Source organism: Mustela putorius, unplaced genomic scaffold, assembly GCF_011764305.1.
Source record: "Mustela putorius furo isolate JIRA1106 unplaced genomic scaffold, ASM1176430v1.1 tig00000083_pilon_pilon_pilon, whole genome shotgun sequence".
Classification (NCBI taxonomy): domain Eukaryota; kingdom Metazoa; phylum Chordata; class Mammalia; order Carnivora; family Mustelidae; genus Mustela; species Mustela putorius.
The window spans coordinates 23,711,147-23,782,415 of record NW_025421273.1 but is presented as its reverse complement, the minus strand read 5'-3'; the positions used below and the strand labels follow the sequence as shown (position 1 = coordinate 23,782,415).

The 71,269-nt window shown below is 44.5% G+C and overlaps 2 protein-coding genes across 2 annotated transcripts; one reads left to right on the top strand and one right to left on the bottom strand.

The window, feature by feature from the left end:
• Positions 1–14,036: 14,036 nt before the first annotated feature.
• Positions 14,037–26,347, bottom strand: CLRN2 (clarin 2). Its single transcript, XM_004773406.3, has 3 exons — positions 25,875–26,347; positions 19,895–20,074; positions 14,037–17,175 (listed from the first exon to the last, which is right to left on the bottom strand). Exons 1-3 carry the CDS (start codon positions 26,125–26,127, stop codon positions 16,910–16,912), a joined length of 699 nt encoding a protein of 232 aa, XP_004773463.2. The 5' UTR covers positions 26,128–26,347; the 3' UTR covers positions 14,037–16,909.
• A 3,267-nt stretch (positions 26,348–29,614) lies between these two features.
• QDPR (quinoid dihydropteridine reductase) lies at positions 29,615–48,493 on the top strand. Its single transcript, XM_004773405.3, has 7 exons — positions 29,615–29,790; positions 31,967–32,059; positions 36,960–37,056; positions 39,892–40,032; positions 43,934–44,042; positions 45,460–45,543; positions 47,806–48,493. The coding sequence occupies exons 1-7, from the start codon at positions 29,692–29,694 to the stop codon at positions 47,909–47,911; spliced, it is 729 nt and encodes a 242-aa protein (XP_004773462.2). The 5' UTR covers positions 29,615–29,691; the 3' UTR covers positions 47,912–48,493.
• The last annotated feature ends 22,776 nt before the right edge of the window (positions 48,494–71,269 follow it).

Genomic DNA, 71,269 nt, shown 5'->3' with positions numbered 1-71,269 from the left:
CCACAGTGAGGGATGCCTGGGTGGCTCAGTTGCTTAAGCTGCCTTTGGCTCAGGTAATGATCTCAGGGTCCTGGGATTGAGCCCCACTTCAAACTCATTGGGGAGTCTGCTTCTTCCTCTCCCTCTGTGGCTCCCCTACTTGTCCTTTCTCTCTCTCAAGTAAATAAATTCTTTAAGAAAAAAAAAAAAAGAAAGAAAGAACTTTAATAAGCTTAGTCCAGTTTTGAAATTACCCGTTAGTGAGTGTCCTGGAGAAATTAGATATAATTATAAATTTTTCTTTTAAAAAGTGCTTTTATACCATTCCTAAAGGTTGTATTACTTTTATCTGACCCCTCAGCAACTCAGCAAGAAAGACAAAAAAGTATTATTATTTTTAAAAAATTTTAATTTTTAATTTTTTTCTTACCATAGCACATAACCTCCCCAATATCCCTCACCCAGCCACCCCATCCCTCCCACCCACCACCCCTCCAGCAACCCTCAGTTTGTTTCCCGAGATTAAGAATCTCTTATGGTTTGTCTCAGGGAAGATATTATTATCTTGTCTTTTTTTTTTCTTTTTCTTCTGGTTGAGGGGTGAGCACACAGCAAAAACAGTCCTGGAAATGGGCCAAGAATCACAGTTGTGCCAGCGTTTGTGAAATGCTTGATTCAATATTCAGTTTTTGGTTGTGCATTACATGGATGTCCCACCCATAGGCTCTAAGATATAACTAATCCCAAATTGTTCCTTCTCCGGGATTCCTGTGACAGTTAATGTTATCACCATCTAATAATCCCATCAAATGAGAAATCTGGTTGCCTCCTAGATCCTTCTCATTCCTCTGTCCCCACTTGCAACCAACAAGTCTTGTTGGTTTTCCTGACCCTCCTTCACATGTGTTACTCCCTAGTATTACTCCCCTAAAGCTGCCATAACAATGTATCACAGCCTGGGGGGCTCAAACATCAGAAACTTATTACTCAAGGTTCTAGAGTCTAGAAGTTCTGAGGTCAAGGTGAAGGAGCAGGAGGCTGGCTGAGGACAAAGCAAAGGCTGGCGCCTTGCACCCCCCCCCCCCCGCTTCACCCGCTCCCCTCCATATGTGTAGCATTCCTCAGGCACCCCTGACTGCCATAAAACGATAAATAGTTAACTTGCTGAGATCACAATCCTGCAAGACAGGAGTCTCCCTTGGTTTGCAAATGTCCTTGAGATTACAACAAAGAAGTTACCTTATCGATAGCCCTAATGTCACCCTCCCCTCCATAAAAAACCGAAGGAGGCAGAGGTAGAAGGAAAAGTAAATAAAGTTAAATTTCTTCTAAACCTAATCCTCACTAACAAGGATGCTTGATAGCAGGAATGTAACATTCCACCAGGAGACTCCCAATTGTCTTTACTTGATAAGTAACCAGGCCTTCAATATCCTGATAGTGCTTTTTTTCCCGCATGCGTGGGCTAACCAGCCAGTTCTGCTTCTGTAAGATTGCTTTGTCTGCTTTTGCGTGCGGGTCCCCTGACCCAATCCACTGACGCCAAGTATACCTGTTCAAACTATCAATCAATCAGCTCAGCCCCACCCGAAACTTGTTTGTATCTGTCTATAAAAATCCTGCACCGACCCAGCTCTGGACCTCTCGGTGTTATCGGCAACGAGCACCGCAGAGGTCCAGGTTCAACCTGCAATAAACGACCCTTGCTGATTGGCTTTGACTCATGTCTCTGGTGGTCTTTTAAGGTGGGGGTAATATTCAATTGGCATTTCAAAGGTGTTATAGAGTTGGTTTCCTTCTGAGGCCTCTCCCCTGGGCTTGGTTGTCTTCTCCCTGTATTTTCACAAGATGCTAATGTATGTCCTAATCTCTTCCTATAATGAGGCCTACCCTGGATTAAGGCCTACCCTAATGACCTCATTTTAATGTAATTACTGCTTTAAAGGTCCATCTCCATATACAGTTATATCCTGAGGTCCTGGAGATCAGGACTTCAATATAAGAAATTTGGGGGTGCTGCAATTTAGTTCATAACAATCTTAAATCTTTCTGAACTAGTTGAAGTCTGCCTCCTTCTGCCCTTAACTTTGCAACATGTTTCCTCCTGGATCTTCTGCCTCAATTTACTATCTACAGGGATCTTTCTAATACACAAGTCTGATTGTGTCTGATCATGCCATCTCCCTGCTTCTAATCCTTTGATCAAGCACATGTCCCTTCACAGGCTGAAGGAAGAGCTCTGGGAACCAGCCCACCTTTTGCACCTGCCTCCTTCTTTTCATGCTTCTTGTCCTGCAGTTGACCCTCATTGATGCCTTGTGAAAAGGCTATGCTGTTTCAGGGCTCAATGCCTTTGTTTTTATTTACATCCTCATTCTTCAACCTTTTTCTTCACCTGCCTACCTTTTCTCTATTCTTCAAAACTGATAGTAAACAAATGGGGCCCTTTTCTGGTTCTATGGGCCAATCACAACTCTGGCTCCCAGAACGACCTATGTGTATGAGTGCATCTTGGGGCATTATGAGGGACTGAATGTGGGTAGAACAAGATCACTTACTGTTTGAACAGTTTGTCAAGGAAATAATGATCTGACTCTGACTTTAGAAACTCAGTGCATCAACAAGCTGTCCCCTGCACTTTGGAAGGTATCAGCTGCCCCTGACCAGGCAGCCTGCGTGAGCCCATGGGCAGGAAAGCTTCTTCACAATTGTCCGTAGATAAACCATCTTCTTCCCATTTATGGCTGGCTGTCTAGGTAGTTTTGTGTTATATACATTTTAACTTTGGCTCCGACCTTTGAGGCTGGTGATTTATGGAGATACTCAATTACGTTTCCTTTTACCTACCCTGTTTCTATCCCCATTCCAGGTGACCTTGGGGCCCATGTCTCTTTGCCTTGGGAGCTTTGTGGTGATGGGGAAAAGAAGGGCAATCACACTGACTTTCAGTGCTCCGGGTTTTCTAGGTTGTGAATCGCACCAACACATCTGCTCAAGGGTTCCATCAGAGAAGTGGCCCTGTTTTCACATTTTAGCCAACCCCAAGCTCATCATAAAGGTCAACCATGTCTAGCCTTAAAATAATATGAGATCTTCCATACCAGTAACTATTGGAAAACTTACCCTCATGCCGGCATGTGGTTACTATTAATGATTTTATTTCCAAATCCTACCACTGCCTGTGGGAAGCTGTGTCAGGAACCAACTTTGCCCAGCCCCCAACCTCATGTTATAATCAAATGGGATGTTTGTGTTTTTCCTTCCTGGTCTGTAAACTGCCCAAACAATGTCCTATTCATCCTTGTAGCCTCAGCACCCAGTGCTGGGCACATAGTAATTCTCCCCAAATACCTACTGAACATAAAGTTAAAATAATCATATCTATGGGAGGACAGGGAAGGGGCATTCCAAGTAAATATTGGAAAATATCTTTAGTGAGAAGCTTTTGTCATTGGAGGTGGGAGAGTGGAGGTGAAGGTACAGATGAAACAAGATTAGCCAGGGGTTGATCATTGTTGAAGCTGGGAAAGAGGACTGCATTATAGTAGTGTCTCTGCTTTTAAATAGATTAGAAAATTTCCCTAATAAAAAATTTGAAAAAAGCCAAAGTACATTTGTTTATAAACAGGCATGAGAAAGAAGTGTTAATGTGATAATGAAGATGTTCCGGAAAGCTTCATTTTTTGCATTTTGTCACAATGGCCCTTAGTTGAGGAACAATGGCAATGACTTCCATGTCTCCTGGGGAGAAGCCCAGAAGAGGATGTCACTGTGTGGCTGGTCAGCCCTTGAGATGGTGTCACAGGTTCCCTAGGATAAAACCTTCATTTAGCTGCAGAGGGAACAATTGAGTATTAAAATGATCATTGTTACATGCTATCCTTTGACTCAGTTTTCGTAAACAGATTCATCTTTAATGATGCTATGAGTAAAGGATTATAGGATCTGATGGGATTGTCTGAAATCTCAGACCTGGAAATTTCTACTGCAGGGGAATGTCATGAAATTCAATAGCCATTAAAAGTTATAAAGAACATGGGCGCCTGGGTGGCTCAGTGGGTTAAGCCATTGCCTTCGGCTCAGGTCATGATCTCAGGGTCCTGAGATCGAGTCCTGCATCGGGCTCTCTGCTCAGCAGGGAGCCTGCTTCCCTCTCTCTCTCTCTCTGCCTGCCTTTCCGACTACTTGTGATTTCTCTCTGTCAAATAAATAAATAAATAAATCTTAAAAAAAAAAGTTATAAAGAACAAAATTGTGTGGAGATAAAAAAATAAGCTTGATGTTTTTATGTGAAGAAAAGGGAAGGAAAATAAGTACCTGCTGTATTCTATTTGGGATGAGAGACACAATGATGACATACAAAAGTTAGTGTTGGGACATTATGCTATAATATAGATGAACCAAGAAATCAGAGTGATTGGAAGAGCCCAGTCACAAAAACCCCATATTGTATAAACCCATTTATAGGAAATGTTTCAGAATAAGCAAACCCATAAGACAGAAAGTACATTAGTGGTTGCCTACACTGGGCTTGGAAGAGAGGGAGAGGAATGCTAGGATACATGGTCTCCATTCAGGGCCATGAAAATGTTTTAAAGTTGTGGTGATGTTTGTACAATTCTGTAAACACTCTGAAAACCATTGAATCATAGACTTCATTAATTTTTTGAACTGTAAGTGACTGCAATTCATGGCATATAAATGAATCCTTAATGCAAGTGCTAAAAATGTTGGTGTTTTGGGATAAAAGGCTTCTTTTTTTTTTTTAATGGTCTTTTTACATCATGATATAATTCATTACATTATCTTTTCCACAAACAATGCACAATTTATGGTCACTCATAGTGAAAATCTGGCAAGGATGCATCCCATTCACCAGTGATAATGAATTTTTATTAAAAGAAAATCCCAGAGAAGGTGTTTCCGATAAACTTCATAATCAAAGTTAAGTTCAATAATTTTTTCATTGAGTACTTGACATTTAAGCACTTATGACAATGACGTGGTGTTTGGTTTCCTAATGGATGCCATCTTCTTTCTTTCCTCTGTTGCTTTGTCAAGGATGAGGTGGGCAAGGACAGTTCTCATACTCGTTGGTCCTCCAGAGTGGGTGAGCAGTAGTCCCTAATCCCGAATGGGACTTGCTCTGCCACAGGTAAGTAAGAGCTCAGAGAAGGGTGGACATGTCAAAAGGAGGTACCGGAAGGCACTCTCATGGGTCACATCTGGGACAATTCGAGCATCAAAATAAATAATGAAATAGGAATGGATAATAAGCCATAGAGTAAAATAGGAATCTGTGAGTCCATACTGATAAAAATATATGAATGAATGAATGAATATGTAGATTCTACCTTGCAGTAAAATGCCAACAAATACATGTTATATTTGTAATGAGTACACAATGCAGGTTACATCTTACATCATTTGTAAGAGTAATGGAATTAGGAAAAGAGCCATTTGGTAACCATCAAAATAACAATTGATTTAGGCAGGAAACATCAACAGATGCTAAAATTAGTGGATAAGAATTTGAGGGGAAATGTAAACCTGGTTACATGGTCTCAAAATATCTCTCAAGAGGATACTGACTAATCTGAATGGGGAAGAGAGTAACCACAGTGGAGAAATCTGATAGTACCACTCCCCAAGTAATCAAAGTAAATACCACCAGTAATAGGAAAAAAAGATATCAAATGCTCCTATAGGATATACTGAGATGGTCCCAACATCATGTCAGAGGTGATTCCTGCTGAGAATGCCCAAATAAATCTAATAAAACCCAAATTGAGGGGGCGTCTACAAAGTAAATGTCCTGTGTTCTTCAGCACAGGTCAAGGTTATAAAAGACAAAAAAGACTGAGGGATTGTTCAAGTTTAAAGGAGACTAAGGAGATGTGATACCAAGTACAGCCTGGATTCTGCATCATGTTAAAAAGGAAACAAACTACAGGGGCACCTGAGGGACTTGGTCAGTTAAGCAGCTGAGGTCATGATCTCAGAGTCCTGGGATAAAGCTCCATGTTGGGCTCTGTGCTCAGTGGGGTGTCTGCTTGAGGATTCTCCCTCCCTCTCCCCCTCCCTCTGCTCACTCTCTCTCTCTCAAATATATAAATAAATCTTTTTTAAAAAGCAAAAAATAAACTATAAAGGACATAAAGGGGACTGTTGCAAAATTGGAATAAGATCTGTAGATGCGATAACAGAACTGTGTCAATGTTAATGTCCTGATTTTGATCATTGAACTGTGGTTATCTAAGAGAATGCCTTTAAAAAATATATTTAAAAAATATTTTATTTATTTATTTGACGGAGAGAGATCACAAGTAGGCAGAGAGGCAGGCAGAGAGAGAGAGAGGGAAGCAGGCTCCCTGCTGAGCAGAGAGCCCGATGCGGGACTCGATCCCAGGACCCTGAGATCATGACCCACGCTGAAGGCAGCGGCCCAACCCACTGAGCCACCCAGGTGCCCTAAAAAATATTTTTAAAGGAAATACACACACTAAAATATTTAGAGGTAAGGAGTAAGGTGTCTGCAGCTTACTCTCAAATGCTTCAGTGAAAGTTTTTGCACACATACACTTGCGCACACAAGTGTACATGCACACACAGTGCACGCCCACATGCATGCACCCACACATTTGCACACCTACATGCATGCACACATAGCATGTATACACCTTGAGTACACACATGTGCACACACAGTGTGCACACACCTGCACACACATAGTGCACACACACACATTTGCACATATATGCACATGCACACACAGAATGCACACAAATTGCGCACACCCACATACACACACCTACACACATACATAGGCACACAAGTGTGTACACACAGTACTCACACATATACACACACTAATGTGCACACACCTGCATACATGCACACACTTTCACACACACAGAAGAAGAAAGAGGTGAAGAGAGGAGAGAGAGAGAATATGATAAAGCAAATGCAGTAAAGTGTTCACATCTGGGGGTGCCTGGGTGGCTCAGTTGGTTAAAGCCTCTGCCTTTGGCTCAGGTCATGATCTCAGGGTCCTGGGATTGAGCCCCACATCAGGCTCTCTGCTCAGCAGGGAACCTGCTTCCCCCCGCCCCCGCCACCTGCCTCTCTGCCTACTTGTGATCTCCATCTGTCAAATAAATAAATAAAATCTTTTTTTAAAAAAAGCTAAAAAATTGCCTTGGGGATTAAATGTGATAACACAGGTAAATCTCATCAAGTGCTTAGTGTATGGCCTGGCATGTAGGATATATTTTCTGCAAGATAGTGAATATTAGAAACTTACTTGCTAATATACAGCCTTCTGCTCTGCCCAGCCCATCCACCCACCATCCACAGAACACACCCAGTCCATTTGTCCTGGATGCCCTGCTTGCTTGTGTCTCTCTTGGCCATGCATCCTCTCGGCCAGGGTGAAACACATTTACGTCAGTTCCAGTCACTTTCCCAAGAAACTTTATTAACTACTACTTATATGTGCCTTTCCCTTTCCTGAATTCCTGCAGTCAAAATGATTGACTTAAAAAGCAAGTGACAGGGGTGCCTGGGTGGCTCAGTGGGTTAAGCCTCTACCTTCAGCTCAGGTCATGATCTTAGGGTCCTGGGATTGAGCCCCACATCGGGCTCTCTGCTATGCAGGGAGCCTGCTTCCCCCTCTCTCTGCCTGCCTCTCTGCCTACTTGTGATCTCTGTTCGTCAAATAAATAAATAAAATCTTAAAAAAAAAAAAAGTAAGCGGCAGACTTTTTTGTCACATATGATTTTTCTCTTTATAAAAAGAAGAGTTATGTTGTCTGTTTTTTTTCAGAGGAAAGTGGCTTGATTATGAATATGTGTTCCAAATTACAGAACAATATGTATACAAATAATCCATTGTGTAAGCAAAAAAAGTGGATGTATACTTATGAAAGAATATAAGAAAATGTATAGAGATGTATGAATGGTCACCTTTGGAAGTGGGGTTGAGAGAGGAAAGGGGACACTTTAAAAAATTTTATTTGTGTATTTTAAGGTTTTTTTGTGTATATAAAAAGTTTGTTTTCTGTATAATTTAGGAACAGTTCTGGGTGCTTGAGATACATCAGTAAACGAAAAACTTAGATCTCTATCCTAATGGAGACGACATTCTCAAGGGAGAAGACAGACAATAAACACAAATGTAATGTACATACCAATGATGTGGGATGTTAAAATTAAGTAAAAAGAACACTTAGAGCAGGGTAAGGAAGAGCAGCCACTGGGGAGGTGGAAGACAGCTTCCAGTACTGATCATTTAGGAGGTGGTATTTGAGGCAAGACTAAGGATCATAATGTGACCTCAAGCCTTCTGAGAATTAATTCCTTAAATATGTGGGTAAGCAATTCCTGAAAATTTGAGATATGGTATAATTATTTTCTTGGTGAGTAAGCTTCTTGCCTTAACTAGGCTTCAAAATAAGTGTAAAAATATCTAGAAGACATAAAAATTGAAGTATTGATATTTTCAGTTTAAAATCTGTGCATATTTACTATTTTACATATTGGTGGTGATTAAGAGGAGGTAGACTACATAAAACAATTGCAATTCTAGTTGATACTCCATTTATACACAGCATTAGAACATTTATAAAAATGTAGGTTCACGGTATCTTAAATTTAATTTATTAGAAGGATTATTAAATTTTGTTAGTTAATTGGAGTGCTTAGAAAAGAAATTGAATAAATATATACAGGTTATTTCAAGATGTTTATTTAATTTCATTTGTAACTGGGACCAAGGAATCAAAAAAGCCTTTTGAAAGTGACTATTAAGATGTGCTAGCCTTATAAATAGAATAATGAGATTTGTAAGCTGGGCTTCAACTTAAAGAAGAACTGATTCTCTGAATGTATAACTTTAACAAGTGTAATAATTCCTATTTTACTATGGTATTGTAATTTACATGGACTGATACGAAACTTGATACATAAAGGAAACTTGAAAAAGTAATGCATTCCCACTCTGTTTTCTCAGTTAAAAAATAGTGTTTTTGTCATAATTTTACAAGTTCTAAGTAACTTGTTAATATTTGCTATAGTGATGTCTGACAGAGATGAAGCCTTATAGATGAGAGTCTTTTAAAAAAGGCACCCATGGGGGCCTGGGTGGTTCAGTCAGTTGAGCAATTTGACTCAGGACATGATCCGGGGCTCCTGGGATCAAGCCCCACGTCTGGCTCCCTGCTCAGCAGGGAGTCTGCTTCTCCCTCTCCCTCTGCTGCTCACCCTGCTTGTGGTCTCTCACTTTCTTTTACTCTGTCAAATAGTTAGATAAAATCCTAAATTAAAAAAAAAAAAAAAGAAAAGAAAAAAAGGCACCCTTACAAAACATGAAAAAGTGATCAACTTATGGATTTTCTAGGATTTTTTTTCCAGTGTAAGAATCTACTACAGTAGAATCCATCAAGTTGTGTGTGTGTGTGTGTGTGTGTGTGTGTACTTATTTATATATTTTAGTGATCATTATACCCAATATGAGGCTCAAACTCACAACCAGAGATCAAGAGTCCCACGCTCTAATGACTGAGCTAGCCAGGCACGCCTAAAACTGGGCTTTTAAAATGGCTCTCCTTGGGGTGCCTGGGTGACTCAGTGGTTTAGCCTCTACCGTGGCTCCAGAGTCCTAGGATCAAGCTCCGCATTGGGCTCTCTGCTCAGTGGGGAGCCTGCTTCCCTCTTTCTCTGCCTGCCTCTCTGCCTACTTGTGATCTCTGTCTGTCAAATAAATAAATAAAAGCTTTTTTAAAAAAATGGCTCTCCTCGCTGCTCACCATAAGAAACATTGCTTTTTTTTTTTTTTTTAAGATTTTATTTATTTATTTGATAGAGAGAGATCACAAGTAGGCAGAGAGGCAGGCAGAGAGAGAGAGAGGGAAGCAGGCTCCCTGCTGAGCAGAGAGCCCGATGCGGGACTTAATCTCAGGACCCTGAGATCATGACCTGAGCCGAAGGCAATGGCTTAACCCACTGAGCCACCCAGGCGCCCAAAACATTGCTTTTTAAAACCAAAGTAAAACTTTTAGTAATTTTTGCTGATGACAGAAATCACCCTGGCAATATAATTATTAAATAGTGGGTATATAGTGAGCTGTCTCTCGTGTGGGTGCTCTAGCTGGGGATATCCGGGGTGACTATCAGCAGGACAATAGGATTTCCCTACCAATTGGCTCACTGTTCTCTTGAGCCATACCGAGAGGGTCCACTGGCTTCACATAAGCATCTCCTTCTCCATAGGAGAATGGACACTTTTTGACCTACTTTTCAAATCTTGAGAGAATTGTTAAACAAGGAAAGGAATACATTACATCCAATTGACTCTTCCCCAAATGACAAAAGAAAAATCACTGTGGTTGCAAAGTTGTTTGTCATTGTTGCTTATTATTTTTTCCAAAACAAAAAAACAGTAAAACAAATCGTCACATGCCCTGTATAAATTTGTCTTATTTAACTAAGAATTCAACCTATGAATATAACAGAAATGCATATATATTCAAAATGTAGATGAACTGGAGGTTGGAATTGTCAAAATGTATACGTGTGGCATCTCGTCACCTGTGTCCAATAGTCCAAATGAAAATTCTGAACTTAGGGCCTGGAATGGAATAAGTGCTCCATTTGTGATAAATCTGAACATATTACTTCCCATTAAAAATAACATTTTAGAGTGGGAAGAAACATTGGAGACTATCTTATGCAAGCTGGTTATTTTACAAATGAGAAAACTAGATTTCTGATTTTAAAACCGGTAATTAGAGTAAGTACTTCTCAGGGCTCTGGGGAGGCTAAACTGAGATGAGACGGGTGGTGAGTTCTACACGAAGCCTGGCCTGTGGCATATGCTCAGTAGGGATCAAATGGTATTCCTGACAGGTGGGGACTCTCATTTGTTGACATTGTGGTAGAAGAGAAAATAAAATTATAGGAGCAAAGGAGAGTGTGAAACCTAATTTATTTGCGAAGAATTTTGCATATGTCATAATTACATAGGTTTCTTATGATGCTCCACTTAGTTTAACAACCAAAACTCAAAAGGAGAAAGAGGAGGAGGAAGGGGGCAGAAGGGGGAGGAGCTGCAAGAAGAGGAGGGGAAGGCGGGGAGGGAAAAGAAGAAATCTTTCACATATCGAAATTCATCTCAAATCGGCACAGGTCCTCAGGGTCCTGGGACCGAAATCCCTGCTCAGTGGGGAGTCTGCTTCTCCCTCTCTCTCTGCCACTCCCCCTGCTCATGCTCTCTCGCTCTCTCTCTCTCAAATAAAAAAGGAAAATCTTTTTAAAAAAGTAAAATGGGCTAAGGAACTTCTCTGAGTGGCTGTTTCCAGCATCGTATCTTGAGATCATGGTTTACTTTTGAGATACTCTGTGCCTTATCTAGTCTCCTTCTGTCCCCCCGTGACTTCCAAAGATGTACCCCATGGATTGTATAAGTATCTGAACTCCATGTGGGTGATGGAGGTGAGCACTGCGCTTTCAGCAAGAATTTTCTAAATTATGATGCCAGTCTAGTACTGTTGACTAATAATAACACAATATTTTGCTCATTTTTGAAAAGATTTTATTTATTTGACAGAAAGAGAGATCACAAGTAGCCAGAGAGGCAGGCATGGAGCAGAGAGCCTGATGCGGGGCTTGACCCCAGGACCCTGAGATCATGACCTGAGCAGAAGGCAGAGGCTTAATCCACTGAGCCACACAGAAGACCACTCATTTGTTTTATATCTACACCTCATTTATTTATTTATTTTTTATTTTTTTCAGGAATATTGTGAGATCAAGAAATTCTGGTTTGAGTAACATTGCTCTGGTATGCAGAAAAATGTCCCCCAAAGATGTCCCAGGTTACTGGGTGGACCCAATGGAGTCACAAAGATCCTTATAATAAGAGGGAGGCACGAGGGTCAGAGTCAACAGAATCATCACCTGTGTGATAGAAGCAGAGGTTGGAGGGACATCATTGCTGGAAAGAGCCAGGAGCCAAGGAATGCAGGCAGCCTCTAGAAGATGGAAAAGCAGGAAAACACATTCTCCCCTAGAGCCTCCAGAAGAAAGTCAGCCAATAGCTTTACTTACCCCAGGAAAGCCCACTGAGGATTCATGGCCTCCGAAACTTTTTTTTTTTTTTTTAAGATTTTAAAATTTATTTATGAGAGAGAGAGAGCGAAAGCACACAAGCAGGGGGAGCAACAGACTCCCCACTGAGCAGGGAGCCCAATGCGGGACTCAATCCCAGGACCCCAGGACCATGACCTGAGCCAAAGGCAGATATTTAACCAACTGAGCCACCCAGGTAGCCTGGCCTCCAAAACTCTTCAGATAATAAATGCATGTTGTTATCAACCACCAAGCTCGTGGCAATTTGCTTCAGTAGCAATAGGAGACTAATACAATTGTCATTTTGGATTATGTTAGAAACTTTTGCTACAGCATACATTAGTTCTCACTGATCACCAATTACTGCACAGCAACCTTACGATTTAGAAAATACTTAAATCCCCCCACCCCAGTGGAATTGCAAGCTCATTACATTCTTTGGAAGTGTGAAGAACTGTTTAATTCCCTTTTCACAGGGTATCCTATTTTTCTTGAAAGAGAGAGGGGTATGTTTGTAACATAACCCTGTTCTGATTTGACATGGAAGGGTTCTTGCTATCCAAAAGTCTTTGATTAATTGTATGCTTTATTGGTATGTTTTCATTAATGAAAATCCCGTTTTATGGCCTGAGTGTTTGTGTTCTCCCCAAATCCATATGTTGAAATCCTAACCCCCAATGTGATGTATTTAAGAGTGGGGACTTTGGGTGGTTTGGGCCATGAGCATGGAGCCCTGATGAATGACGTTAGTGTCCTTATACGAAGGAACAGGGGTCTCTGTGTCCCTCTCTCTGCTGGCCCCCTGCAGGCCAGGACACAGGCTTTGCCCCCTGCAGGCCAGGACACAGGCTCTCACCAGCTACCAGATCTGCCAGCACTTTGATTGTCAATTTTAGCCCCAGAACCATGAGAAATCCATTTCTGTCGTGTAAGCCAGTTGATGATAATTTGTTATCGCAGCCCAAATGGTCTGAGACATCACGTATTACCCAAATGTCACAGAGTGAACGTGAAGTAGCGCTTTGTTTTGCTGATAATGAATTATTACTTCTTTGAAATTAGCTCAGTTGCAATGGCTTTGATCTCCCCAGTGATCAGTAATAATATATCAGTGTGTGCATATGTTAGCTACCTTTAAAGGACATATGAGAATTAACCACACTCTAACCCATGTTACAGAATAATGTTATGATTACCAGTTTGACTTCGCCTGGACTGCTAGCCTAGAAGGAGTGGGTCCTGGGAGCCCATCAGATACTTCGGTGAGCATTAGAAGACACCCCCTCTGGGTGGGAACTTTCCTGAAGTTGCAGGCCATTGCAAGCCAGGGGGCCATGGGCTAGATTAGAAGAGCTACCTCTTGGGCAAGGGGTAACCCTCACAGCCACATGCAGAAGCCCTGGGAAGGAGCCTTAGAGGTCTTTCAAGAAAGGTAGTCACGGTGCAGCAGGGAAACCAATGGCCTTGGCATTACGTAGATGGGGGTTGACTCCTTTCTCCATCACTTACTAATAGGGTGGCCTGAGCAAAATACTTCAGTTCTCTTGACCTAAAATTGCTCATCTGTAAAACAAAGACAGAGATGCTTATTTTGAATAATTTTCAGAAGGAGGAAGAAAGTATGGAGGGTGCCTGGCCCACGCTAGATGGTGGTCATTGTCATGTAGTTTGGAATTTCTCATTTTGTACTTGAGGAATGGAGACCTTGAAAGGGCTGGGCCTCACCTAAGGCACATTAACCTCTTTCCCCTGTTTGACCCCCAGCTGCTACCGAGGGTGACTTGAAGCATTAGGCACGAAGTGAGTTTGGTGACTTTCTTCTAGGTGTGGGGAAAACATAACCATTTCGATGGGCTCTGGGCCTGAGATTTTTTCCATTCACACAAGTGAAACACTTACAGCCCATTTTGGTGACTTTGAACATCAGACACTTAATTTTTAAAGTAGGAGTTTATTTCCTATTTAGACTGTCATTAGCAACAGGGAAACACTCAAGTCTGCAATTTGGAGGAGGGGGAATAAGAGCCTATGAATCACCTTACTTACTTCATAAGAGGAGTGGAGGAGGGTCCCTAGGACCTCATGGAACATGATGCTGTGTTTTTACCAGGTTCGGTGTTACCTCGTGGTCACGGTTTAAAACTTTCAAGGTGTTATAGATGCTTCTGAAGCTCTTGAAAGCTCTGGACTCAGTTTCCAGGAAAATTCACAAAAGCCTGCAGTTGGACTCCCTGGAACCCACTATCTTGGTCCAGGTTAGCGTCTTGATGAGGTCATTCCACTGTTAGAGGCAAAAGTGAATTTCCTCTGCCCGTGTGCGGCAGTCTGCACACCCTTGAAGCAGTGATCACGTTGAAGGCTGTGGCTGGACTAATGTTGTTAGTCCAGTGTGAATCACAGGGATTTTTGTCTGTCTGTTCTCTTCTCTACTCCCAGCCCCTAGATCAATTTCAGTACTCACTGAATGAATAAATGTACCAAGACTCAGATGGTTATCTAAATAAACTTGCCAGTCTTCTGTATGATTTATTTTTCAACTGTCAGGAGGACTTTATGGTAAATTTAATAGGACATGGATATTTCTGCTTGTTTTCAACTCAGCACCGCACTCTGGCACTATCTCTTGGATCCATCTCCTATCACGTTAACCACCCCTTCTAGCCCTGTGCCATCTGCATATTTGATGAGTGACATCAGTCTGGTAAACAGTACTGCCTCTGTGTGTGGGATGGGGATAGAAGGCTGGAAGGGACAGATGGGCCAGCAGGGAATCATGAGCAATTAGAACAGAGAGATGCCATGGAAGCCTCCAGAAGCTTAGCATTAAGCAAAGTCGGGTGTCATTTTTGATGGAGCGAATTTAGGGAATGAGATGACTTTTACTTGGCATGAAGCCAGGAGACCTGACAAAGGAGTCACCTCAGCTGGCATTGTAGGAAAGTGAGTTAATGGAGTTTTGTACCTGTATGAGCAAGGATTCTCCAGACAAATAGAATCAACAGGATGTGTGTGTGTGTGTATGTGTATGTGCGCAAATTGAGAGAGACAGACAGGCAGAGGGAAAGAGAAATTTTAAAAAAGATTTTATTTTATCTATGAGAGAGAGAGAGAGAGAGAGCATGAGCAGTTGGAGGAGCAGAGGCCGAGCGAGGAGCCCCATGGCGATCTCGATCCCAGGACCCTGGGGTCATGACCTGAGCCAAAGGCAGATGCTTAACCAAATGAGCCACCCAGGCGCCCCAGAGAATTTTTTGTTTACACTTGATTTAGCCAAAAGGCCGAGAAGCGATGAGATTTTTTTTTTTTTTTTTAATTGGTTCACATGACTGTGGAGACTGGCAAGTCCAGGCTGGGGTGGCAGGCTTGGGATTGGATCTCCAATCCAAGTAGAACTGCAGTTTGAGTCCCCTGGCAGCTTGCTGGCAGAATTCCCAGTCCCTTGAGGGAGGTCAGTCTTTTTCCTAAGGCTTTCAACAGATTGGGTGAGACCCACCCACATCTTGGAGGGCTATCTCTCCTACTCAAAGTCTACTGATTGACACGTTAATCCTGTCCAAAAAATACCTTCACAGAATCGTCTAGAATAGTGTTTGACCAAATATCTGGGTACAGTGGCCTGGCCGAGTTGGCACATATAATTCACCATCATTGTACTGCTGAAGGGAAACCCAACACAAAGCAACTGGGTTTATCTAACTGGTGAATTAGAACAACATTCTAATCAGTCTGGGTGTTCGCATGTCTCTAGGCCCGCTGTGTAATTCCATCGCTTGTCCTCCCCCACCCCCCCCCATTGCTGACTCATCCCGAAATGCCCTTCTCCAAACCTGCTTCCTTCCCCACTGGAAAAACTCTACTCATCTTTCGAAGTTCTGATCAAATGTCAGCTCTGTGATACTTCCTTTAGTACCACATCCCATGCAGGAGAATGAATTCCTTCCCTCAGTCCTTCATGCACCTACTGTCATAACATTTATCACATTGCATTCCACCTGCTTGAACATCCATCCAACAGCCGATTAGCAAAGTGGTTGCAAGTATACAGTTTGGTTTTAGACTTCCTCAACTGAATTCTGGACCTCAGCAAGTTAACTGATCTCTGGATACATTAGTTTCTTATCTATAAGGTGGAAATAAAGTACCAACAATCTGAATTTATAGTGAAGACCCCATATATATAGGACTCTTAGATCAGTGTCCAGTATATAGTAACCACTAAAAAAAAAAAAAGAGAAGAAATTATTTTTCATTCTTAGTGTTATTGTTGCTATCTGATGCCTGTCATGTGGAAGGATTAAATGTTTCTGGAGGGAAGGGGTGTTACCATATGCCTCTTTACTTCCACCCCTCATATTTTGTGGAACAGAACAGGGGTCTATAGACATTTATTGGAGTGTTCATTACCTTATATCTGTAGAAGACTCTAATCCCAGATACATATATTGATTCAAAGGTTGGCAACATATTGCCCATTTAAACCTCATCACAACCTTGCGATGTCTTATTACCTCCATTTTACAGATGAGGAAAGTGAGAAGCAGGAATTAAGTGAATTGTCCAGTGTCCACACAGCTGGCAAATAGCAGAGTCTCTAACTCCAAGGTCAGTGAGAGGGAAGGGCAGAGATGCCGGGAGTATGGGAAAGCTTTCTTTTCTGGTCCAGGCACCGCCCTGCCTCTCTCCACTTTCTCCTTCTTAACTTCCAAAACAGGGGCGCTCTGGACTGCAAAGCCTGCGCGCAAAATGTGGTGCCGGGTCCCACTGCAGAACTGACTCAGGAAAAGGTGTGAGCCGCAGGGGACGATCAATACAGGATATCCTCAGCCGTGACCGTGGCCTCTTCGATTTTGGTCTTAATCTCCGGGAGCGGAATTTGACTGATGGCCACCACTACCAAGTTCGCAGCGTGGGCGGAGGCACTGGCCACACAGATCCAAAAGGACTCTTCGTACCGTTCCTCCACCACCACGAAGCGGAAGAGCCTCTCCTGGAAGTTGGCGATGCGCTCGGTGAGGTCGTGAAACTCGACGGCGGCCATGAAGCTGGTGATGGCCAATGCCACGACTCCACCTGCAACCCAAAACGTCACCCTCATTCAGCGCTCCTTGGTACAGCTGTACTGGCCTTCTGCAAGAAGGCACTTCTGTACCACATGCGACACGTTTGCTTTGGGTTGAAAAATTCTTAGGGTGACACAACAATTTTTTTTTTTTTTTCCTCAAGCAAACTTTACCCCCACCATGGGGATCTACCTCCGGACTCCAAGGTGAGAAGTCTTTAATCATCCTTAACCACCCTTTAATCATTCCCTTATCTTTTTTTTAAAAAAGATTTTATTTATTTATTCGACAGAGAGAGATCACAAGTAGGCAGAGAGGCAGGCAGAGAGAGAGGAGGGAAGCAGGCTCCCTGCTGAGCAGAAAGCCCGATGCGGGGCTTGATTCCAGGACCCTGAGATCATGACCCCAGCCGAAGGCAGCGGCTTAACCCACTGAGCCACCCAGGCGCCCCTAATCATTCCCTTATCTTAAGGATAAGAAGAGGAGGTAAGAGAAAGAGGAGAGGAAGCAGATAGGGGGATCTGGAACGGTTCCAAACTTCACTCACTTTCCTACCTGTTGCTTCCAACCTCCGTGTTCTGGCAGTTCTCTCTCTCTTCCTTTTTGCTTTTCTACTGGTTGGTTTTAATTAATATTTTAAAAACACATTTATCACGCTTTTTGCTTAGATTATTATGTCTTTGTTAAAGGAAATTTGGACACCAGAGAAAGTCACAAAGATGAAAATACAAATTCACTTTTATCCTAAAAGCTGGGTATAAATACTTTGAACATTTTAATGTGTTTCTTTACATTTCTTCCTCTTTAACAAAATTGTATTCTGAAACTTTTACTTTGTAATGCTCTTTTTTTTCCCCTTTACTTGAACATTTTTCTATATTGTTAAGTATTCTGTTATAGCACCACTTTAAACTGGTGCATAATATGTTCTAAAAGGAACACACCTAACCAATTTAATTAAGTTTTTTTTTTTAAAGATTTTATTTATTTATTTGACAGAGAGAAATCACAAGTAGATGGAGAGGCAGGCAGAGAGAGAGAGAGAGGGAAGCAGGCTCCCTGCCGAGCAGAGAACCCGATGCGGGACTCGATCCCAGGACCCTGAGATCATGACCTGAGCCGAAGGCAGCGGCTTAACACACTGAGCCAACCAGGCGCCCCAATTTAATTAAGTTTAATTGAGTATGACTTTATTTCTGGATATCTAGATTGCATCTAAATTTTGTTACTATAAAGTGCTGCAATGAACACCTTTTTATATACATCTCTGTACTCTTTTCCAGTTATTTCCTTAGCATAAATCCCTATTTGGATTAGTTTAATTAAAAAATATTCATATTTTGGGGGTGCATGTGTGGCTCAGTTGGTTGAGCCCCACTCTTGGTTCAGCTGAGGCGGGGATCTCCATCCAGGTCATGGGAAAAAGACCTGCCTCAAGCTTCACGCTCAGGGGGAAGTCTGCTACTCTCCCCACCCCCTCTCTGCCCCTCCTTCTGCAATCTTTAAAAAATATATATTATTTTTATGCCTTTTAACACTTTTAACACTACAGTTTTGTTGAACTGCCTTTTTAAAATATTCTCATCAATAGTGATTGAGAGCGCCATCTCTCTGAAGCAGTAACTTGACAGAAAGGAGCGTTTATTTAATCGTAGGACTAAGCACTTTTTACATGTCAGCCACTAGGAGGGTTCATGTGGGTGGAGCCAAGACACCTGCAGTCTGGAAGGGGCCAGCCATGTATATAAGTAATTCTATAGGATGGTTGTGGTCTGCAAATGCAGGAAAATACACAGTAACTGATCTACTGACATTACATTACTATACCTGGTAAAACAACATGATCTCTTTGTACACTTTTTGGTCACTCTGTATAAGGCAAAGATAGGGATAGGTTATTGCCATCATGATGGTTAACCATTTGACTGAGGTTTTTGGAAACAACTTCATTTCTGGGAATCTTGTTATTTTTTTGCATATGGCTTTTTACGTGCATAACTAAATGCTAAACATGAATTAAATATGCATATTATATAAGATATTATAATATAATATATTATGCATAAATATATAGATATAGATATACATATATCTATATGTATGTAAAGTATAATCCCAAATCAACAGACACTTTTGTTTTTTGTCTTGAAAAATAGGTCATGATGGTTATAATTGATACCACGATTAAAGGAAAGACAAAGGGCTTAGACTTAGTTGTACATTGGTTGGAATCCCACCTCTGCTACCTATTGTTGTGTGGCCTTGGGTAAGGCTTTTAACTTCTCTGAGCTTCAGGATCTTCGATCCTGCCTCATAAGGAGGTTGTGAGCTTCAAATGTAAAGAGGCCAGGTGCCTCATCTTCTGTCATTTGGAAGGCTCCCCCCCACCCTCACAGCTGTGGGCTCACCTCTTCCCCTTCCCACAGTGCCCTCTCTTCCCCCTTCCACCCCCAGCGCTCTTCTCTCCTCTCATCTTACTCCCACCTCTCCTCTTTGCTCCAAGTCCTCAGCCACTCATGCAAGCCACCAATTTGGCTCTTTACTGTGACAGAGATTCTGCAACTTTCAGTAAAGAGGACATTCATGCCCATGAGTAAGGTTATAGAATAGGGAAGTAAAGACTGAGGTGGGCGTTCTAATTCCTGCACACCTTCCACCTACCTACTTGGAACTCATCCTGGTGGTGGCAGTGGACATGAATTTCTCTCCCTCTCCCTTCTCTTCCTTACCTGCAAGGACGTTCCATAGGCAGATGCCCCCAGGGCCATTGACTGCCCTATATGGAACCTGGATCATGTTGAGAATGGCAAAGCCCATGCTGACCAGAGCCAGGGCCAAGGCCAAGAAGAGGAGCAGCAGAATTGTCACATGGAGGCCTGCATTGAGTTCCTTCACCAGGTGTGGGAAGACTGGAAAGAGAAGACACAGCCAATATTTCAGTGGCAGAGCTGGGCTCAAGTGTATACAGTCCAGGCTTGCTTACTCCAAGGCTTTACTAGAGTGGAGAGAGGGCAAGGCAGCAAGGTCTGGGTTTTCAAGAAGCAGGAGACTTCTTCTTCTTCTTCTTTTTTTTTTTTAAAGATTTTATTTATTTATTTGACAGAGAGATCACAAATAGGCAGAGAGGCAGGCAGAGAGAGAGGAAGGGAAGCAGGCAAGCAGGCCCCCTGCTGAGCAGAGAGTCCGATGTGGGACTCGATCCCAGGACCCTGAGATCATGACCTGAGCCGAAGGCAGCGGCTTAACCCACTGAGCCACCCAGGCGCCCAAGCAGGAGACTTCTTGAGATGAACACATGGACACCAGATTTGCCACTTCTCATTTGGCCAATAATCCTCTCTTTCTTGCAGTGGATGCAAAATCTGAATATGCCCTGGCTAGCCCTGGGATCTGGTGTGAGCTAATGCACACAAGCCCTAGCTGGTGGCTCTTTAGCAAAGGAGGTGGGCAAGAGAGTCAGTCAAAGAGGGCCAACTGAAAGGATTTAATCTGGGTCAGAGAGTTGCTTTCATTAAATCAGACAGGTACAAGAGGATTCAGGTACACCTGTGAAGAGTGTAGAAGGGCATAGCAGAGTGAAGCCTAGACCTGGCATCCAAAGATCTGGGTTCAAATCGCAGTTTCGCTCATTTGCCACAAGTATAAAATAGAATCCTCTGAACCCTGCCTCCCTTACCCATCTTACCAGATTGTTGAGTGGATCAAGTGAAACACATGGGAATAATAATAGCACTTAATAAGCATTGATAGGAAGCTAGGAGCATCACCTTGGATCCCTTGGCAAGGTAGTCATTTTTCCCCATGTATGATGGACACTTACTTTTCATGTGCACCATACCCTATTAGAATATTAATTTTCCATATTCATGTGGCAGGATAATTTAGTGAGATCTTAATTTGTACCTGTTTCCTCTGTATTGCTCATGACACAGTAGCCATGAGAAGTGAATGATACGGTATGGCAGATACTGCCTGGGAAAGACTGAGTTCTCAAGATGGCGGCTGGGGCTGTTGCAGTTCTGTTGTTACTCTCTGACTTACGAAAAGTCACAGGACTCCGCAGAGCCTCAGTTTGCTCATCAGTATAATGGGGTAGCAATAACTGCATATGAACTGAGAGTTACCAACTTTTGCTGAGCACAGCCATGTCAAGTGCCAAACCCTTTACATCATTATGTCATTCAATGCTTGTGACAAGGATGTAAGGTAGATTTTATGAAACCAATTTCCACCTAGGTTTGGGCATTAAGTCCCTTATCTTTGGGCAAGGTGACTCTGAATTCTATATGAGATTATAATCCTGGATCCATATGATATATAGAGTTTAGATCGCTGTTTCCAGTAATCACACTGAAGAGTTTAAAATGATGGAAGCTAAAGAAAGCCCGAGCATACCCCTTCTTCTGCAGCTACTTCAGGGTTTCTACTGAGCACCTCCTGGTCAAATCAGGGTCCACTTTGTGAGTTTGAACTCCCGGCTTCATCCTTTGATGTCATGATCAGCCCCTTCTTGTCCCTTCTGGGGAGCCAGGACTCGAAGCTTTCCTGGTTCCACCTCACTCCCCTGAACCCCGTTCCCCTCTGGCTCTTTGCTGGCTCCCCTGCCTCCCTGTAGTCACAGAAGTTTGGTGCCTCCCAAGTTTGAGAACTAAATATTGGTCCTTCTCCCTTCAAAATTCTTTCCACTGAGAAGTTTCCAGACACTCCACATTTACATCCTAGTTCTAATCTATCTTTCTTTCCAGTTCTGTATTTCCATTTGCATTTATCTCCATGTGGTTATCTTGTGGGCATCAGAAACTTTACCCTGAGCGTCTTTCCAAGGAATTTTTCTTGCAAGATTTCTCTTTAACCATGGCTTCTCTCCTTTCTTAATGTCCCTTAGATTTTTTTTTTTTCTTTTCAAATGTTCAGCCCTGCATGAGTGAATGTTGTGATAGACTCAAGTCTGTCCTTGACCTGCAACAGTGCAAAACCAGCCAACACAGCATAGCTCGGCTCCAGAGAACGTTTTCAGAGAGAATCAAACCCAAGGTGCTGTGAATGGAAGTTTATATTCCCTCCTCTGGGACACCCCAGGGCAGCTGGGAAAACTAAACGTTCTTGAACGTTATCCTACTCAGAGCTGGTACTAAAACGTCTTTTATGAGTCTCACACAATTCTGGTGCTGCAGAGAGCAGACCATGTTAGATGAGCCCCCAGGGGGCTGTTTTCCTCTGGGAAAGAGGAGGAGGGAAAGGGACATTTATTGAGTTCCTCCAGTGGACAAACAGAAAGTGCTCCTTTGCTCTGGCTTCTGGCAGAGGGAGTTTACATTCTTGTGAGCTGGGATGGCAGGGGTTTAATCAGCACTGCTGTGGAAGGGTTCAGTCTTTGTCTATCCTCCTCGGGGCTCCTTCTACTGCAAAGCTGGTATCTGCCTCAGCTCCTTCTCCAGAAATGGTATTTGTGCTTGGGGATTCCTAAATTATGCTAGACCTACCAACTGCCGCCTCATATCCTCTATTCTCCATTGAACTGTGCTCTCCCTGTCATCCCCCACAAAAAAGAAAGGTTGAAGTCCTAATCTCCAGCATTTCAGAATCTGACCTTATTTGGAAATAGGGTATTTAAGAGCTAATTAAGATGAAGTTGTTAAGATGGGCCCTAATCCAATGTGATTGGTGTCCTGATAAAAGGGGAAATTTGGACACACAGACACGTGGAGGGAAGACCATGTGAAGAGACACGGGGAGGATGCCATGTGAAGACTGGATGACATGGCCACAAGCCAAGGACCCTCGGGGCTACCAGGAGCTGGAAGAGGCAGGGAAGGCTCCTTCTCCCATAGGTTCCAGAGGGAGCATGGCTCTGTCCACAAGCTGATTTCTGAATTCTAGCCTCCAGAACTATGAGAATACATTTCTACTGTTTAAGTCACCTAGTTTGTCATAGTACTTTGTTACGGAAGCTCCGGGGAACTAATATACCCTATGATTGTTGGGGTAACCACTCAGTCATTTCCAGTGGGATCTGTCCACCCTGGAACCTCACACCCCTAGGAATCCCCATTCACCCACCACTTCCCCACGACCCTTTGCTGGATTCTAGGAGAACAGTAAGGACTACTGGGGAGATGCCTAGCTTTGGGAAAGTCACCGGTCACAAATTCCAGAAGGAGCAACATGGTGGAAATTAAGAAGTCTGGCATCAGACTAACCTGGGTTGGGGTCTGGCTCTAGCACTGAGGGCTCTGTGACCTTCAGCAAGTTGCTTAACCTCTCTGAGCTTGAGTTTTCTCCTGACTGGCAGGGTTGTGGAGGATTAGTGTAGCATGGGTCACAAGTTTGGTGTCTTGCAGGGGAACATTCAGAACAGATGAATTTAAAAGTACTTTATTGTTGGGGTGCCTGGGTGACTCTGTGGGTTAAGCCTCTGCCTTTGGCTCAGGTCATAATCTCAGGGTCCTGGGATCAAGCCCCGAATTGAGCCCTGCATTGAGCCACGCATCAGGTTCTCTCCTCAGTGGGGAGCCTGCTGCCCCCACCCCCCTGCCTGCCTCTCTGCCTACTTGTGATCTCTCTCTCTGTCAAATAAAAAAATAAAACCTTTTTAAAAAAGTACTTATTGTTATTCATTAGACCAATGTTTTTGAGTGCCAGTGTTTTGAAGCATTCTTCTTGGGGCTTGAGATCATCAATGAATAAGACAAGATCCTTGTTCTTATGGCACTATATACTAAAGGGGTGGAGACAGATAATAAATAATAAACATAACACATAAATTATCTAGTATGTAAGAAGGCAGTTATCATGGTTACATGATACATCATGTTATATAATTACCAGGGGCTATTTTTATTATATTCCCTAAGCACTGTCTGACTACAGTCTCTGGAATCATGCTGCTTTTAATTGTCACTCCCTTGTTCAAACTTGAGAACTTCCTTCATGAGGTTCTTTCATTTCCATTAATGATGACTATTTAAAAATTGTGTCTTCTCTCCTTCAGTTTTGTGTGTGAGTGTGTGTGTGTGTGTGTGTGTGTGTGGTTTTGAAAGAATCCCAAGCTTCCCAAAATTGTAAGAATGGTACAAAGGAATTTGGTTTTTTTCTCCTGAACTACTGCAGGTAAATTGTCTCTGCAGCCCTGAGTACGTTAGGGTCTATTTCGTTAAGAAAGAGATTGCCTTACAGAACCATAGTCCCCAAATCACTGAGTTAATGCTAGCACACGACGGCCACTTAATCATGACACTCCATTCAAGTTCCACCAATTTTCTCACCAAGTGATATCTTTTAAAGCAAACAGACCCAATGCAGAATCACCTAGTGTATATCATTGTCATGGTCTCCTTTTGATGACCTTAATTTTTAATTCTTTATGTATATGTGTTTTCCGTGTGTGGGTGTGTGTAATGTTTTTAGTGGAACTATTTTTCCAATACCCTTGGTCCAATTTAATTGCTGGATAAATATAAATATTCCCAGAGATTTTTTTCCTGAATATCCATAACAAATATGAATTTCTTTTATGAATATAAGTGATGCTAGCTCATATTATTATATTTGTTAATGGCTTTAGCTTTCTGTCTTTATGTATTTTTTATAAAATATTTTATTTATTTATTTGACAGAGAGAGAGAGATCACAAGTAGGCAGAGAGCGAGAGAGAGAGGGAAGCAGGCTTCCTGCTGAGCAGAGAGCCCAACACAGGACTGGATACCAGGATCCTGGGATCATGACCTGAGCGGAAGGGAGAGGCTTTAACCCATTGAGCCACTCAGGTGCCCCTATCTTTAAGTATTTAATAAGATACTTAACCCTGGGCAGGATTCTAAAAACTACAATTCTGAAATGTAGAAATCAAATGAGTATAAGTCCTTATCCCCTTGCATTGCATTATGTTGATGGATTATGTTTGTGTAGGACACTGTTCTCTTGAGCGTTCTAGTTGATTCTAAAAACTTGCAGAATATTGACTTTTTTGCTTTGTTTTTTAATTCCCAGAAGACCCTTTGTAAAACTGGGCTTGGATTTCTGCTCTATTTACACCCAGAGCAGCTCTAAGGTCAGCCTGGATGTCAGCAGATGACCCTGACTACTCACAGTCGTGGAGGGCAGTCAGTGTCTTGCCCCAGGGCTCCCCTTCAGGGATCACCCAACTTGGGCTCTCAACCCAAGTAGTGTGATTCCAGAGCCCCGGCACACAGCCTCTTTGCCTGTTCTCAGACTGTGGAGGTTTTATATAAATAGAAGTGGAAGCGTGCTGGGCTGGCTGAGAACATCCCAGTCACGTGGCAAGTGTCCGACGTCTGGCTCTGCTGTTTCCTGGCTGGGGGACCTCAAGCAAGTTATATAACCTCTCCAAGTCTCAGTGTAGTCCTCTACAAAATGGAAACGTTAATAATTCCTTCTTCATAAATTTGTTTTAAGGCTTAAGAGAGAGAAGCCATGTAAAACATTTAGCAGAATGTCTGATACTCGTAAACGTTCAATATTTTAATAGTTATTTCTAATAGAGGTGAACTACAAAAGTATACAAATCCCCATTTTTAATGTTTCTATAAGCTTCTGCAGGAAAGAAAGAAATGTTCTTGGTGCTGAACAGGAATGTCAACGTGCCTTAAGTTGAGGCAGAAGTCAAATTCCACAGCTAGACATAAGCACTCTTACAAATTAAAAAAATAAAGTGTCCTAAAACAGCTTGTGTGCCCCAAATATACTCACTCGTGAATTGGGACTGGCGGCCCCCGAGCCCGCACTGTCGCACTTTACATCCTTGGAAGAGCCCGTAGTAAATATCCCCAATGAACTTGACCAGCTCTGGGTCGGTGGCGTTGACCAGGTCCACTCCAGTCTGACAAAGGATTTTCCCACTCAGCCAGTGGGGCGCGGCCAGGGCAACAACGATCAGGATAAAGGAGGAAAAGCTGAGTAAAGATGCCAGCCCATACCACGCCTTTTTGAACCATCCAGGCATTCTAGTGGGTGCAGGTTATCCTGCAGGTGTCCCACGGGTGGCGAGGGTGGTCGGCATTCTCTGGACACTCTGCGGTCTCCGGCTCCAGGGTCAGCTCTTCCAAACACGGCATTTCAGGATTTCGAGTGCATCTCCCGGTCCTCCCTCACTGCCTGCCTCCACAGCCTATGTTTACTACCAGCACATCCGGAAGTTTCTACAGAGACCGCCTTCACCTGACTCAAGTGTAGAGGCGTGTGTTACTGAGGGAAGTAACCGTATATCTCCCACTAGACTACTATTTCAACAGTGGGTTTAATTGTTCCTTTCAGGTATTTAAATAACCCTGGCGTGGACCTCTTGATGGCCAGGAAGTTATTAGCAGGCAAAAACTAGGTAGATCTGACTATAAAGAAACACTAACTATTCTAAAAAAAATGCATGCAACAGAAGGAAACTGAGCATGTAAGGGTTAGCACTTGAATGCTGCCCACAATGCATGGTGTCAGATGTCGAGCTCGGGGCTGTGTGCCTGGGCATTTCTTTCTGTGAAATGTCACTGCTGTCAGAATCTCCAGAACCGTTATTCATACCTTGGGATGACCTCTGTTCTCAAGGCTCTTAATTGAAATGTGTAGACAGGCTATATGATGCTTGGATTTATCACCGGGTGAATCTGCTGTGGGTAAATTGCAGTAGAAGTCAGCTTGTGGCTGGACTGGGGCAGCCTGGACCCCGACACTCACATTCCTTTCCTCCAACAGCACCGCCCCCACCAAAAACCTTATGTCTTCTGAAGTGGGAAAGAAGAGTCTTTTTCTAATGTGTTAGCAAATGATCGCCTTGTCAGGGGCTTTACTTCTAATACTGAAAATTTGTGTGTGTGTGTGTGTGTGTGTGTGTGTGTGTGTTTTCTTTTAATGTATAGCCATAGGAATGAAATATTTCCTACTTTCTATCTTATACCGTGGCTTTTCAATTTTGATTTTTAGTCTATTACTGTAAGCCAACTGACGTCATGTGAGCCTGATAACAGCAACTCTCAATTGTTTTGGGAAGTCACATTTGGCAGAAGTGGCACAGGACATTGTTTATTTGGTCACCGAGGTCTAGAGGGGGGTTCAGGAGTTTGCATTGTTAATGGATAGGAGTTCCAGAAACCTCACTTGGAATGCAATGAGGGGCCAGAGGGACATGGGAATGGAAACATTAGTTTCCTTCCTTATAGTGGGGTTTACTTCTGTGGTCTCTCCATAATGAAAATAAAACAAGAGTGTCTCTGAAGCTTGTGTAGAACTTTTCCTCATACAGAAGGCTTTTACTAGATGCTTGTTGTCTCCCCCGCCCCGGTCCCCACAATGCTGCAACAAGCCTTCGTGGCAGGCGAGGGACGAGGGATGTTCTATCCTGATGATCCCTCTCATGAGAAAACTGGATGTCAGGGCTGGGGCTGGAGTTCAGGTCTTTGAAATATAGCAGGTCATCTTCATCACAATGACCTTGAAATAGCAAATGTTTTTCTGGTAATAAAGACATACAAAAGGCTGAGAAGAGGAGTTGACATATTAATAAATGACCAATAATGTTTATTATTCTTATAGTAATGTTAAGCATGCTTTGGACCTGTGCAATACCTTGGCATCATATTTCTCCCTCCGATGATGGGCCTATGTCAACTATTGGTGTTTTAGGGATTAAGCAATTATTTTTAGAATGATTATTTTAGAAAAATATGGGAAACAAATGATTCCCAATAAGCCCTTGAGATGCTGAATGGAACTATCGTTACTTATAACTCTACTGAGGACCTGAGTTCAAATTCCTACTCCTCTAGGCAAGTCCTTGAGGCTCTGGTGCCTCAGTTTCCTAATCTGTCATGGGATTGTTGTACAAAGTAAAATGAATAGCACATTCAGATTACGGTATACAGAGGACATCAAAAAAGTGGTGTTAACCTCCTCATCTAGTCTTCTAGTAATTCTGTTCTTGGTAATGACGCTTCTGATAATAAATGGTGTTGCGGTTGGCATCCTGTTCTCAAAGAAGGTATTTTTGCGTGCCTTATCTGGCACAAGGGTACTGAGCAAACATCTGTATGTCTGCTATATGCACGACACACTGCGTACGGGTGGAGGGTGATACAAACTTGTATAATATTGCCAAAACAGTGATACAAAAATTGTAGTATACTATATTTTAAATGTTTAACACTTCACAAATTAATGCTTTTATTTATTTATTTATTTTTCTTAAGACTCTATCTACTTACCCAACAGACAGAGACCAGAAGTAGGCAGAGAGGCAGGCAGAGAGAGAGGAGGAAGCAAGCTCCCTGCTGAGCAGAGAACCCGATGCGGGGATCGATTCCAGGACCCTGGGATCATGACCTGAGCCGAGGCAGAGGCTTAACCCACTGAGCCACCCAGATGCCCCAAATTAATCTTTTAAAACAGAAAAAAAAAAAAAAACCCATGAGAATTATTACAAGAGTTCTAAAAAAATATGATTACTTATGGTACAACAGGCCTTGGTCTGCTAGAGACACAGTTAAAGATGTGAGTCTAATGATGGGTCCTTGGACCTCTGTGACCGTATGTAAGTCCCCATTTGACAGGAATGTTAAAGGTCCACAGTGACGCCCCACCAAATAGTACCAACTGGCCCCACTAACAGAGCCTGGCATTTTCTTTCTTGTAAACTCACAATCTCTAAGATGTGCAGTGATAGTAACAGAAGGAGTGGCAAAAGTAATTATATTAATAATGTCAATGGGCATTTATTGAGCTCCTACTACTGGCCACACACTACTCTAAGTATTCTAGTTTTTTTTTTTTTTTAAGATTTTATTTATTTATTTGATAGACAGAGATCACAAGTAGGCAGAGAGAGGAGGAAGCAGGCTCCCTTCTTGAGCAAAGAGCCCGATGTGGGGCTCAATCCCAGGATCCTGGGATCATGACCTGAGCCGAAGGCAGAGGTTTTAACCCACTGAGCCACCCAGGCGCCCCAGTATTCTAGTATTATTTTAAAAAATCCTTTCCAGAACTCTAGGAGGACAGACCATTAGTATTCTCATTTTACTGAGAGCGGACCGAGGCACAGAGCAGTTAAGCAAGTTGCTTAGGGGCACTCAGCTATTAAACAGGGAAGCCAGGCCGTCGAGCTTCAGAGCCTGCACAATTAATTAATTAATTAATTAAAATTATTATTATTATTGCCTGCACTCTTACTTAAAGGTAAAATATATACGTGGTTTTGTTTGTGTCCCCCGTGGACTCTCAACATCGTGAGCGCACACCTGCTCTCCACCCTCCCCACCCTTAGCCCTGCGCCCTGCACGCCGCTGGTGCCCGGCACCTAGAGGCCGGCGGGCCGCGGGGCTTTGCTGGCGCACCTGCAGGGCGTCGGTACCCGCCCAGCGTGACCACGCGCTAGGCGGCAGCAGCGGGCCCCGCGCGGGGTTGGCGGCCACGCGGTCCCTCTTGGTGGGGTCGGTGGGCGGGCCGGGGCGGGGCTGGGCGATCCCGGGCGCAGCGTTCGGGCTCGGGGCATTCTGAGCTTCGGGAGCCGGGCGGGAGTAGCAGGATGGCGGCGGCAGCGGGCGAGGCGCGCCGGGTGCTGGTGTACGGCGGCAGGGGCGCGCTGGGGTCAAGATGCGTGCAGGCGTTCCGGGCCCGCAACTGGGTAATTCGGCCGGGTCTCCGGCGGCGGTAGCGGGCGGGAATGCGGCTGACTAGGGAGCCGAGGGCCCTGCCCGTGCAGCCCCGAAGCCGGAGCCCCTGCGCGCCCCCAAAACAGGAGCGCTTGCACGTGCTTGCACAGGTCTGCTGTTCCTGACTACGAGTGCGTGCTCACGCCCCGGGTGCCGGCCTTTGCTCTGCAAGGAGGTGGGGGTGGGGCCGCTCGCTCGGTCTCCGCCGGGCCCTGCAAGTCGGGGAGGGCTCCGGAGAGCATTCCAGAGGAGAATGAAGAGGAGCGGGTTTGAGGGTGCAGGGAGAGACGGTGAGAAGGACGCTCTGGAATTTGCCTGGCACGGGTTACTACCTCTAAAATCGTGAACTTACTGCTTAACGCCCTCGAATCTCAATTTCCCCATCTGTAAAATGGGGATGTTGTTAGTAGCTGTCTCTTAGGGGGTTGTGCGGATTGAAGGAGATAATTGGTGTGGTTTTAAAGTACCTGACTCGTGGTAAGAGCTGTTGAAAGGTTAGCTATTAGTATTATTGTAATTAACCCGATCATTTAGCCAGCCTTGGACGCGATATTTTGAAGGCTCGCGCTGCAAATGCTGGTGGCTTCTTCGTTTTGAAAAGATTTCAACTACTTTGCGTAATCGGATAATGCTCCCTGCAGGGGGCAAGTAGGAGTGGAACTGACCTGTGGTCAGAGACCCTGACCCCAGCCGCGAGGCCGGGCTCAGCGCATTCCTGGTGGAGGTCCGCCTTCTGTCTTCTCGCTGCAGCTGTCACTTGCACAAAATGTCCTGGAGCTCTGGGGAGCTTCCTCTGCAGGGTTTAGTTAGTAGCCGCAGGAGCCTGGGTCAGGGTGCGCAGGAGCGAGGGAGAGAGTTTCCTTCTGGTTCAGAACCTCGTATAGGATTTAGAAAGGATTCTAAATGCACCACCGGCTTCTACTCTGATCTTGGGAAGACTGTTGGAGGCGTCTTCCAAGGTCTGCGGAGGTGAGAGTGGGAACAGGTAAGGAGTGCTGGCCGCGGGCGAGGCACTGTGTTCCTACATACTCTTAATTTCATTTACTCTTCCCAGACTTGAATATAGTGGATTCTGTTAGTAACTGTGTATTCAAGAGGGGAGGCTTGTGGGTTCCGCTGGTTGGGGGCACTTGGCACAATCTGGCAAGCTGATTGACCTCTCACTCTGTCTCCCCTACCCTATCTCTTCACTCTTCATTTCTAGGAGCCCTGGGAGGGAGGGGCTGGGATACAACCTTTTCTTTGTGTCTGTATCCCCTGTGGCTGGTGACATAGAAGTAGTGAGTGTTGAATGAATGCTGTGTTCTTCAAAGCTTGTGGTAGAGATACTTATCTGTGGGGCCTGCAAACCTTGGGTCTCTGGAACTTTCTGAGAAGGAACTGGGTGTCACCCATGCCAGGAGCTCTCTCAGTTAATTTTCACACTAACCCTGTTAATTGTTAACGATTAATAGGCAGGAGAAAGGCACTGGTTTGTGGGATGAGGACCCAAAGCCATTCCTCTGTGCTTGAGGACAGGGGTCCGAAAACTCTAGCCCTCCAAGGGCCGGATCTGGCCTGTCATCTGGTTTTGTATACCTCATGATCTAAGATTGTTTTCACATTTTTAAATGGTTGGTGGGGGGAGAAAAATGAAAAGAATACAGTTTTGTCACATGTGAAAATTACATGAAATTCACGTTTCTGGAGTTTCAGAGCCTGAAGTTTTACCGGAACATAGCCACGCTTGTTAGTTTATCTAGATTGTCTGTGGCTGCTCTGGGGTTTAAATAGCAGATCTGAGCCTTTCGACACAGACTGTATGACCAGCAAAATGTTTGGCCCTTTATAGACGAAGATTTATGCAGACCCCTGGTCTAGGGGGTCTCTGGAGGTAGATGGTTTGGCTTCAGAGGTGAGAGGGGAGGAGGAAGGTGAGGTGTTTGGAGGCCGATGGGCTGGGCTGGGCTGGGGCTTGGTAATGGGTAGGCTGACTGAAGCCAGATGTCCCTCTAAGGATGGCGAGAGGTCAGGAGTGAGATCCTTTCTCTAGTGGGTTTTCTTTTTAAGCCTCTTACCTGTCTCCATTGCCCCCATTTCTGGGTGTGGATCTTTAATGGAATTATAGCTTACTGTCTCTTGACCAAAGCTGTTTTCTCTTCTTGCTAGTGGGTTGCCAGCATCGATGTGGTGGAGAATGAAGAAGCCAGTGCCAGTGTTGTGGTTAAAATGACAGACTCGTTTACAGAGCAGGCTGACCAGGTAATTCCAGAAAAGGACCCCCATGTTTGCAAGCACTGTGGTAGGGGGACCATGGAGGGGGAGGGGGGAGTGGTTTCCACCGGTGACATGTTCTTTTTTTTCAACTGGTATCCTCTACTTAAGAAAGCCATTTGAGCTCATTGAGGGAAATTTCGAAAAAGTAAAAATAAAACAAAAAAATGCAAAGAAGATAAATTACTCATAACCCATTTCTGGTTACCTCACTATTCACGTTTTGGCCCATTTTCTTTCTTTCTTTTTTTTTTTTTATTTAAGATTTTATTTATTCATTTGTCAGAGAGAGGGAGTGCACAAGCAGGCAGAGTGGCAGGCAGAGGCAGAGAGAGAAGCAGGCTCCTCACCAAGCAAGGAGCCCGATGCGGAACTGGATCCCAGGACCCTGGAATCATGACCTGAGCTGAAGGCAACGGCTTAACCGACTGAGCCACCCAGGCAGGCGTCACTTGGCCCGTTTTCTTGTCTTTCCTATGCATACTATATGTTTTTAGTTTCCTAAGTTGAGATAATCTTGTATTTTATATTTCATGGTGAGCTTTTTTCTTTTTTTTTGACATAACACCTAATTTAAATACTTCAGATCACTTTTAAAAAACTCTCTGGTGGTGCCTGGCTGGCTCAGTGGATTAAGCCACTGCCTTTGGCTCAGGTGATAATCTCAGGGTCCTGGGATCAAGCCCCACATCTCTGCTCAGCAGGGAGCCTGCTTCTGCCCCCGCCCCGCCCGACTCTCTGCCTACTTGTGATCTCTGTCAAATAAATAAATAAATAATCTTAAAAAAAAAACAACTCTGTTGGCATGTGATTTTTAATTTCCTTAGTTTCCACTTCCTGCACATGTAAGGGTTTTGTAGTTTTTCTTTTCTACATTATCAAGAATCCTGTGGTGAACATCTTTGTCTCCATCTCTGATTACTTAGGATGCATTCTGAAAAGTGGAGCCCCCCAGTTCAAAGCATGAATACTAACAAAAGAGGTTATTTTTAATTATAAACTGATAGCTTATTGAAAACCAGAAGTCAAACAAATATGTGAAATACCCGTTTCTCCCTATGATCCTGCCACTGCCTGGAAGCAACACTATTGACAAGTTGATGGCCATCTTGGTGTAAATATCAGAGAAGCCCCTCAGTGGTCCAGTCTTTCCTGAAGAGCTGTTCCCACAAGCTGTTCGGGGGACTGTGCTGTCTGTGGTTCTCATGCTGGGGCTATAGCCCACATTCCCAAGGAGATCTCCACATCGTTCTTTGTGTGGTGTGCCATACTTTTGTGAGCACTCTGTGAAGCAGGTGGGCAGGTGGGGATAGACCCATTTTGGAGCTTGGGAGACTGAGTTTCAGACACTGAAGTGACATGGCAAACAGGCTGGCTGGTGGTGGATAAGGAGCATGGATTTTCTTTTCTTTGATTTTTTAAAAAGATTTTGTTTGTTTGACAGACAGAGATCACAAGTAGGCAGAGAGGCAGGCAGAGAGAGAGAGGAAGAAGCAGGCTCCCTGCTGCGCAGAGAGCCTGATTCGGTGCTCGATCTCAGGACCCTGAGATCATGACCTGAGCTGAAGGCAGAGGCTTTAACCCACCAAGCCACCCGGGCACCCCAGAGCATGGATTTTCTAATAAGAGACTTATTGGGGCGTGAGGATGGCTTCATTGGTGGAGCATCTGACCCTTGATTTCTATTCATGTCGTGATCTCACGGTCCTGGGATTGAGTCCCACATCAGGGTCTGAACAGGGAGCCTGCTTCTCCCTCTCTCTCTATCTTCCACCCCCTCTGCTTCTGCTCTCTATTCTGTCAAATAAATAAATAAGATCTTAAAAAAATAAGATCTTAAAAAAAAAGTGATTCATGTATGATATAGAAAATTAAGTAAAGCAAAAAGAAGGGGGGGTTTAGCCCCACTATGTAGTTAATGTTTTGTAGTATTTCCTTCCAATCCATTTCTCCAAATGTATGCATGTGTAAGTCTAAAAAAAACAATAATCCAAACTGAGCATACTGTCTTGCTCATTTGCTCTTTCTACAGCATCTGTTTGACAGAGGTTAGGATGCAAAAAGCCAGCTGACTTATTCCAGAATATAGATTTTTGTTGTTCTTACTTTTCTCTTCATGATCCTAATGTTTGCTGAACCCGGTGATTACCCGTTGGCCTTAATGGGCTTAATAATAAAACCCAGCTAGGCAATGTTACATGTCAGGCTCTGGTCTAAGTGCTTGATTCATTTTAACTTGCTTAATTTCTGTTACACTCCCAGAACAAAGTTTCTGATTGATCTCTCTTTTCAAAATGGGGAATTTGAAGCAGAGAATGTCTCTGGCATTTGCTCAAGGTCAAACAGGCAGGAGGTGGCAGAGTTGGGATTTGAACCTACGCAGTGGGGGTTTGATATCTGCACTCTTGACTCCATGCTAAGCCGCCTCTCACAGCAGAGCTCCATGTGAACCAAGTAATGAGAGAGAAAGTAAATACAAGGAAGCACCTGGGCTTGGGTATCAGCAGCTCTTCTGTCTGTGTTCATTGTCTTGTCTCTTCCTGTTAATTACAGGTTTTTGAGGTCATGTGCGTTTTTGAAATTGACCCTATCTGAGACTTGAAAGTGCATTTTATTTTATTTATTTTATTTTTAAAATTTTTTTATTTTTTTAAAAGATTTTATTTATTTATTTGACAGAGATCACAAGTAGGCAGAGAGGCAGCAGAGGGAGAGGGGGAGGCATGCTTCCGCTGAGCAGAGAGCCCAGGAAACTGGAATTATGACCTGAGTCGCTGAAGGAAGAGGCTTTAACCCACTAAGCCACCCAGGCACCCAGTGCATTTTAAAGAGAAAGATGGAGCAATGCCTTAGTTATTACAAGTTAAGACTTTAAAACCTTTAACCCTCCCTAACCCCCACTCACTCACTTAGTTAAGAATTTCTGGAAAAACGACATGACATCCAGTTTTTGTTTTTAAGGCTTCAGAAGAGGAAATTCAATCCTAATATGAGTAAAATTGACCCCCGAGGCAGGAAATTCACTAGAGACAGTGAGGAGATAAGATGTGAGAAAGGCATTAAATCTTTTTTTTCTTTTTCCTTTTTTTTGGTGGGGAGAGAGGACAGAGGGAGAGGGAGAATCTCACATGGGGCTTGATCTCACAACCCTGAGATCATGACTTGAGCGGAAATCAAGAGTCGGAGGCTTAACCGACTGAGCCACCCAGGCACCCTAAAAGGCATTAAGTCTTTGGAAAACTGTTGGGCAGAGAGTAAAATTGAAGGGGGAGGAATTTTAAAATGCACAAATGTAAAAATAAGTCAAACAGGCGCATTGTTTCTGTGGGCTACATACTTCCCTGAAGAGTAGAACATGCACAGGGCTGTGTGTACATATGGATATTGGAAGATATCCAGCGTCTGGCAGCTGGGATCTGGGCTCTTGGTAACAGGACTTGGTTTAAGAATGAGAGGCCGGGGGGCACCTGGGTGCCTCAGTGGGTTAAAGCCTCTGCTTTCAGCTCAGGTCATGATCCCAGGGTCCTGGGATCGAGCCCCACATCGGGCTCTCTGCCTGTCAGGGAGCCTGCTTCCTCCTCTCTCTCTGCCTGCCTCTCTGCCTACTTGTGATCTCTGTCAAATAAATGGATAAAATCTTAAAAAAAAAAAAAAAAGAATGAGAGGCTGGGGCAGCCTGGCAACCAGCATTAACAGGAGGAAGGTCAACAAACGTAAGGCAGGATTAGGTGAGACACTCATGAATAGAGACCAAGGGAAATTCAGGAATTTCTTAAGAGGAAAGATGCAGGTATGGGGTGTAGGGAGAAGAAAGATTGGTTTCCATTGCCCAACCCTTCTCTTGGAGGCAGTGATTGTAGTCCTTAGAAACTGATGGGGAGGGCTGCCTGGGTGGCTCAGTGGGTTAAGCCTCTGCCTTCAGCTCAGGTCATGATCTCAGGGTCCTGGAATCGAGTTCTGCATTGGGCTGTCTGCTAGGCAGGGAGCCTGCTTCCTCCTCCATCTCTCTCTCTCTCTCTCTCTCTCTGCTTAAAAGAGAAAAAAAAAAATTGATGGGGAAAGAAAAAAAAAATTGATGGGAAAAAAAAAATTGATGGGGAAAGAGGTGGGGGACTGAAATGTTGCCACTGGTAACACTTGCCACTTGGGTCAGGTCATCTTAGCCGTTCTAGAAGTGCGAAAGGGCTGTGTGATTGATGGCCAGAATTGCCTGCCTTGTCAGATTTTTGTTCTGATAAATTGTAACAAAAGGACATGTATATATTTTCAACACTTCAAAAATTTCAAACAGAAGTAGAGAGATCAAATGAACACCATGTACCTGGTATTGACCAACATTTTGCGATTGACTTTTTATTTTTTTTAATTGAAGTATAGATATTTTTTATTGCTCTTTTTAAAAAATATAATTTTTCACTGGCGTTTTGATTTGGAGTTGCACTTATGGGGATTTTTGTATGGAGGGGAGAGAAGAATTGATTATCTCAGATAGTGTTTCTGTGATGCGTGAAGAAAGTCTGGAAAGAAATATACCAGAAGGTTAGTTGTGGACAGTGAAGCTCTCGGTGAATTCTTTAAATTTTAAAGCTGTCTCCTAACTTTACTCCCATTGTTTTATTCGAGGCATGCTTAGGTCCCAGCCTTTCAGGATGTTGCAGAGAAGACTCTAGATTGCTTTATAAAAATCACACTGAAGTGTCGTTGGGTTTCCTTATCCAAAATGCTTACTGTAGATTGGTGGTGCATCCAATCTTTCAAAGTGTTCATTGCCAGGTGCTGTTAACTGGCTTTGAAACAAAGTGAAAAATAAACGGAGGTGTCCATGAAGATGTTAGCCTGTTTAGGATTACCTGACAGTTTATGCACTTTTTTGTCCCTTTCATTTAAGGTGACTGCTGAGGTCGGAAAGCTCTTGAGTGAGGAGAAGGTGGACGCGATCCTTTGTGTGGCTGGAGGCTGGGCTGGAGGCAATGCTAAATCCAAGTGTGAGTCCTTTTCTGCATTAATCATTCATTCCACTCTGCTCTTTGTCCAGCTGGCACGGATTGGGTCCATCCCATGTGCCGGGCCAGATGTTTTCTGTATTTCTTCCAGAAGCTTTGCAATAGCTCTGAAAGGTAGGGATTAACCTCCCATGTGACAGATAAAGGAAAAACTTCCCATAAAAGGGGGTTAGGGAAAAGGGACGTTGAGTTTGAAGTTTAGAATAGAAGCAGAAAGAAATCAGCATTGTGTCCACCCTAATCTTTCAGGACCTCTTACTGGGAACTGGAGGATATGTGAGAAATGGAGAGATTCTTCTGAAAGTCAGACTCCAAACTGTGTGTGTATTAAAGCTGAGTATAGGGGTACCTAGATGGCTCAGTCGGTTGGGCGCCTGCCTGCCTTAGGCTCCGTTCGTGATCCCAGGGTACCTGCTCAGCAGAGAGTCTGCTCCTCCCTTTCCCTGCCCCTCCCCCTCCATGGGTGCTCTCTCTCTCGATTTCTCTCACTCTCAAATGAATAAATAAATAATGGTTACTTAAAAAAATAAAGCTGAATATATTTTTCAACTTACTATGGAAATTTTCAAGCATACAGAGAAGTTGAAAGAACAGAAGTTGCAAGAAGTGGGGCGCCTGGGTGGCTCAGTAGGTTAAGCCTCTGCCTTTAGCTCAGGTCATGATCTCAGGATCCTGGGATGAGGCCATTGGGCTCTCTGCTCAGCAGGGAGCCTGCTTCCCCCTCTCTCTCTGCCTACTTATGATCTCTTTCAGTCAAATAAATTAAAAAAAAAAAAAGTTGAATGCACTGTGCCCTTATGTATAAGTGTAGGAGTTAAATTTAATATGTATATATATTTTAGTTGAAAATATATTTTAGTTGAAAATATAAACATCTGGAAATAATAAAATATTAATGAGATTTTTATGGTTGCCTGACACTGAAACATTTTTAAAAACGTATTTACTGGGGCACCTGGGTGGCTCAGTGGGTTAAAGCTTCTGCTTTCCGCTCAGGTCATGATCCCAAGGTCCTGTGATTGAGTCCCACATCAGGCTCTCTGCTCAGCAGGGAGCCTGCTTCCTCCTCCCTCTCTCTGGCTGCCTCTCTGCCTACTTGTGATCTCTGTTTGTCAAATAAATAAAATCTTTAAACAAACCTCAAAATATATTTATTTACTTATTTTTCTTCCTTGTTATGATTTGTGTACGTATCTAGATTCAGTAATTAACATTTGCTGGACTCCTGCTCTCTTGCTTTCTGGTGTGTGTGTGTTCTGTGTGTGTATTTTTTTGTTAACCATTTGAAAGTACGTTGACATTGTGCCACTCTTTGGCATGCATCTTTAGGGAGTAAACCCATTCTCCTACATTCTCATAGTACCATGGACCTCCCTAAGAAAGTTAATAATAATTCTATTAAGATTACTAATACTCAGGCTGTATTCAGATTATTCAGATTCCTTAATTTATTCCAGACCTTGTATCATTTTTTTTCCCCCACCTAAATATTCTAGTCAGGGTTTGTGCATTGCATTTTGTTGTTTTTAGTCCCTTAATCTAGAATTTTTTTTTTCCCTATGATAGACTTGGTGTGTTCAGAGCATTTTTCTCAGAGACTGTCCTGCATACTGAATTTGTCCATTTCTCTAAGGTGTCACGTTCCTTGTTCCTTGTCCATGGTATTTCCTGTGAACTAGAATTTAGATCAAGAGACTTACTTAGATCCAGATTAAGTATTTTGGAGGTGAGTGTTCCTCCTGAGTGATGTGTGCTTCATGTGACATCACGTTGGGATACTTAACGAGGTCAGATCATGTTGCCACCTACAGTGATGTCCGTTGGGTGCTCGGTTAAGGTGGTAGCGAAAGACTGCCATTGGGAAGGTAACGTTTTCCTGCTGGTAGTTAGTGATTGTGGGATGCTATGTGGGCATTGTGTGTGAATGTCCTATTTCTAAGCCCCTTGAGGGTCTCAAATTCCCCAAACTTAGTGGTATTAAGCCTCCATTGATAATCTCTGCCTGAGTCAGTGGTTTTTAAATTCTGTCATTCCTTCTATGTGTATCAGTCAAAGCTCTGTAAAAAAGGGATTGATTTCTCTGTGAAATCAATTACATGCAAAATTGTTATTTTGTGGGGTGATCACCCCATAGCCTTTTGTGTGTTTTGGAAACAAGAATTGATGACTTTTTTTTTTTGGTCTAGTCCTTTGTAGCTGGGCAATGCAGTGCCCAGGTTATCTCCGCCTGATGACCCGTCCTCCTGTATCAGGCCTTTTCTCTCTGGCCTGTGGCTTCTTTCTGTCTTGCCTGGTGGGTGACAGGATGTACATTAGCACTTATTCCCCACCACATCTCAGGCAAGGCCAGAGGGTGAAAATAAGCGTGAAGTGGTTGTTTTATCAGCTCTCTTTCAAAGAATCTTTAAAGCTGGCATTAAACTTTCAGCCATAAAAAATGTAGCTCTATAAAATCCCTCTTTATGTCCATGCAGTACTAGTCCCTCAGATTTTTATTCCAGGTAGAACCTGACTTAGACGTACAGGTTCTTACTCTGAGTCTCTTGCCCTTTATAAAGAAGAACAATTTTTTAGTTAGAGCCAGTCCAGTGTATTACTTAACATGTGAGGAAGCTGAGACTCAGGTAATCCTGTGGTCTGGCTTCGAACCCGAGTCTCTGACTACAGGTCCTGTGCCGTTTGGACTGGACCTTGTCGCTGGGGACTGGGAGGGGAGGAGTGGCTGTTGGGGCCTCGTGACGCCTCGTGAAGTGGAGCTCACCTTCCACTGTCTTTCCTGCAGATGCCGAGCTCACATGTTTTTCTTTCTCCACTCAGCTCTCTTTAAGAACTGTGACCTGATGTGGAAGCAGAGCATGTGGACGTCGACCATCTCCAGCCACCTGGCCACCAAGCACCTCAAGGAAGGAGGCCTCCTGACCTTGGCTGGTGCCAAGGCTGCTCTGGATGGGACTCCTGGTAAGCCTTCATTTCCCAGTCTGTGAAAAGGGAGCACTCCCCCTTCCCTCCTGTGCTGCTGGGTGCGTCCCTGAGGTCAGGGACCTGGGAGCCTCTCACCCTGCAAGATGCTTTACAGCTGGGTGGAGTTGGCTTCCTTGAGGCCTGGATCTTTTTAGGGGGAGGGCTTCTGACCCTTCTAGGTGCATTGTCTTCATGTTGATGTGGGGACAGAGTCCTGGAATCTGGCATTCCCACTGGCTTCCCATGTCAGAGATCTACCCTTCAAGGTGTGGTGCTGAGCTAGATACTGATCAGTTAATAAACACATTTTATCCTCACGGCAGAGTGTCTGTGTGTCCCTGGGAAGCAGCTCAGCCTCTGGAAACGGAGGTTGTAGGGTAAGAGAAGCCAACAGTGGTTTCTCCGCCAGAGCCCAGGGGCTTTGGACAGATTCTTTGATGTCTTTGACCAAATTCTGCTGTAGTTTCTCTCATCGTAAGTGGCAGTAATGCCACATCGATGTGTAGCCATGAGGCATTGGAGGCATGGACGCATATCCAGTGCCCAGCACAGGCCCAGCCCTCTTACAGCTGCTCCTGTCCTCTTGTGTATATTCTCACTGAATCCTGAGGGGGGTGGTTCTTCCCTTGCCTTTAACAGGCAGGCAGGCAGACTGGAAGTTCAGTGAAGTGATGGTCATGATGGCATCAGTGAACTGCAGATTTACTTTGAACCAAAACCCTGGATCCTTTCTAAATTGTGTATCTTTTCTCCTGCATCATATAGATGTGATGTTGGCATTTTTCCTTGGCATTTTTACTTCCTCTTCATTTCCTGGGGCTGCCGTGACAATGGACTGTGGCCTCAGGGGTTAAACAGAGAAACTTATTTTCTTACAGTTCCTGGGGCTGGAAAGCCTGAGACGGAGGTATTGGCAGGCTAGGTGTCTTCTGAGGCCTCTCTCCTTGACTTTCAGATGGCGACTGCTCCCTGTGTCCTCTTGTGGTCTTAACCTTTGTGTGTCTGTCCTGATCCCCTCTTCTTGTAAGGACATCAGTCACATTACTTGAGGGCCCAAAGGTTTCACTGTAACTTCATGACCCCTTTAAAGACCTTGTTTCCAAATACAGTCACGTTCTGAGGTACCACAGGTTAGGATTCCAACATACGAATTTTGGGGGTACAAGTCAATCCATAACTCTCCCTTTGGGATAAGGCTAATGAAGTTTAAGTGGGGTAGGGGAACAGCACAGAGAGGCAGAAAGTGTCTCCCTCTGCTACCTAAGTAAGCTCTTCTCTTAAAAAAAGGAAGGGAGGTTTTTGGGGGAGGAGGTGCTTTTTAGTAAGTGGTAGAGACCTCGAGCACCTTTTTCAATTTTAATGTAAGTCACTGAAGTGTAAGGCTCTTACAAATTAACAATTTCTTGGCATTCATTTTCATATTAGATGTCTTGGAGCCTGTGATCTTACACACCCATGGCTCTTGCAGTAATTATAGCTCTGTAAATGTTAGGTGTTAGTTTGGTTGAGATCTGATTTTTATTAAAGGTGACATAGAACAGAGGCACTAGAAAGTGAGTAGAGAAATGAGTAAATAGCTTGCCATTTAAAAAAGAAAACCCTATGACCAAAAGACTGATTTTTCTAAAGAACAACAGTCTTTTCCTTTATTTTGGCTTTTAAATACCTTTTTTATTTATAGTTTTGGATATTGGCTAAGACTGCATTGTTTTGGAACCACACTGATTGGTTTTCTGTTGTGGTTTGGTCGCTTACTGTGCAATATTTGGCAAGTTATTTAGCTTATCTGAGCCTCAGTTTAGTCATCTGTAAAATGGGGATAAATAATTGTACCACCTCTGTGTGGTAGTTGAGACTTGTAAATATCTTAATGGATGTAAATGGCTTAGAAAGATTAAATTATAGAGTCAGTGGTCAGTGTGAACTTTCATTATTATTTATTCCAGACTGATGTTAAAAGCCCAGCTATTTCTGCTTCATGTATTAATAAGCTTGTTCATGTTTAAGTTCTTAGTTAGATGTTGTTAAATGTATTTGAGTCATGAGGTCTTTTAACTTTGATTCAGATCCCAGAGTAATCTGGGGAAATCTGTGTATAATTCAAAAGTAACTGACGAATAGGCTTAGTGGTCCTTCAAGCACAAGAAAGATTTTTGTTTTTGTTTTTTTAAGAAAGGTTGTTCAAACGGTGGCTGGGTGGCCCAGTGGGTTGGGCGGCTGCCTTCGGCTTGGGTCGTGGTGCTGCGGTCCTGGGATCGAGCCCCACATCAGGCTCCCTGCTCAGTGGGGAGCCTGCTTCTCCCTCTCCTTCTGCCATTCCCTCTGCTTGTGCTCTCTCTCTCTCTGAAATAGATAAATAAATAAAACTTAAAAAAAAAAAAAAAAGGAAAGGTTGTTCAAAATTGGAGAGTTTTCTCTTGGAAAAGTACTCAAAAAACCTCACCCTTCAGTGTCCAGGCTTATATCTGTAGCATCTCCTGGTGGATAAATGATTAGAAGGAAGGTGATTACTTGTTTACCACCTAGGGACCTATGCTGTGTTTGGAAATCAGTCTTTAGGGACTACACTGATCATTTTAATAATTGGGAGGAAAGTGTTTATCTTCCCCGTGAATGCATCTTGCCAAATGATCTCCTTAACCTACATTGTGTGGAATCCTGTGGAATTAAGTCATAAGGGTCCCTGGTAGCTTGTTGCTGGTTGCTTGTTTCTTTCTTCATCGTGTTGTTTGAATGGAATGAGGAGGGGGCCCTGCATGTCTGCTGGGGTCTGGGGCTGCGTGCGTAAGATTCATGTGCTGGTTAATTTTAATCACGCAGAGTGTGTTAGATCTTTATATCACTGTTGGTTTCCTTCCCCAGATGAGACAGAGAAGCCAGAGATGGCGAAATCTTCTTGTGCTTCCCAGTAGCGCTTTGAGACCTTGACCCTCTTTTGCAATTCAGGGTTGCTGTTGGAGAGTGTAGTGATTGGTTCCTTAGCTGGGCTGTGGTCCGCACCTCCCCTGGATTTTTGATGCCTTCTCATCTGTTAATACCTTGAACAGCATGCTTGCTGGGTGTTTCTGAGAAGGCTGCTGATCTCCAGAAGAAATAGTGGTTTTTTGAAGGAGGAGAAGTGTTTACTTGCTTGGTTGTTGTTGGTTAGAGAGAATCTTCACCTGGATCCGGTGGGGAGAGAGACCGGGTTCTTGCCACCTGTCTGTGGGACAGACGGAAACCGGACCTAGTGAAACGCATGGCTGGCTTCATTCAGCAAACATTCTTCACCGACCCGGCGGGAGGAAAGGAAGATTAATAGATTGTGTGTGTATCCTTAAAACGTGAGAATTGTTCAATTGCTATTCCTTATAAACAGTGAGTGGGGCACACTACTGCTGTCACTTTGACAGGAAACGTTTATTGAGCACCTGTCTTGGGCTGAACCCACAGTCAGGTCCTTTGTCTCCATTTTCCAGATGGGGTAACAGGATTAGAAAGGTTTTGAAAACTTGCCTGTGATTTCTTCAGTGGTGAGTGGAGGAGCTGGGACTTGAACTTGGGCAGCCTGCTCTCCAGATGACTGCTCCATCTCACCCTTGAGCACGTATTGATCTGAGGGTTTAGACGCAGCTCTTGCCTGGCTTCTAACCTCGATGCAAGTCTGTGTGTGAGCCTGGGCACGTTTTGCACCCTGTCCGCACCTCGGTTTGATCAGCAGTAAAAATAAGATCGACCTCATGGTTTTTATGATAAATGTGAACTGTGGGGTGAGTAACAGGAACACTTGAATATTATGTCCCTTTCCCTTTCTCTCTACAGGTGTCCATCCTTCTCTTCCTCCAAGACTGGCGCTATGGTCTCTGGACACATTTGTGGTGGCCACTGGTCACTGAACTGTTTTCTCCCCCTTCCCCAGGGATGATCGGCTACGGCATGGCCAAGGGCGCTGTACACCAGTTGTGCCAGAGCCTCGCCGGGAAGAACAGCGGCATGCCTTCCGGCTCTGCAGCAGTCGCCGTGCTCCCGTAAGTGGTGGGGCTTCCCGGTCCCTACCCACCTCTGCCCCACTGCCAAGAGTTAACATTTGAGTAGCTTTCCACCGGGAATTCGTGTGTGCTGTTGTCTTGGCTTCTAGAATTTGCCAGAGGTCCTGAAGATGCTTCTTCAGATGTTGGGCTAGTCCCCGGGCTATCCAGAGTGATTGATTGGCTGAGGGGTGGGTTGGTCTGTCTTGCCTTGTTTCTTTCTGGGTTTTTTTTCCTTCCCTCTATCTGTCCCTCTGTTCCTCCTTATTAAACGTAGCCTACACATTTTATTTTGATAGGTACAGTTCTTTTAAGTTAAGAAGGTCAGTGGAAGAGAGATTGTATTTAGTGTTTGTGTGGGTGTGTTTGTGTGTGGTAGGGGCTGGGGTCTGAGGGAGAATGTGGGAAACTGGGAGATACTCCTGTTGGTGACCAGGAAGAGGGTCCCTCATCAGCCGTCCCAAGGCAAGGCAGCTGCTTTGGAGGTAGAGTTCCTTCCTGCTGGAAGGATTCCAGCACCAACTGGCTTGCCTCTTGCCTGCAGTTCTCAAAAGCAGACATTGGAATCGAGAGGGTCCTGGGATTTCTGGTTCCCTTTCACTTGTGAACTGCTGTGAATCTGTGACCTGTTCCCCAGCTGTTTTTTGTTTTTGTTTTTTTTTTTTAAGCTTTTATTTATTTATTTATTTATTTATTTGAGGGAGGGAGAGAGAGAATAAAAGAGAGTATGAGAGACGAGAAGGACAGAGGAAGAAGCAGACTCCCCGCTGAGCTGGGAGCCTGATGCGGGACTCTAGGATCATGACCTGAGCCAAAGACAGTTGCTTAACCAACTGAGCCACCCAGGCGCCCTCCCTTACTTAGCTGTTTTGAATGATTCCTGAGGTCTGAGTGTTCTTGGGAGAGTCATACCTATCTGCATTCTGTATTCTCTTGTTGAAAATCTCGAGGTTTTATAGAAAACAGCCACAAAAACGAAGGGTGAGACTTTTTTCCCATACTTAAGGGAATACTATTTTTAGTACCCTTAAAAAATCCTGAGAGATGAGTCTGCTACGTTTTAGGACATGGAGTAAAGATAAAAGCAGCAAAACAGTTTTTTTCATAAAGACGATACTTAAGAAATGTCAGGACTGTGTTTTAAAAAAGACTTTTTCGTTTTGTTCCTGTCTGCCTGGAAGGTGAGTCATGAAGCACCACCCTGAGTTAGGTTTGGACGTGATGTTTATAAGTGTGGAGGGCTCCCTGGCTTCCCTCTGACTGTCCTCATGGGACCTTTCTGTGTAAGTGTGGCCACCCTGTGGCCACCCCTGGTGCCAGAGGCTCATCGTGCATGTTCCCAGCCGAGGAGGATGGGGTGGCTATAATTCTGAGAGCCAGCAGGTACACACAACAGCCCCGTGTCTGTGCCCTGCAGGGTGACCCTGGATACCCCAATGAACAGGAAATCCATGCCTGAGGCCGACTTCAGTTCCTGGACGCCCTTGGAGTTCCTAGTTGAGTGAGTACTGACATGGTGTCATAATATGGGCACCTGCCTGCCTCAGTTGTCCACCTTTTATAGACTGGGGGACAAGCTGTGTTCTCTTAGCTAACACACGGCTCTGTGAGGTCACCAGGCCCCCGAGGGTGTGTCACACATCTGTGTGAATCTTAAGAGGGGGCTTGATAGTGCTGACCTCTGAATCTCGAGCTGACCGGCCTGAGCGCATTGTCTCACTGCTCCAGGCCTCAGCTTCCCCATCTGTATAATGGAGTCCTGTGAGGGGTATTACATGTGGGAATGCTTGGCTTGTCGATGTCTGATGCATGCAGTAGGTGTTCCGTAAACCTCTACTTCTGTTAACATTGTCATCTCTGCTTAGGGGAGCAGCGGTCTGGGGGTAAGATGCTGATCTAGGGCACATCAGGGCTCCTGTGTCTGCATTAGCTCTGAGACACAGACCTACAGAAGGTGTTCTATGTTCCCCAAATCCCATTCAGCCCTTTGTGAATTTGGGTGGCATTTGAAGATCACAGAGAGTGAGTTTTCTCATCCTGTTGTGTGTGTCTAGATCTCAGTTCCCCAAAGCCCTCCATGTGGTAAGACGTACTCCCTGAGCACCCACTGTGGGCCAGATGCTGTGCTGGGCCCTGGGCAGGGAGATGGATAAGGAGCAGTCCCTGCCTTCACCGAGCTGGGGCTGACCATCCCCCGCCTGGCATCGGTATGGGCCAGGTTTGGGATGTGCTTCTGGCCTGAGGTTCTCTTTTTCATTAAATTGAGAGATACCAGGGACTTTTATCTGATGTTTGGGACTAGTTTTAAGTAGTCCTTTTTATGTGCCAGGCACCATTTTAAACCCTTAACTATTCTCTTATTTAATGTTCATAGCAAGTCAGTGGGGGAAGTGCTCTCATCTTTATTTAAGGTTTGAGGACTTAGAGCCCTGGGGGCTGGGGAGTAAGGAGCATGTCTAAGATCAGGTAGCAGAGCTGAGATTTGAGCCGAAGGGTATGGCTGCTGAGCCGGTGGTCTTAATGGGGCCCACAGTTCTTTCTGCCTCCCAGAGTTTGAATTGGGTTTTGCATTTAAGCTTCTTTTTTAAAAGCCAACACTTCCCAACGACATCCATGACCTAGGTTCTAGATGCAACATCTGGGGTCATGTGTGTGAATTAGAGCCAAGCCGTAGGTCCACAGAGGTGGCGGGGATAGCCCTCCTTTGTCCCAGAAATCACGATACCATTTGTGGGATTTGAAAACTCACTTGGCAAAGTGGCATGAAATGTGCCTTGAATGTCTGGAGCTTGGTGTTCTCCCTCTTCTACGGCAGACTAATGAGGAAGATGAAATAAGACAGTTTGATACATGTGTAAGTAGCACACATGTGCTGACACATCCAGCCTCAAAACCCGTCTCCTTCACAGACTTCCCTAAGCCTTGCCTGGCCCCAGAGAAGGGTCATGGATGTTATGTCAGGGAGTTTCAGCCGTGCTTTGGTCTTTCGGCTCATGTAATAACGGCTCTCGGCTTCTTCAGCTGTCAAGAGTGGGCCCTCGAATGACTTGACATTGAATGTCAGCTCTGGTCAGGTTACTGATCGGCACTGAAGAATATCCCAGGACCTCCTGAGTGCTTCCCAGTTAATGAAGGTGCAGAGTCCTAGCTGGCAAATTGTCCAAGGGACCATGCACTCAATGTAAATGTTCGAAAAATTATCAGCTACTTGTTATACCTCGTGAATGTGCTGTGTCCTTTTTAATTTCTATCTTCTTAGAGGTCTTCCCAAGCAGGGTTCCCTCCCTTCACACAGAGTGTTAATCCCCCCCCATTCCTGCTTTTAATATATTGTATTTTAATAGTCTGTTTTTTGGTATCTTTGCCCATTACTGTGGGTGTTCCATTTTTGTTTTCTTAAAAAAGAAAAAAATGAATTTCTTTTCTTTTAAATTTCTAGGAGAGTAATAGAGTAAAATATATCTCTTATCTCTTAGAATTAACGAGTTAAGGTTTCTTTTTAGTCACTTAAAATCACAGTGCTGGGTTATAAAGGATTCCAACAATGAAGAAGAATACAAATGTACTTAAGTTAAAATCTCGCTGAATCCTGCCACTTGGAAATTCGAATGAATATTGAGATCACGGGGGGCCTGGGTGGGTGTCTCTGTGGCTTTTTCCACGGCTGCTGCTCCTCTCCTCTCCCTCCAAGCCACGGGTGGGAATAGAAGCATGTGTTCAGATTTTTGCTTTGAAAATGTAAAGCTGATCTTCTGTGTTCTAGAACCTTCCATGACTGGATCACAGGGAAAAACCGGCCGAGCTCAGGGAGCCTGATCCAGGTGGTAACCACAGAGGGAAAGACAGAGCTCACCCCGGCGTATTTTTAAGCTTCATCTTAGTGCCTCCTCGGGACCTGCCAGACGAGTCGTCTGTCTCAGCGTGGCTGTGTCCAGCCCTGTGTTTTCTCTAATCCTGTTTGTGGTCCGAGATAGCGAGTCCTGTTTTTCCTCTTTCCCAATGTGCATTTTTCCTCCCTGGACAGTGTAAAATGTTTATGGGAAATAAAAAACATACATGAGGATGGAGGCCCGCAGATGGCACGTCTGTCTGGGTCAGCGATGCGAGTTTGGGAGGTGTTGAGTGGGTCTTCTTGTATCTGGGTCATCTTGAATTGCATTTGAGACTCCGATCTCTGTCCCTGACGGTGGCTGTTGACCCGCCTGCCCAGTTCAGAGGTTTGTTGATACGGGAGATGTTTTGGGGGCTTGAGTTATTTTTGAATGTGAAATTTATGTCATGGGTATTGTTGTTGGAGCCTCAAATTGAACTGCCTTACAACTCCTTTTGTGGTGTAACTAAAATCCCGTGGATTCTGTTCAGATACCTTTTTCCTGTACAGTTGCCAAAAGTGCAGCAGAACTACTTGTGTTCATTCGGAGTTTATCTTGCTAATAAATGCACTTCATTTATTGTGTCGTCGTCTTTCATCAGTCACGTCTTAAATACAGATGAACCTACAGCCGTCAGGGTGAAGGACTCAAAGCCCGAGATAAGTTCTTTCTTTTTTAAAGATTTTATTTATTTGTCAGAGAGAGTGCGAGAGCACAAGTAGGGGAAGCGGTAGGCAGAGGGAGAAGAAGGAGGAGGCTACCCCCTGAGCAGGGAGCCCCACATGGAGCTCGATCCCAGGACCCTGGGATCCTGACCCGAGCCGAAGGCAGACTCTGAACCGACTGAGCCACCCTGGTGCCTGCTTTTTTGATTCTTTTAAAAAGATTTCTATTGAGGTAAAATTCAAATACCAAAATTAAGCATTTTAAAGCGGAAAATTCAGTAGCATTTAGTGTGTTCACAGTGCTTTTTAACCACCACCACTGTCTAGGTCCAGAGTATACTCATCACCCAAGTGAAACCCCATCCCCACTGATCGGTTGCTCCTTGTTCCCCATGTGTGCCTCCAGGCCCTGGCAACCACGAATCCGCTTCCGGTCTGTGAAGTGGCCTGTTCTGGATTTGTCATGTGAGTGGAGTCCAGTAACGGGCAGCCTTTGGTGCCGGGCTTCTTGCTCTGCCTATTTTCCAGGCTCACCCACGAAGGAGCAGGTGTCCGTACCTCGTTCCTTTCTGTGGCTAACAGTATTTCTTTGTCTGTATAGACTGCAATTAATTTATCCCCTCCTGAGTGGATACATTCGTGGATGGTTTCTGCCTCTTGGCTGATGTGACTGGTGCTGCTGGGAGCATTGATAGGGGGACCTGTTTTTAGTTCTTTTGGATAGAGTGGGGTTGCTGGGCCATTTGGCACTTCTGTATTTAACTATTTGAGGGGACTTTTTGGACCCTTGATGCTGTACTTTGTGGGGACCAAGGGCAAGCCACCCCAAATGGGCCAATTGGGCCTGATGCATATTTTGAGCTGAAGGCAGGTAAGACCCCATGGGCTCAAGAGAAACTTGGGCCCCTCCCTTAACTACAGAGAAGAATCTAAAGTGGGCATCTTTCCCTGAATAAGGGTTGTTAGCAGAGAAGTTTTATCTGAATGACCCATCTGTATGACAGGGCAAACATCGAATTACCAAACATCTGCTGTTCTATTGCCTGTGAATCACATGTTTTCCCTTAGAAAACCCAGACCGCTACCCCCTGCTCCTTAGTTCGGGATGACTTATGTAGCTCATTTTGCCTGTCTTTGGAATTTCCATGTCTTGTGTGGATTCCCCATACATGTATTATTAAATTTGATACCCTGTTAATCTGTTTTGTGTCCACTTGGTTCTTAGACCAGCCTGAAGGACCTTTGAAGGGGACAGGATATTCTTTTTTTTCTTTTTCAGCGTAACAGTATTCATTATTTTTGCACCGCACCCAGTGCTCCATGCAATATGAGCCCTCCATAATACCCACCACCTGGCTCCCCAAGCCTCCCACCCCCTGCCCCTTCAAAACCCTCAGGTGGTTTTTCAGAGCACATAGTCTCTCATGGTTCATCTCCCCCTCCATTTCCCTCAACTCCCTTCTCCTCTCCATCTCCCCATGTCCTCCATGTTATTCCTTATGCTCCGTAAATAAGTGAAACCATATGATAATTGACTCTCTGCTTGACTTATTTCACTCAGCATAATCTCTTCCAGTCCTGTCCATGTCGCTACAAAAGTTGGGTACTCATCCTTTCTGATGGAGGCATAATACTCCATAGTGTATATGGACCACATCTTCCTTATCCATTCGTCCGTTGAAGGGCATCTTGTTTCTTTCCACAGTTTGGTGACCATGGCCATTGCTTCTATAAACATTGTACAGATAGCCCTTCTTTTCACTACATCTGTATCTTTGGGGTAAATACCCAGTAGTGCAATTGCAGGGTCATAGGGAAGCTCTATTTTTAATTTCTTAAGGAATCTCCACACTGTTCTCCAAAGTGGCTGCAGTCTCTTCAATAAATGGTGCTGAGAAAATTGGACAGCTATATGTAGAAGAATGAAACTTGACCATTCTCTTACACTGTACACAAAGATAAACTCAAAATGGATAAAAGACCTCAATGTGAGACAGGAATCCATCAGAATCCTAGAGAAGAACATAAGCAGTAACCTCTTCGATATCAGCCACAGCAACTTCTTTCAAGATATGTCTCTAAAGACAAAGGAAACAAAAACAAAAATGAACTTTTGGGACTTCATCAAAATCAAAAGCCTCTGCACAGCAAAGGAAACAGTCAACAAAACAAAGAGGCAACCCACGGAATAGGAGAAGATATTTTCAAATGACAGTACAGACAAAAGGTTGATATCTCGGATCTATAAAGAACTTCTCAAACTCAGCACACACAAAACATAATCATATCAAAAAATGGGCAGAAGAGGGGCGCCTGGGTGGCTCAGTGGGTTGAGCCGCTGCCTTCGGCTCGGGTCATGATCTCAGGGTCCTGGGATTGAGTCCTGCGTCGGGCTCTCTGCTCGGCAGGGAGCCTGCTTCCCTCTCTCTCTCTGCCTGCCTCTCCATCTACTTGTAATTTCTCTCTGTCAAATTAATAAATAAAATCTTTAAAAAAAAATGGGCAGAAGATATGAACAGACACTCTCCAATGAAGACATACAAATGGCTATCAGACACATGAAAAAATGTTCATCATCACTAGCCCTCAGGGAGATTCTAATTAAAACCACATTGAGATATCACCTTACACCAGTTAGAATGGCCAAAATTAGCAAGACAGGAAACAACATGTGTTGGAGAGGATGTGGAGAAAGGGGAACCCTCTTACACTGTTGGTGGGGACAGGATGTTCTTGGTCTCTGACAGCTTCAAGGTGATGGTATCCAAATTTTCCAGGAAAGCAGGAAAGAAGGTGGGGGCTCAGGAAGGCGGAACCGATTTGTTCAAATCCCCCAGGGCTATGGCCTGAATGTTTGTGTCCTCCCCATCTCATTCCCAAACACTATGCTGAAATCCTCGTGCCCAGTGCATTGGCGTTTGGAGGCGGGCCTTTGGGGGGGCCCTCTTATGTATAGGGTTAGCACCCTTATAAACGTGGCTCCTGTGAGATCCCTGGCCTGTCCAACGCTGAGATCCAAGTCAGTGACCCCGAGAGGGCCCTTACCTGACCATGTTCCTGCCCTGATCTCAGACTTCAGCCTCCAGAACTGTGAGCCGTACCTGTCTGTTTACAAGTCACCCGAGCCTGTGGTGTTTTGTTGTGGTGCCCATGGCACTGCATGTCTGTTCTGGTGAACCCAAGACGGACAGTTTCCATTCTTCATGTGAAAAAACAGTCCCGTAAGTTAAGCGGCTCTCCAGCGGTATAATTAGTTTCAGGAGAGCTGATTTCATTCCACTTGGCAACCAGAACTTAACAATTGGTTATTTAGGCGTGATTCTCCTTAGTGATGTGCAAGAAGTCGAGAAGGAGCAAGCGGTGAGGAAGAGGGAATGTTTTCTTTCATGCTTTAGCTTACCATTCAACAAGTAGTTTCTGAGTGCCTCCTACGTCACAGGCTCTGGTCTGTGACACACAGGTGCCTGAAGGAGACAAAGACTTCTGTCCTTAAGAGTTTCATTCTGTACATTAAACAGTGTAGTGGAACCTGGATATGTGTAGACTATGTGAAAAAAGTAGAGCCTGTGTGTGTGTGGGGGGAAACATGCTAAAGGAGTGTTGGGGTGGGAGGGGCTTACAGTTTAAGGTAGGGGGTGGTATGGGCTGACTGTCCTCCCCAAAATTCCTATGTTGAAGGCTGACCCCGCAATGCGGCTGTAATTGGAGATGGCCTCTAAAGAAGGTAATTAAGGAGAAATGAGATAATAAAGTAGGGAGAATCTGGATCCCATATAATCAATGTCTTTATGAGAAGAGACACCAGAGAGCTCTCTGTGCTCTTGCTTTGAGGAAAAGCTGTATGAAGTGTTGGAGGGGGGAGACCTTCTCCTGTGCTACGGTCCTAGCTGGATCAAGATCAAGGTGACATGTGACAGATTAACAAGAGAAAATGAAATTTACGGGGCATAAATACAGAAAGTCCACACAGGCAGCAAATTCCAGAGACAAGGAGGCAACAGGAAGCTTACAAGAGCTAAGGAGAGAGCTAGTGCCTGGGGATACAAAGAGAAGCTCATTAGCAGGGAGAGGAGTGGAGATGTCTGGGGAAACAAGGTTGCCCTTTTATGCAGTTAAGTTCTTAGGTGAAGGGGAGTGTCTGTTTAAGGCTCTCTTTTCTGATGTAAATTTAGGCAGCTGTAGGGTAGGGGAGCAGAGAGGTTTTTCCTGAATCTGTTGGGTTTTTATTACTTTTAACTCAAAACTATCTTTATGCCTAAGTGGCCAGTCTTGGGGCAGCCTGCCCTGGGCCCCTGCAGCTCATAAGGCAAGAAGGTGGATGTCTGCAAACTAGGAAGAGTCCTGGAGCAGAATCCTAATTGACTAGTACCTTGATCTTGGACTTCAAGCCTTCAGAAATTAAACTGTTGGTTAGGCCACTCGTTGGTGGTATTCTGTTACAGCAGCTAGAGCTGAGGCAGACAGTGAGTAGGGACCTCATGTTAGGAGGTGACATTTGAGCACATCTTAAAGGAGGTATAGAAGTTAGCCACTCATTTAGGTTTGTTTCTCACTTCTTAGGCGAGGGAACCAGGCAGTGCAAAGGCCCCGAGGCAGGAGTGTGCTAGGCATGGCTGAGGAGGCCTTGGTGGTGGAGTGGAGTGGTGGGGAGAGTGAGGGGCAGCTGTAGATGAGGCCAGAGACATGAGCATGTGGAGCGCAGGTTCCCAAACCATCTCGGTTCATGGTGCCCTTAGTGTCTTAGTAGTTTTTCACAATGTCTTCCATCAAAGGAAATACAGAACAGTGTTATTATTTATTTTTTTTAATTTGACAGAGATCACAAGCAGGCAGAGAGGCAGGCAGAGAGAGAGGAGGAAGCAGGCTCCCCGCTGAGCAGAGAGCCTGATGCGGGGCTTGATCCCAGGACCCTGGGATTGACCCAAGCTGAAGGCAGAGGCTTTAACCCACTGAGCCACCCAGGCACCCCCAGAACAGTGATTTTATAAGTGGTTAGATCCTCACAACTCAGTAGTCGAGTCTGGCAGATGCTGCCGTGTTAACCTTGGAAATGGAAGCCATCCTGTGGGGCCCCTGTGAATGCACCGTGCTGTTCTAAGGTGCCTTGGGGGACAGTTTGAAAATGGCAAATGTAGGGTGGCCCATTTTCAGGACTTTGGCTTTGACCTGTGACAGCCATTGCTGGGATTCGGAGTGAAGGAGTGACAAGATACATTTTAAAAGATTGGTTCGACTGTTGTGTTGAGGATAATTCTGAGGCTAATTGCCATCAACCAGGCAGGAGATGATAGAGCAGCTAGGGAGGGAGACGTCGGTGTGGTAGGAAGAAAGTCGTAATAGCATCTATTTTAAAGGTGGACTCAACAGGTTGGTTTATTGTGAGGGTGAGAGAGAGTGGAGTCACTGATGACTTCCAAGGTCTGTGACATGAGCGGAAGGGAAGATTGGGTTGTTTATAAATGTTGTGGAGAAGGCTGTGGCTAGGACAAGCTGTGCTGGGGTATCAGAAGTGTAGTTTGGACGAAGGTTTGCTCTACTAATATCCCAGTGGGCAGATGCATTTGGAGTCTGGAGTTCGAGGGAGAGAGAGAGAGCGATCCAGAGGCTGTGGGCATTTGAAGCTGTGTGATTAGATGATAAGACCATGGGAGTGTGTTGGTCATGATCTAGGAGGTGAGGACCAAACAGTGAGGTGAACAGGCAAGTTGAAGGTAAAGAATGGTTGAAGACTAAAGGATTAAGTCTAAAAAGCTAAAGAAAACTGAACCTTGGACTAGGGGAAGAGTACTCAAGGAAGGACAAATTTGGAAGGCAGACCCCTCCCCAAGGCTAGCATCTGGACCTCTTTCGCGAAGGTATGGTTGTGGCTCATTGGATAGCACAGAAGTTTCCTGGGTGTTCTAGGCCAGTGCTGGTCTATGATCACTGGAAAGCAGGAGATGCCCTGCCAAGATATAAGTAGACTGAGGCTGGGAAGCACACCCATTGGGGCATCTTTGAGAATCACTGGGGATTCTGTCCACTGGGAACTGCTAAAACTTAACAGGAAGCTATCCATGGGAGTGTTGCCAGATGTCCTCTGCAGGCACATGCATGGTGGTCATGAGGCAGGAGCAATACAGAAATGTACCAGGACCAGGAAGAGAAGCCCCTTTCTCTTGCAGTGTCTCTCCAGCATGCTCTACTGGCCAAAGGAACATTGCATCAACATGCAGGAGTAATGCTTGCAAGGTTCATCTCCATTCAAGCAGAACAGGCAATGAGATGTGACTTCAGAGCAGAGAGGCAATACACTGGTAACTCACTGTATGGACTGGATGTTTGTGTCCCCCCCCCCCCAAATTCATATGTTGAGACCCACCCCACCCCCAATGTGATGATGTTAGGAGGTGGGGCCTTTGGGAGATATTTAGGATGAGATGAGTCACCGGAGTGGGACCTGCACGATTAGTGTCCTGATGAGAATTGTGCAAGAGCTTGCTTCTCTCCTCTGGTTGCTGCAGATGTGAGGAGACAAGGAGAAGTCAGCGTTCTGCAACTCAGAAGTGGGCTCTCACCAAACCCCAAATATACCGGCCGCCGGATCTCAGACTTCCAGCCTCCACAACTGTGAGAAATACATTGCTGTTGTTCATAAGCCACTCAGTCTGTGCTAGTGTGATACAGCAGCCTGAACTAAGACGCTAGCAATCCATTAAATACGCGTGGAGAGGAGAAGACCAAGGACCCAGAACTCTAAAACCGAGAGACTAGGGAGAGGAGATCAACTAGGTGCCCCGAGAAGGAACAACCAACAGGGTGAGAGGAAAATCACAAATGTGATGGGGGGCTGAGTGGCTCAGTTAGTTGAGCGTCTGCCTTCAACTCAGGTCCTGGGATTGAACTCCTTGCTCAGTGGGAAGCCTGCTTCTCCCTGCCCCTCTGCCTGCCGCTCCCCCTGCTCATGCTCCCTCCCTCCCTCTGTCAAATAAAATCTTAAAATGTATAAGGATGCCTGTGTTTGAACACGGTACTTCTGCTTACTTGTGGTAGAAACCTCGAGTCCATCCTTTTCATCTCTCTGTGTCTCGTTCAGATGAGACGTGGGAGCATAATGGTAATGATCTGCAAGGATTCAGCAGATTCAGCAGATGAATTCATGCAAAGGGACTGGTGCAGAAAAGTGCTCAGAAAGTGTTAGTTAAATAGATTAGTCTCTAGTTTATCTTGAAATATGATGGGAAAACCAGAATGTTACCTTTTAAGAGCACATCATTCAGTAGTAGAATTAGCTGTTAAACACCTCGGGGTCAGGTTAAAAACATGCACTTAAGTGGAGAACATTTACTGACCTACTATGATTTGCAAAATGTGGTATGTATTACAAAGGTGAGGAAGAGATCTGCCTTAAGAGGCATTTGAAGACTTTTGGGGCAAGAAAGAGGAACACAAAGAGCTATCATTTACTATTTACCTTATACTTTATCATTTATATTTATTTATTTATATAATATATAGTATATAATATAATATATATTATTTATTATAAAATTTATCATTTATTGTTTACCTTATACTTTCACTTCACAAGGGACACAAGAGATTAAGTCATTTCCCCAAACCACACAGAGAGAAAGTATGTAGAGAGAAGCCAGGATTTGTATCGAGGTCTGTGGGATCGCTCACTAAACAATAAACTTGGAATACGTTTTCATTTGATTTTCACAAATAACCCTTGGTTTTGGTGCCTGGGGTTATGCACTCCCCAGATATGCGTGGGTGGCTTTGCGCCCAGAGCAGCGCTATATAACCTGTAGTTCCTGCAGTTCCAGAACTAGCCCCTGCTGCTGCTTCCCCTTGTCTGCACCACCCGGCAGAGACGCCATCCTGCACACCGGTCAGTGGGACTTACAGGGGCTGGGCTCCCATGGTGGCGACCTGGAGGGGCCTGGTGATCACTCTGAAGGGGATAAGTTGCCATCCCGTTGGAGTGGGGAGGAGCCTGGAGAGAGCCTTTTGCTCCCTTGGATGGACTTTTCTGAGATGCAACAATTCATTCAGTCCCTCTGAAGACATCTTGCCAGACCAAGCAGCCAGCTGCCCTTGTTACTAAGCTGTGATTGGCAAAGGAGTGCACTGCCTAGAATTGTTCTTTTTAATATTTTATTTATTTATTTGAGAGAGAGAGATATATATATATATGACAAGCCGGGCCCAGGCGCAGAAGGAGAGGGAGAAGCAGACTCCCTACTGAGCAGAGAGCTGGATGCAGGACTCCATCCCAGGACCCTGAGATCATGTCCTGAGCCGAAGGCAGGTGCTTAACCGACTGAGCCACCCAGGTGCCCCTGTTCTTTTTATTTTCCTGTCTTGCTTCCTTTCCTCTTCATTTCTGCTTCCTGAGATTACATAGGCCCCAAAAGAAAGTGTTAGTACATAAACTTTTTTTCTTTAGGGAGCTCCCATTATTATGGGATTTTTATCTATCTATCTTTCTATCAATCATCTACCCAATCTATCTACAGATTTGCTGAGATATAATTCACATACCCTATAATTCACCCATTAAAGTCTACAACTCAACAAATGGCCTTTAGTATATTCATCAAGTTGCCAACATCACCATGATCAACTGTAGAACATTTTCATTATGCCAAAAAGAAAACCTGTACCTTTAGCCATCACCCACAAACCCTCCATCTCCCGCAGGCTTAGATCACCACGAATATACTCTCTGTCCCTATTGATTTGTTTTTTTCTGGACATTTCATATAAATGAGTTGTGAGGTATGTAGTCTTTGTGACAGACTTATGTTCACATGACATCTTGGCAGGGTTGATCTGTGTTGGAGAGTGCACCCGTACTTCATTTTTTGTTACCAAATAACTTCCCATTGTATGGATTTGTCACATTTTATTTATCCATTCTTCAGTTGATAGACATTTGAGTTGTTTCCACTTTTTAGCTATTATGAATTACGCTGCTACAAATATTTGTGTACACCTTTTGCTGTGAATATGTGTTTTGCCTCTCTCGAGTATATGCCTAGGCATAAAACTGCTGGTATTGTTATGGTAACTGTATCGTTAACTGTTTTAGGAATTGCTTGTTTTCCAAAGCAGCTGCACCGTTTATTCCATTTGGCCATCTTGCATATCTTTGGTGAAATGTCTGCTCAAATCCTTTGCCTTTTTTAATATTGTGCTTTCATTTTTCTTATTGAGTTCTGATGTTCTTTACATATTCTAGTACACGTCGCTTATCAGATACATGAGTTGTGAACATTTCCTCCCATTCTGTGGGTGGTTTTTCACTTTATCGGTGGGATACTTTGAAGCACACACTTTCTAATTGTGGTGCTGTCCAGCCAGCACATAAGCTGTCACTTCTAGCAGCCATATTTTAGGGAATCTCGACTAAGACTCCCAGTGAGGTAGGTGAAAGTCACATTTTACTTGTAAAAATGTCTAAGGGTCGTAATTTCTTCAAATCACATAGAAAGCATGTAGAGGGAAACCAGTATTTGCACCAACGTCTGTGGGATTGCTCAGTGTATAGATGGAGTGGGAAACACTCATTGTCGATTGAGTTTTTTCTTTGATGTCATGCTCTCAGCCTGTGCTGCTGGTAGAAGGTGCCATACATGGACCATCTGCTCTGTGCCTGGTGCTTCACTCACCCTCTTGGATGCTCTTCCTCAAGCAGCCTTGAAGGGTCCACATCTTCATCCTCCAAGACGGGAGTAATCATCTTTTCCTCTCTTGAGGTTCTCACTTGCTCCTTGACACAGGAGGAGAATGAGGGACATATTGGAGAAGGGGGAGTGGCGGAAAGACTAGTAGGACCCCATGGGCCAGCAGCTGGCCACTGCACGGGTTTCTGGTGGGGTGGGCCCCCACTGCCCTGCCCTCTCTTCTTCGGTCCTGAAGAACTGATTTGTAACACCCTCTGCACTTTATCTCCTTTTGTCTGCTCTTGATTATTAAGGAACTTTGAGTAGAGGAAGAATGAAGGTTCGGTTCTCCTTAACCCTTAAAGCATCGTTTCTGTCTTGCATCCTCATTGTTCAGGGAATGTTGAATGAGTGGACGAAAGACAAGCTTGAAGTTCACTCACCTGCATGTTCTTCGTAATCGATGGAGTCCTATATCCACAGTGGTTGGGGAAGTCAGACTGTAATTCTCTCTCCTGAAGCCAAAGTTTTTTTTAAAGATTTATTTATTTATTTGAGAGCGAGCGAGTGAGAGAGCACAAGTGTGAGCAGGGAGGAGGGGCAAAGGGACAGAATCTGCAAGCAGACACCCTGCTGAGTGAGAAGCCCAACACGGGGCTCCATCTCATGACCCCTGATCTTATGACCTGAGCTGAAATCAAGAGTCGGACAGACAGTCAACCCACTGAGCCACCCAGGCACCTCAGAAAGCCAAAAATTTTAAACCACCTCATTTCTTCCATCTGTCAGTCCGTCCATCTCTCATCTACCCTTTGCTTTTCTCGGGCTTGCAGGGTGGGTGGTGGACTCAAGGGTACCTTGATTCCATACTTGGCCCTGCCACATCGTAGTGGTGGGACCATGAGCTTTGGTGGGGGGGTGTGATGTCCTCTGGCCTCTTTTCTAAGATCTAGTCCTTGCCTTTCTGTGTCCCACTCTGTACTGCAGAGAACTACATTTCCCAGACTCCCTTACCAGCCAGCTTCCTGTAGGTTTTGGCAATGCGGTGGGGTGGAAGAAGGGGCCCCTGATGGCAGCCAGAGGGTGGAGGGAGAAACCACAGTACCCCTGTGCCCCTTCCCTGAGTCAGGTGGCATCTCTGGGGGGCAATGACATCTTCAGCCATGACTGTGTCTTCTCCATTGACCCAGCCCCTGGCTCTGTGGAGCTGGTTCCTGACAGGCTAGCCCATGCAGGCTCTTCCTTTGATTCCCAGCCCTGGGGGTGGCAGTGGGTTTCCACTGTTGCTAATCTTTGGGTCACCTCACCATCCCCTGTTTGGACTCTGGATTTTTCCACCTCCCATGTGGCCCATTCTTTATATTAAATCCTCCCTGTTCTAGTAGCCTCTGTTTGTTGGCTGGACCCTGATCGAAGTAGTTTTTCCATCTGTAAATGGAAATGATAAGCTCTACCTTAAGGAGCAGCTGTGGATATTCAATAAGATGATACATGATTATTATTTATTTGTATTATTGTGCTGCAGGGGAACATGGTAGTCCTAACACTGTTGCCGAAACCAGTGGCGTCTTACCACTGATGGTGTTTAATTTGCCCCCAGAACCACTGGGTCTCAAGTTCACAATTTCCGTCTCTCTGGGAAGTGGTAGCAACGTCATCCCCGGCCGTTCTGGGCCCCTGTGGGGGGCCCGGACCAGTCTGGGAGAGGCCTTCCCAGGGTGGCCATATTCTGTGGCAGGTCCCAGCTCAGGGCAGAATGGACAGTATGGTGTTTCCACTATGAGCATTCTGATGCTGCGGCTGTTGAGAAATTCTAGAACTGGTAAAGGTTGAAGTGATGTGACCAGGGGAACTGAAGGCACACCCTGACTCCAAAGCACAGCTCTGAGCCTCTAGGAGGCTTGAAAAGTGGGTTTGGAAGGTTCTGCTTTTAGGTCCCAGCCTACGGGAGAAAACTGGGATGGAGTCCAGATTTTTTCTCACAGATCAGTTTCTGCTGTGACATTGTATCACTTGGATTTAAAATAAATGTCATCTGTCACATTTTAGGGAAAGAAGGGGGAGTGGGAAGCTCCAAGGGCACCAAAAGAAGCAGATAAATAGTAAGAGAATCCTTTTAGCCAGAGGCTTCTGCAGTCCTTGGACCAGTCTGTGTGCAGGGGATTGTGGGTAGAAACCTGATGTGCTTCTAGAATGTTCTTAACAGTAAGAGCACCTCTGTGTGTCCTGGGGGATACTCCTGAGTCAAACAAGTCCCTTTTTGACCTCTGTCTCAGTTTCCTAGATACATGTTTGCCCTATTTCCAGATTGAATTTCTTACTAAAATGTTTGTAAATTATTTTATCTCTGGATAAAGTAATTTGGACTGGAAATCTGGATAAGAGAACAATGAAAATATTCCACCTCCCTGGTTATCTAAGGAATGCAAACCGAAACGAGATAGTGGTAATAGTAGTTAACAGACATGCAGTGACTTTTAATGCATGTGGTGACCTGTCTTGTTGGACCCTGCTAGTAGGAGAGCCAAAAAGAACTCTTTTTGGAGGGTAATTTGAGGGTCTCTATCATTATTCTAAACACCTTATACCACTTGACCTAGTAATCCCGTATATGAAGTGCTATGGAATCATCAGAAACAAGGACGAAAGTTAAAACAAATACGTTAATTCCTGCGTCATGAATTACTGAAATCCGTGAAACAGCTCAAAAGACCGACCAACAACAGAGTATTGTCAAATAATCACTAACGCTGACATTTGTGGAGTACTTTCTATACTGTGCAGGCCACGCTTGACAAACGTTAACCAATCTTTTCAACTCCAATGAGAAACTCCTACTTTGATGTCCCTTTTACAGTAGAAGTATAAGGCAGACGACTTGCTCCAAGTCGCCTGGAAATAGTGAGAGCCAGGATTTGAACAGGCACTCAAACAACAGTGTGCTCTCAGCCACTGTGCTCTACCAGCCACAAATAAGCCAGAGAATCAGCATCACTTAGTTGTGCTAAGAACAGATGTAATTTATTGTTATTGCCCTTATTAAAGATCACATTTGCAAATAATGCTTAGTGATATGAGAAATTTTTCATGATGTAGTACCAAGTGAAAGTCAGGATGCATGATACATGTGATTACATCGTATCATGGGACCCCATTTAAACACATTGTGCCGTATTTTGTCGATGTGAAGACACTTTGTGTATTTCACTGTTGCCGAAACCAGTGGCGTCTTACCACTGATGGTGTCTCGTAGCTTAATTAGTAGCTACGTTCTTAGCGCCCATAAAGTCAGGGTGTCACTTAAAACCAACAGTGTTTTCGATTCATTAAAATACTGAATACAGCGAGGTGGGAAAAACAGGAAGGAAAGACAGCAGAACAGCAGCAGTGAAGGGTCTCTGGGTTGTGGGTGAGGCCTTAAGTTTATACAAATGAGATGAATCTTGACCATTGGACTCTGCCTCTGCCAGAGAAGGACGGTTGTTTCCTCCGGTTGGCAGTTAGTTAATGATTTGTCCTCATTTGTTTACTGTCCATCTTGCCTGCAGGGCGATAACAAACAAAAGGCAGACTCTGTTTACTAGGTAAACGCTGCATCCCATGCTATTCAATGGGGTTAGCCGGTGATCTAGCCCAGAACTGGACACACAGTAGCAGCTGCCAGTGCTGGTTCCTTGACTGATGCAGCCTCTTCTCTTCCCTCCTGCATCTTTGGGGCTGCTGACGGCACAGGATGCCTCGTGCATGCCAGGCACCATGTCAGTTCTTCACTTCATCTGTTTCAGCCTCAGAATAACCTTATCTGTCATTAGTATTTTTCCATTTTACAGATGAGAACACTGAGGCACAGAGAGGAACAGCCGCTTGCGCAGCACACAGCTCTGAGTGGTTGAACTGGGGTTCCTCCCTGGGAGGATGGCTCCGCACGCTGAGCTCTCCACCAGCCTGTTAGGAGTTTTGCCCTCAGTGGTATCACCCGAACTGCAGGTTGCTCCAGGAGGTCAAATAACCGGCTTAAAAGGTCACCACTAATGGCTGATCCAGGTAAACTAAGAAGCTCATCCAAAGCTTGGGTGATGGACAAAGGCTGGGAGTGGATGGGGCATAACGCACTCCCCTCCCCTGCTCTACAATCCTGGCTTTCTCCGGCTCCCTTTTTCTCCCCTTCACCCTTTGCCTGGTCTCTATGGTCCTCCCTTCCTGAAAAGTGGTAAGTTGGTTTTTTTTTTTTTTAAAGTAAGCTCTATACCCAGTGTGGGGCTTGAACTCATGACCCCCAGGTCAATAGAGTCACTTGCTCTATCGACTGAATCAGCCAGGTGCCCCAGTGATGGGCACTGGGATTTTATACAGCGTTGGTTGCCCTACAAAAATGTATGGAGTTAAATTCTGTATATAGAAAATAAGGCTCATCTTAAGCTCTTCACTGAATTCCAGCTAACTCTTAGCTAAAGAAGAAATGTGGCTGAGGAGGGCTGCTGGCTTTTTTTTTTTTTAAAGATTTTATTTAATTTGTTTGAGAGAGACAGCAGCGTGAGAGCAGGAGCTGGGGGTGGGGTAGGGGAAGGGCAGAGGGAGAGGGAGAGGGAGAGGGAGAAGCAGACTCCCACTGAGCAGGGAGCCCCATGCGGGCAGGGCTAGATCCCAGGAGCCTGGGATCTCATCCTGAGCTGGAGGCGGCGGCTTAACCGACTGAGCCACCCAGATGCCCTGTGCTGCCTGCTCATTAGGATCTTTGCATGAACCTGCCACTACCTCATGGCCCTGTTATTTCCTCCTCATTTCACAGCATCACTCCAGGGTGCAGGGGGCTGGAAGTGGGGGTGGGGTAATGTCGAATTCCACATTACCAGTTTCATAGTCTTTTCCAGAATTGCGGTTTTACCTTTGTTTGCATGATCGTGATTAATGTCTGTCTCCCCAGCAGCCTTTAAGTTCCATGAGGCAAGAATAGCACTGTTTGATTGTTTTTTGTTTTTTTAAGATTTATTTATTTTGGGGAGGCGGAGCATATGGTGGAGGTAGGGAGGGGCAGAGGGAGAGGGAGATAGAGAATCTCAGGCAGACTCCCTGCCTGGATCTCACAACCCTGAGATGATGACCTGAGCCAAGATCAGCAGTCGGATGCCTAACCGTCTGAGCCACCCACGCACCCCACTGTTTGTTGTTTAAACTCAGCTTCATCTCTCCGACCCACAGCACAGTGTGGATACACATTGGAGATACATATATTTGTTGAACGTGAAGAGTGCCCTGGAACAGTGCAGGAAATCACAGCCCTTCCTAGAATGTATAGGTTGCTGTGACCCCCCCCCCCCCCGGGTGTCTGCTGTCATGGCCTGGGAGCTTTGGTCCCTTGCTTTGATATTCTGATTTATAACAGAAATCCATATTTGGTCTTAGTCCCTGTTTCTGGCACAGAGCTCCTAAAACCAAAAACCTCTTTCTCTACAACAGGTATCTTTCATATCCATTCAAATTTGGAATTTTTGAAGTGACAAGAGCAAGACAGCTGTGTTTTGTTTGAAGTGACTTTTGGACCACACCTGAGGTCGGGGGTGGTTGCCAGGAGAACCCACCAGGTGACTGGAGGGTAGAACTGTTAGCCCCACCTCCCAAACTCTGGAGCCGGGAGATGGTCTGGAGACTGAATCAACTGCAGGAGACCAATGATTTAATCAGTTATAACTACGTGGTGAAGCCACCATAAAACCCAAAAGGATGGGGTTTGAAGAGCTTCTGGAGTGGAGAACATGTGGAGATGGGGGGAGGGTGGTGCCCTCCAAGAGGGCCTGGGACCTCTGCTGCCCTTCCCCCAGACCTTGCTCTCTGCTGGTTCTGAGTTATATTCTTTGAGAGTAAACCAGTAAGTAAAATGTTCTTTTGAGTTCTGTGAGCCCCTCTAGCAAATTAACTGAACCCAAAGAGAGAATCTGGGGAATTTCCAGTCTATGGCTGGTTGGTCAAGAAGCACAGGTGACATCTTAGACTTGTTACTGGCAGTGTCGTGGGACCGAGCTCTTACCTCTTGGGATGTGAGGCTGTTTCACAATAGAGAGTGTCAGAATGGAGTTGAATCAGAGGACACCCAACTGGTGCTGGAGGATTGCTTGGTGTGGGGGAAAATACCTATATGCAATTGGTGTCAGAATCCTTACCCGCCAAACTCCTCTGGCCATTCTCTTCCTCAGTCTTGTGCCACAATGACATAAAACGGCAGCTGAGTGGCACAGGCTGGCAGGTGCTTTGGGCCAAGGGAGAATGACTGGGCTGCAGGCTCTCAGCTCTGCTGTGGTCTCTTTTCTCATGGAAGACAGCACTTCAGAGTGAGCTCTGTGCCTCTGGTTTTCGGGAAACAGCATGGATGTCTCAATCAGTAAACTTGATACCGAATTCTTTTTGTCCCTCACTCATGCTCCAGCCTAACACACTTTCTTTCACCTGTTCCTGCAATGGTCTAGCGATCCTTTTCTTCCTCCAAGAGGCTCAGATAAGCCTAACGGAGATGTTTGGGCCACAAACTGGGCTAAAAATTTGACACGTCTTTGAACGGATATGAAAGATACCTGTTGTGGAGAAAGAAGTTTTTGGCTAATAAAAATTTCATGGAAAATGCTTTTCTCTCTTTTTTTTGAACTAATTTATTTCCATAATTAATTTCTAACATTTTGGTGAAAGTACTTTTGCCACATCACTTTTTTGTAAGGATGTATTCTGTCTTCATGATTTTCCTATCTGATCTTCCAAATCGGACTTCTTGGGAAACCTGTGAAAGGGCTTGTGATTTAGGTGGCCAATGGCTGGGACACAGCAGAGTGGTAATGGAAATCTGAATCAGCATTTCAGCCCATAGTGATCTGTGACTGCCCGTGCAGAAAGAAAACCGAAATGAAATGAGAGTTTTAAAAATGTCCACTTGGCGGCGCTGTCGGTTTATCTAGCTACAAACTAGACCGGTGCATTTTAAGGACCCTTAAAAATTGATGCCCTAGACCACTTTACACAAACACAGATCCCACAATTACAACTAAACAACTTGCAACTCAATGAATAAGTTCTGAAGATCTATCTGAAGATTTAACGCACAGCAAAAGTGGTTATAGTCAACAATGCTATATTATGTACTTCAACATTGCTAAGAGTAATCTTCAATGTTCTTACCACATACACACAAAAATGATAATTATGTGATGGATAGAGGTGTTAGCAAAGATGGTGGCAATAATATTGGAATATATAAATGTATCAGTTCATCATGTCCATTTTAAAGTGATGCAATGTTATATGTCAATTATATCTCAATAAAAACAAAAATCTAAAAAGGAAGACAGCATTTGGTGTGCTTATTTGCCTGTTTTTACCTTTAGGACTGTAAAACTCGTGGATGAATGTCAGTTCTCCCAGAGATGCTACTTAGATCTCTCCTTTCTCTAACTTTGGTAGTCGTCAAAAGGATCATCTAGGGAGCTTATTAAAAATGGATTCCTGAGTTCTGGGATCGATTCCTGCATCGGGTTCCCTGCTCGGCAGGGAGTCTGCTGCTCCCTCTGACCTTCCCCCTCTCTTCTCTCTTTCTCGTTTTCCTCTCTTTCAGATAAATAAATAAATGAAATCTTAAAAACAAAACAAAAACAAAAACTGGGTTCCTGAAACCCTCCCCAGTTCTGAATCAGTAGTTGTGGGATGAACCCGTGTCTAAGTTGTCTATTGTACAACAAATCGCCTTCGAACTCAGTGGTTTAAAGGAATAGTACTTATTGCACAGTTTCTGTGGGTCAGGAATTTGGGGCTGGTTAATTTGGGGGCTCTGGCTCAGGGTGTCCCATGAGATTACTGTCAGATGTCAGTCACCAGGGCTACATACATCTGAAGGCTTGATCGGGCTGGTGCATCCACTTCCACGAGTGCTGGGAAGTTGCTTCCAGGACAAGTCCGGGACAGGAAAGATGTACGAGACTCGCTCAGATATATTCAGCCACAGGTGCCGTCTGGGAATGGCAGCTTTCAATGCTGGTTCTTTTGTTGGGTGCATCCCTGCTGGGGTCCTCTGACTACAACCTCTGCCCAGCAACACTGATCATAGTTTTCTACTCTAGCAGGTGTAACCTTTGGCTCTAGTCTTTCAGGTTTCCCTTCTGTCCTGGTTACTTTGTCCTTCCAGGCCATTCAAGACGGCTTGAGATTGGTTCCTTTCCACATAGCCACACCTGGCTTGCAGAAAAACATGAGCTTTTGCCTCCCCTCGCTTTTCTGAGTGAAAAGAAAGGAGAAACACCACAGCTCTCTGAAGATCCCCCAAGGCATTGTGTCTCCTTTTACAACTCCCCTCTTTTACAGGCTGGAGGGGGGTGTTCAAGGACCTTGGTAATGGATTCCCAGTCTCTTGATGGGCCCTGCACAAATGATCTAACACTCTGCTTGGGGACTTGGTACCTATCCTGTTCTCAGCCTGTGGGTATCACCAGAAACACTGACACACCATGTCCTTTCAACTTCCTCCTCTAACTCTCCACACTCCAATGTTCAAGCTTCACCAACCAGACTCCGGTTCCAAGGAATGTCTTGACCCTTTGCACTTGGGTGTCCCAGTGGTGACCTGAACGTGGCATATCAGAGCTCAGTATCCATCCTTGTCTTAGCTTGGGCTGCTATAATAAAGTACCACAACCTGGGCGGCTTATAAACAACAAAAATTTATTGCTCATGGTTCTGGAGGCTGGAAGACTGAGATGAGGGAGCCAGCATGACAGGGGGAGAGCCCATTTCTGAATCACAGACTTCTCATCGTATCCCCCCATGGTGGGAGGGGCTGGGAGCTCTCTGGAGTCTCTTTTTCAAGAGCACTAATCCCTTTCATGAGGTCGTGAGAGTTTGGTGCTATGTTAGGTGTCCCTTTTCCTCTCCTGTGATTCTCTGTGCCATCACTGGACACTTCTTATGCCCAGCCTTGCGACTTGTCTGTCTGCATTTTACTCCAGGTGTTGATGGGGCTGCCAGATTTAAGCAGGTTCAAGCTGACCCTGCCCCCCACCCCTTATTCTGTCTCCTATTTCACTTTCTGCCCCTGGGGCTTGCTGTATTGTGAGGCTCTGGATGCCTGCAGAAATGCACCAGGCATTTGCACATGCACAAACCCAGGAGGACGGAGTTCCCATCCTAAGGTGTAATCTTGAACACCGGGGCATGGGCCATGGGAGCTGGTGGACAAATGTCTTCTTTTCTGTCTGTCAGTTTCTCAGCAGGAGGCACATTCCTTGTGGCTACATCGAGAGTCCCAGAAGGATCAAGCCCCAATTGCCCCATGTGATCCAGCCTGATGAAACATTACATACTGGCTTTCTTTTCTGTCTGGTTCTCTTTTCCCAAGCCCCCAGACCTCCATCCCTGTCCCCTAGGACCACTTCCCAAAATAAATGAATGCCTACAATCCCTTATCTTAGGTTTGCTTTTTAGGGGGATCTCAAACCATCTTTAATTCTTTCACTGCCTTTGCCAAGTATGATAATTATTTGTCTATCTTTCTCTTCCAGCTATAAGATCTCTAAAGACTGTGCCTTATTTTGTGATCCATGTAGTTCATAATAGATGCTTGTTTATTTATTTTTATTTTTTAATTTTTAAAAAATATTTTGTTCATTTGAAAGAGAGAGAGATCACAAGCAGGGGGAAGGAAAAGAGGGAAAAGCAGACTCCTCACTGAACAGGGAGCCTGATGTGGGGCTTGATCCCAGGATGCTGGGATCAGGACCTGAGCCAAAGGCAGATGCTTAACTGACTGAGCCACCCAGGCGCCCCAGTAAGTACTTGTTTAATGAATGGCTCAGAGGTAGAAAGAATATGATGAGTTTACAAACAGCAGCCAAAGGTATTGGGGTGCATTACACTTGTAAGACCCCTGCCTGCTCTATCTCATTTAACTCTACAGCAATTCTAGGAGGCATGTACTACTATTACCCTGATTTTACAGATGAGGAACAAGTTTAGAGAGGTCAAGTAGCTTGCCTAGACACATAGATAGGGAATAAAGAAGTCAGGACTTGAACTCTGGGCTGATTCTCACATTGGCTTCTTACCATCATTATTACTGGGGAACTATGGAAGCTTGTTCTTGGAGCATAAAGTGCCTGCGACGGACTCCACGGAAAAGAGGTTGTTTTAGCTGTTAGGTCTGGATCATAAGGGAACTACGCCTAGTGGCTTTTTTAAATCTTGCAGACAATGGAGAACCTCCAAAGGCTTACAAACATTGTCTCATTGTGAGCTTTTCCAGCTTTCTTTGCCTTTTAGAAAACACAAGCAGTTTGGAAAACATCCGCAAGGGGGCAGGCGTTGGTCACAGATGAGAAATCGAGAACACCTTCACGTGAAACTGTTCAATTTTCTTTTACTCGTGGGGCCTCTGCTCAGCTCTTGGAGTAGATCTAGGATCGATAAGTAACTTCCAGCACCGGAGACTTGCTGCTGTTCCTTCTGCTTTTTTCCCCGGGCCTCCCTCTCTCCTTCCCTCCCACTCTTTCTCCCCGGCACTCCTCACTCCTTTTGTTTATTTTCTTCACCGAAGTGGAGAGTCAGATTAAAAAAGTGGTAGTTTTCCTAAACATCACCACACTTATAACGTCTTAAAGCCCAGTCCACATACAAACAGATGATGGTATACAAACACACACACACACACACACACACACACACACACACACACACTCCAGCAAGGGTCTGCCAGGAATCTCTGTAAAGTTTCCATCACCTCTACATTTGAAATGGCTATTGATTCCAATTCATCCTTAACTACCGTTTACTGAACACACTGTGTGTCTGTCTTGGTGCTAGAGGACCAAGCATATGGTATTTCGTTGACCCTTCCCACGAATACTTTGAGGTCAAAAGGATTTTCCATATTTACAATTGAGGCACTTGAGTATCAGAGAGGTGACGATCATACCGCTGGCACATCGTAGAGCTGTAATTTAAACCAGGTTTTGGACTTCCACTCCACTGATCCTGCCCTTAAACCACACTTGATTGGCTGATGTATCACCATCTCTATGTGAGTTTGATTCAGAGTGACCAGAGTGGAAATGGGGGAGATGTTAACCAGCTTTTCTCTTTGATGTCAACTAAGCTTGGTACATAGATGCTCCGAGGCCAAGAAGAGAAATGAGAACAGGGGTGGTTGTCACTCTGAACTTCAGCTTTCTGACTCTGAGCAGAGGGTGGAGGGCTCAGGGAAGAGGAGCTGAGTTAGGGGTCATGGAATGGGAGTCTTTCATTAACTCAAGTGATCTGTGATCCTTTGCTCAACTGGGGACTGCCCTGCATACTCCTGGTGGCCAGTACAGGGCTGGGGTCCAAAACATTCGGGTTCCACTGGATCCTTTTTACAGAAGGAAGACTAAAGACTAGGGGTATTGAAGTGACCAGTCTAACTCCAATCAATGAAAGAACCAAGTGTGGAACTCTGGTTTTCCATCTTGGGGGTGTTGAATATTCCCTCCCATCAGTTTTCTAAAGTGTTTATGTTCTGTTCCAGGGGGGTAGGTGTATAAGGAGATGGGGGGTGGGATGGGGCACAGGTGAGAGTTTTTCACTTAATAATCATGTATTTATTTTACTGTGTATTAGAAGATCTCTAACAAGCACTTCGAAGCCATTGATTCCATGGATACTATTGTTAGAATGAGGCTAAATAAGTAAGTAAATTAGTAAGTAAAAAACGGATAGATTTAAACATTACATAGAGAATATATCAGAATAGTCAACAGTATTGAAAGGGAACCATAATGTTGGAGGATTGATACTACCTGACTTCAAGACTTACTGTAAAGCTAGAGTAATCAAGACAGTGTGGCACTGGCAAAAGAGCAGATAAATAGACCAATGTAACAGAACAGAGAGCCCCAAATAGAACCACATAAATATAGTCAATTGATACAGGAGCAAAGACAATACAATGAAGCAAAGATAGACTTTTTAACATATGGTGCTGGAACAACAGGATATCCACAAGCAAAAAAATCTCAGACAGGCCTTCTATCCTTCACAAAATTAACTCAAAATGGTTCACAGACCTAAATGTAAAATATGAAACTATTAATCTTTTAGAGCATAACATAGGAGAAGATCTAGAAAACCTTGGCTATGATGGTGCCTTTTTAGATATAACACCAAAGTCATGATCCTTAAAAGAAATAATTGATAAGTTAGGACTTCATGAAAATTAAAAACTTCTGCTCTGGGAATAACAATATCAAATGAATTGGAATAAAAGCAGCAGAATGGAAGAAAATACTGACAAAAGACACTTTTGATAAAGCACTGTCATCCAAAATATATAAAGAACTTTAAAAACTCAACAATAAGAGAACAAACAACTCAATTTAAAAATGGGCCAAAGATTTCAACAGACGCTTCATCGAAGGATACTTACTAATGGCAAATAAGCATATGGAAAGACACGCCATATCACATGCCATCAAGGAACTGCAAACTAAAACAATGATGAGATGCCACTATATACCTATTAAAATGGCCAAAACCTGGTGCTTTTATAACACTAAAAATGGGTGAGGATGTGGAACAGCAGGAGCTCTCATTCACTGCTGGTGGCAAGGCAAAATGGCAGAGCCACTTTGGAAGACAGCTTGGCAGTTTGAACAGAGCTAAGTATACTCTTACCATGCGACCCAGAAATCATATATCTTGGTATTTACCTAGAGGAGTTGAAAACTTATGTCTACACAAAAACCTGAACATGGATGTTTATAGCATCTCTATTAATAATCGCTGAATCATGGAAGTAACCAAGATGTCTTTCCACAGGTAAATGGATAAACTGTGGTCCATCCAGACAGTGGAATACTATTCAGCATTAAAAAGTAATGAGCTATCAAGTCATAAAAAGACAGGGAGAGTCTTAAATGCCTATCATGAAGTGAAGGAAGTCAGTTGGAGAGGGCTCCACACTGTATGACTCCAACTACTTGCCATTCTAAAAATGGAAAAACTATGGAGACAGTAAGAAGATCAGTGGTTGCTGGGGG

Bases quoted from the DNA above. Each gene is read 5' to 3' on its own strand.
- QDPR (XM_004773405.3), top strand. From the start codon at position 29,692: ATGGCGGCGGCAGCGGGCGAGGCGCGCCGGGTGCTGGTGTACGGCGGC. The intron at 29,791-31,966 runs GTAATTCGGCCG...TCTTCTTGCTAG, and splicing joins CGTTCCGGGCCCGCAACTGG to TGGGTTGCCAGCATCGATGT. The intron at 44,043-45,459 runs GTAAGTGGTGGG...TGTGCCCTGCAG, and splicing joins GCAGCAGTCGCCGTGCTCCC to GGTGACCCTGGATACCCCAA.
- CLRN2 (XM_004773406.3), bottom strand. From the start codon at position 26,127: ATGCCTGGATGGTTCAAAAAGGCGTGGTATGGGCTGGCATCTTTACTC. The intron at 20,075-25,874 runs GTGAGTATATTT...TTCTCTTTCCAG, and splicing joins CCGCCAGTCCCAATTCACGA to TCTTCCCACACCTGGTGAAG. The intron at 17,176-19,894 runs GTAAGGAAGAGA...TTTGGGTTGCAG, and splicing joins CCTATGGAACGTCCTTGCAG to GTGGAGTCGTGGCATTGGCC.